A 68,838-nucleotide genomic window follows, 5' to 3' on the forward strand; every position below is an offset into this window, starting at 1 on the left:
GGACTGGTCTAGTCGTCGTGGGTCGGGAGCGACGTGGGTTAACCCACCCACTATTTGGCAGATCGTCGACGAGGAGTGAGGTTGGGGTTCGAGACCGCCGTGCATTAATCGCGGATGGAAGATCGCCTAGACGGGGAGTGAGGTTGGAAGATCGCGGATGGAGAAGATGGAGGCGGAATTGATATAGGCAGATTGTCGATGGGGAGTGAGGTTGGGGTTTGAGACTGCCATAGATTAATCGTGGATGGAAGATCGCCTAGACGGGGAGTGAGGTTGGGAGATCGCGGATGGAGAAGATAGAGGCGGAATTGATATAGGCAGATTGTCGATGGGGAGTGAGGTTGGGGTTTGAGACTGCCATGGATTAATCGCGGATGGAAGATCGCGTAGACGGGGAGTGAGGTTGGAAGACCGCAGATAGAGAAGAGTGGAGGCGGAATTGATCTAGGGTTTCAAGAGAGAGAGTTTTTTTTTTAGGATTTACAGAGAGAGAGATAGTTGCAAAGAGAGAGAAACATGCATTACAAATGAATTGGGGGTGGTGGGGTTGGTGGTTAATTAATAAATATCATTAAATTAGCTTTAATTAAGTGTAACAAGGAAAATTCTATTTTTTACTAAAAATGAAAAGAGTGCAAATTACTTGGGACGCCCAGAAAGGAAAATAGTGCAAGTAACGCGGGATGGAGGGAGTTTTTTTTTTCAAACTCTAGATATACGGTTCGTTAAACTTCATTTCATTCGCACCACTTGTGTTAACAAGTTTCTATCTCTCTCTATATTCATTTCTTCTGACGAAATATGTCGCATTACGATAGTGATTCCCCCGTCACGAGCGAGTCACAAACGCAGAATATTCACTCGCCGTGTATTCCATCTCGAATTGGGGGAAATGCCAGCGGAAGTGCACCGATGTCCGGGACGATGCCCGGAATGTCGACGGTGATGCAACAACCCCAAATGGGGGGGATGATGCCTAGGTACTACAATATGCCCGGGATGATGTCCGGGTACTACAATATGTCCGGGATGATGATGCCCCAAATGCAACAGATGCCCCAGATGCAACAGATGTTATGATGCCCCAACTGCAACAAACGTTGGGGATGCTGCCCCAGATGCAACAGATGCCCCAAATGCAACAGATGTCGCGGATGCTGCCCCAAATGCAACAAACGCCGGGGATGATGCCCCAAATGCAACCGGGGAGGATGATGCCCCAGCTGCAACAGGGATCCACTGTCCCCCAACCACATGGGGACAGTGTCTATCGTCCCTATATGGATTTATTGTGCAGTGATTCTCCCCAACGTATTTCGCTGGAGACTCGTACTGCCCTGGAGACTCAGTTCCTTGACTCCGAGTTGTTCTCTTTTGAGGATTTGGGGATATCTCCGCGGACGTTGCCAGCCACGCAGCTAGCAGCTCCACCGGCGAGGACGCGAAGTGCGGGGAAGAGCAAGGCCACTAGCTCGCGTGCAGCGATCGATGGTGGGGCGGGGGAGGAGGAAGGCGGCAGGAGAAAGAGGACCGTCTGGAGCATTCAGGAGTGCGTCGCGCTGGCAAAGGCATGGATCAATGTAGTCAAGGATCCATACGTCTTGTTCAACCAGGTCATCGACAGAATGTGGTACCGCATTAGCCAAAGCTACCTCGAATGGAAACCGGCCGACGGGAAGCCTCACGATGTAGAGCAATGCCGGAAACAATGGGAGCGGCTGAAGAAGCAACTCAGCCGATTTTCCAGCCTTTACCAAAAGAACATCCGGTCGGCAACCAGTGGCATGACCTCCGAAGATGTGAAGCTTCTGTCCCACTAGCAGTTCCCCGACAGTGAGAAGGGGTTCGAGGAGTTCAAATATTAGGAGGTTTATCTTGAGGTGGAGAATTCCCCCAAGTTTATGGCGGGTGTTGAAGCTGGGTGGCCGAAGTGGACGAAGATCAATGCCTCTGGCGAGTACAGCAGCAGTGCCGGTTCCCACAAACTCCCCGAAGCCGAGGCAGAGTTCCCGACACCTCAATCGTCTTCCCGCTGCCGTCGCCCGATTGGGCAAAAGGCCGTGCTGCGGATGGCTAGGGGAAGTTCCAGCGCCTCGCAAGAGGTCCACTCGGAAGCTCCTTCGCAGATCACTCCCTAGCTGAGCAATCTCGCAGTTCATGATCGAAACAACGGAGAAGTGGTATGCAGGGACGGATCCCATGTACAAGGATGTTGAAGGATGAGATCGATACTATGAGGAGAAATCTGAGGCTGCCACCCCTGCCCGATGTTGACAGCACCACCGGCGATGGGGAGGACGAGGCTGATGACGGGGACTGAGATTTTAATACCGTATATTGTTTATTAATTCCGTAAATTGATTAATTTGGTGAATTTGTGATTTTTTTTATTGCGGGAAGTCCGCGCGGGAAGGCTATGGGATGTCCGTCACTGAGAAGTCCTTATGACGTGGCAGTGCTGTGAGAGGTCCTTATGACGTGGCAGAAGGTGTTTTTGGGAAGTCCGTCGGGAAGGCTATGGGAAGTCCGTCCCCACTGAGATGCTCTAAAAAGTAGTAACAGAGTCTAGTTCCTAAATCGAGCCCATTTAATCTTACCAACTCCCAACACCAAAACAAAGCCCAAACGCAGATCAATTCAGGAATCCATGTTCTCAACCAAACCACTCTACTCTCCAATGGCGAAACCATCACCAGTTTTTCTGCTCTCCGTCGCACCCCCACCGTTGCTATGCCGACCGTCTCCATTCATTTTCCACACACGATTCCTGCGCAGAAGGATCCACGGACGCCGCGCCAGAATCAGAGCGGTTGGGGAGTGGCAGGACTACGAGGAAGCGGTGAAGAAGAAGGACCTCGCAGGAGCGCTTCGCTTCCTCAGGCTCAAAGACGAGCTTCAGACCTCTTCAATTGAGTCGATTCCTCAGTCGAATGAGGAGTTACGCTTGTTTGAAATTGAGCGGGATTTTCAGGTGCTGAACACGTGCCTGAACGCCGATGATATGCGGCTTGTCGGCACCGCCTACGGTTTTCTAAAGGATCGAGGACTGTTGGCCAATTTCGGGAAGTATCGGAACATAGGTAATTCACACCTGTTAGTTTGATTTCGATGTTTTATACTGTATCGGTGAATGTGGAGGAGAACGTGTGAAAGGATGGGAAAAAGGGGAAGGGGATAAATAATTGAAACAATAAGGGATGGAATTAGTAGAAAAACAAGGAACATCTTTAGCACATTGCCTGTCATTTTGCAAATGGATAGACTACTCAAATACAAATTGAGGTTTTAGGTGTATGAATGATGTTGTATTCGTGCTCCGATGCAGTTTTAGGGGAATCAAGAGAAGTTACACCATCTGTGTTGAAGTCTTCCACTGGCTTAGAAGGTATACGATCATCTAAGTAAGTACTTTCTTTATTAATACATCAAAATATGCAGTAGTATAACATATCTTGCTATGTTTCAACTCGAAGCTATAAAAAATATTTTGGTTGCAATTTTTATTCATATATGATCAATAATTTCTCTTACATTTCTGTTGCTGTACTAGTGTCAAAGCTCTCTCCCAAAAAGTGGGGAGTTTCTGGGAGCTCTAGTGTTGTTTTAATAGCTGTACTTGCTGGAACATCTATACTGATAAATCAAGGAATAGACATCCGGCCGAACCTAGTAGCAATTTTAGCATTGTCTATGCTAGATGCTATTCTTCTTGGTGGTGCATGCTTAGCTCAAATCTCTAGTTATTGGCCTCCATATAGGCGCCGCATCTTAGTTCACGAAGCTGGTCACCTTCTCGTGGGTAAGCCATCCTAGTAAAATATGGTTTCTCCTTCTGCAATAGCACACTATATCCATGGTTAATTATGCATGCCTATATTTTTTTTCCTACTACTCTACTCTGCCTGGATGAAAAAGCCTCAGCCTGGCGTTTGGATTTACTTTATCTGTTACAATAATGCTGTAGCTATGTGAATTTGCAGCATATCTAATGGGGTGTCCAATACGTGGTGTAATTTTAGATCCTATCAGAGCAATGCAAATGGGCATTCAAGGGCAGGTACTTTGATACTGGCATAAATACTTCATTATCCTGGGTCAAAAGTGATGGATCGGTTATTAGCATATCACTTATCTGAGCTTAATCCTCCATAGCTTCTTGGTCTCTAACCATAATTTCAGAGTGGCCGTGCTTTAAAGAATTCAATAATTATGAGAATAAATGTTGATGTTCAGTTTATTGTCTGAGAAATTTGGAATTTAATTAAATTTTTCCAAACAGAGTGACTAGTGATGCAAACCTTATTCTCTGGTGTGTCTGTTGATTCACCGTTCATCTTTTGTACTGGATAATCTGGACTCTATTTCTTTGCCCATCTTTCAGTCTTGAACTTCAAAAACATATAGGGGCAGACGCCCGACTGTTTCTCCCAACTCGGTCATCCATGGTGATAGAGCATTGTCCTGTTGCTAATTTACATCTCAGATTTCTATATATTCCTCACCATTGTTTAACTTCCAATACATTCTGTTGTTTTTATTCCTCCTTTTGACTTCAGACAATTACCAAAACCTTGTTTCTCTATGAAGCTTCTCCATGAACATATTTTACGCTTTCATTATGATCTCTTGCAGGCAGGTACACAGTTTTGGGATGAGAAACTTCAACATGAGCTTTCTGAGGGCCGTCTCAGTGGGTCCGCCTTTGACAGGTTGGTGGTGATAAATTCAGTAATAGAGACTCTTATAATGCTTTATGCATTCAATATAGGTTGGTTGGGAAAAAATGTGTACGTCGTAATATGGGTGTAAATTGTGATGTTGAAAGTGTCTTCTGGGTTGTAAGTTTTTATCAAAATCTAAGTTTGACATGTTTAGGTACTGCATGGTGCTTTTTGCTGGGATTGCAGCTGAAGCTCTCATATATGGAGAGGCTGAGGGTGGAGAAAATGACGAGAACCTCTTCAGGAGTATCTGTGGGCTTCTAGAACCCCCATTCACCATTGCACAGGTCTTCCTTTTCTAAAAAATGTCTGTTTTTGTGTAGTCAGAGTAATTCACTTAGCTCGAGCATTGAGAATTAAATCTCCCCGTCAAGCGATGAATGTTGGCACCAAGAATTCTTGTCTTACGGTTTAATTGATCCTCATTCATCCGTGTACATAGTCGTAGCTTCAATGACCAATAATCTCAGGTTTATATTTGAGCTCATTGACAGGGCACTATCACCATCCTATATTCCTATGTAGGTGTAAGTAGAATTGGGGCTGCAGTTTTGGGCTGAGATAAAAATATCTATTTTAGTTATAGTTGGAGCTCAGTATATTAGTATACCGATCAATGTGGGAGAAGAGGATGGCCAAGTGCTGTGTCTGCAAATGCTATCATCCACCAGCTTTGTCTGCAGACTCAGCTTAGTGATTTGCAAAAATACGGAACTCTAAAATGAGCAATTAAAAATCGGTATAGGTTATGAGTGTCCATGCTACTGTGAAACTGATACAAAATTAGATGCCTATTGTTGATGAGTCTTTGCTAGAACGGAACTTGGGTTTTTGATAAGCATTAGTGGTTACTCAAATATGTGGGTGGATTTTTCGGTAAGACACATAATAGAGCAGCCTAATGCCAAGTAGCTATCTCAGTACTTCATTTAAACTCTAGATTCTTTACCAATTTAAATGCAGTTACTAATAAGAATATTGGCTTTCAGAATAATGTATTACATCAATGTGGTTCGCAGATGTCAAATCAAGCCCGTTGGTCTGTGCTGCAATCCTACAATCTGCTCAAGTTGCATAAAGCTGCCCATAGAGCAGCTTTCATAGCTTTGGAAAGTGGAGGTGAACTGAGTCTAGTTATAAGGAGAATTGAAGAGGCTATGTCTTCCACGTAGATGAAATCCATGTGTATCGCTTGTGCCGTTGGCCTGTTGAAGTACACCAGATGGAAGAAAATGCAGTAGAAGCACAATCTGTTTCGGCTCCATGAGTTCATAGACATTCTGTACTGACACCACACACCATGGCAGCATATGGTTCTGGTGTGGGTTCTTCAACAACTCTACTGCTCCGGGGGTTTCAAGAGCTTCCACTTGAAGCATTTCATTGCAGAAGATTGTTTCGGTGGGAATAGGAGCAATGCTGTAAATAAGGCAGAGTGATGAATACAGGGTAAAAGAGATCGGTGCAACAAACAGTAGTTTGCTTTGGCTTAATTTCTTGCAATCAGAGATGATAGATATTTTTTGTAAGTTGGTCTTATTGTTTATAAACTTTTTTGGTATTTGGAATCTGTTTCACACGTCTTGAATTACTATGACCCTCTATAGTTATTGTCTCTTAGTTTATTGAGCAAATTAAATTGATGATTGCATAACCGGTCAACCGTTTCGGTTAGAACCGGAACCGGCCGAATAAGCAGGTCTAATTGAATTGTACCCATGGCATGAACCTCCTAGTGCATTGTAGTAGTCTGGTAGAAAAAACTGAATTAATATAGTACCTCACTAGTTATTACTAGTAACAGTTAAAAGGAAGTGTGTAAGTGTTGGCCTCTTGGTAGATTGATTAATGTTCGGACCAAAGGCCACGAGTCTGAGTAAATTTATGTTGATTTGCTTATTTTAAAAAAAATCAAGAGTAATTTTTTTTCAAAAAATACGTGTATATGATAAATTAAATTAGTACCATAAACTCTTACTACAAATTTTTTACATTTTTATCAGATAGTACAAAATACTATAACAACATTTTTTTCTCAATGGAAGTTGATTTGGATGAGTTGCAAAATCTACACAATTCCTCCCATTCCTTTTAACGTGTTCAATTTCACTATTTTAAAAATTAAAATATACTATTTTGAATATATAATTTGTTCGCCGGTATAATTATAGGAACAATTATACTTATCTTATTAATATTTTGATACTATTTTATAGTACTACCTTAAATTCATTATTTATATACTTTAATTTCATTAATCTTTTAATGGTGTCCAAATTATTCTCACAATACAAAATATGTCTAAATCGCACGCTCAATCTGTACCCAAATATATCGACCGCTCCATATAATTTAACGTTGCGCTAACTTTAAAAAAACCCTTCTCCAGCTCCACTGAGCTCGCGCCACCGTCTTTTCTTCCGACCTTCTTCCGCCGCCGGAATGAGTAGTTGGAGAAGCCTGGTGCTTCGACTCGGAGAGAAATGCGCTGAATACGGCGGGAATACCGATTACAGAGACCAACTCGTCAGTCTTTATTTCTTCTCTTAAACCCTAATTTTGTTTTTTTTTTGGCTCAATTTTTAATGTCTGCAGGGGTGTAACCCTAGAACTATGCTATTCGTTGCCTGCCAACACTTGCATTTACATCAATGCTCCAGTTCTCAAAATTTTAATATATCTCGCCGAGAATTGCTACTTGCTCATCTTCATATATTTCCCCACAGGAAACTTGCTTTGGTGTGGTTCGCCGTGAGCTGCCGCATTCCCAAGATGAAATTTTATCTGTAAGGAGCTTGCTTCCATTCCTATTGCTCAATGTTCTTTCCCTTTGACTATGTGTAAATACTTTTGGGTCTAGGGAGTTTGGTTTTGAATTTTAAACTAAGTTAGTGGAAGAAAGGGTCTTGATGAAATTTTGCTAAGTTATCAAGTACTAGTAATCTAGCATGCTTAGATATCATGTTTACCTTTTATTATTCTGAATGCTCAAGCTTCTTGCTTTTTTATGGTATTGTGGCAGTTCCTTCTCCAGTGTGCAGAACAGTTGCCTCACAAGATACCTCTCTATGGGACACTGGTATGATTGAAGTTCTGTTTACCTATTCATTGTCTTATACGTGTATTATTTTGATAAGTACTAGTAATATACACTTGTCAATAGTCTGCATATATCAATTTTACTTTTTTGGAACATGGATGCTTGAAGTTATCTCTGTGATGCTCAACTAGAAAATTGAATGGATGGATGGATTCAAGAATCTATCAACTGTTTTCTCTTTTCATGATAAATGGAGTACTTATTATGGTTAAGTCAAATTTCTTTGATGACCTTAAGTAATCTATTTCAACTATATTTCAAGGAAACCATGATGATGCATATTCTTGAAACCATTTCATATGGCTTCAACGTTGTATCTATGTTTTGTACCCTTTAATAGAATAAGATAGCAATCCACCATTACACCATATAGCTGAACAACAGATATTCAATGAAAATCAGGATCACTGTCTGCCACACATTTCTTTTCCAGAAGCTATTTATTGTATTCTAAAATTTGAAATATGCGCTTACCTGACTCTCCATAGGGATTCCTAGGTTATTTCTGAATTCTCATTCTCATTAGACTGTACGCTGTAGTATGTTACTGAATCTGAGTGAATATGCGCTTTGTCTGGACGTAGCATAATGTTTTTGTGATCTTTCTCATTGATAAGAACCTTTTCAGTATACTTATATATAGATTCTCCTACTATTGTAGGTTGGTCTGGTAAATTTGGAAGATGAAGATTCCATCAAGAGAATTTTGGAGGACACACATGGAAATTTACAGGTAACAACCAAATTATAGACTACATTTATAAGACATGTTGACTTAGACAAAAATCTGTTGATTGTTCTTTACTATATACTGATATATCATCATTGTTTTCTGGCAGGCCGCTTTAGATAGTGGAAGTTGTAACAGGATCCGCATACTCATGCGCTTTTTGACTGCCTTGGTATGTGTTAGTCGTAAAATTCTTTGATCCTCACTTATCTGTTGCTGACTAAGAAGCTAATGAAAAGACTCACTTCCACACTTTGTTTAAAAGACACATGTCTCTGCATTTCATGTAATTATGAAGTTTATGCTATTGTGATTATGAACTGATCCGTTGTACAGATGTGCAGCAAAGTTCTCCAACCGAGTTCCTTAGTTGTTTTGTTTGAAACACTGCTGTCTTCAGCTGCTACTACTGTAGATGAAGACAAGGGAAATCCCTCGTGCCAAGCTTGTGCGGACTTCTATATAATTTGTATCTTGTCTTGTCTCCCTTGGGGTGGAGCAGAACTTGTTGAGGTAACTTTAACTTTTGTTCCACTTGATGATGATTCTCTGGTTATTTGGTTTCAATTATTTAGTGAAAATGATAAAAATAATACAGGGCTAAGGTGCCCTAGTTTGGCTGACCTTTTCGAGATGATCATACAAGTTTTTTTTTATTGCCAGCAAGTCCCTGAGGAGATCGACAGGGTCATGGTAGGGATACAAGCCTACATGAGTATAAGACGGCATGTTTCTGATGCTGGCTGCTCTGCTTTTGAGCATATTGAAGATAGAAGTCAGGATGATGGTGGAAAAGTATGCCACCTATCTCTTTGTTTTGTATCAACATGATGTATTCATGTGCTCTTTCTCTTTCTTTGAATTTTGCACGTAACCTATAAGATATGTGAAGGAGGATGTGGGCACCCTTTATATTACGCACCGTTGAGTTTCCAGTTGTTAATCTGAGTGTCTTTTAGGATTTCCTGGAGGATCTTTGGAGCCGGATTCAGGATCTCTCTAGCAAGGCCTGGAAGCTGGATAGTGGTACTGTTTCTGAATCTAATTGTTTTCTTTATTTCATCATGCTTCTTGCTGTGCTCTATTTGGGATGCACACATGATACATCAATTTTATATCTGTACTCAGATATACTTATTTGTTTTGGCAACCTATGTCTGATCTTGATAGTTGATAGAACATCTTCACATATTTAGAGCATTTAATATAAGTGACTTTCTTCCATTTGTACAACCATGAATTATCCATTTCTCCTTTGGTTCATTAATAAGTTGAGATTGATAGTATGTTGTGTCTTTCAACCTGGTTTACTTGATCTTTTGTAAGTGGAATTTAAATTGCAAGGACAATCCCATTTAAAGAATCAAAGATCTCAACATTCATATAGTCAACATTTTCAATGTATATATGAACACCAGACAACTTATTTTGCAAAATGTAAGGTTTTCTTGTGTCCATCAGGAAGCACCAACAGTAACTGAAATATAAGTAGCAAGTGACACTGTGGACTTCAATTTAAGTTCTGTTAGGCATGCTGGCGTGGCTTTCCTTTGGTTGTATATGCTTCTACTAAGCAACTATTATACTCCCTCCGGCCCAGTTTAGGAGTGCAATTTAGTTAGGGCACGGGTTTTAAGAAATTGTTGGAGTGTGTAATAGTTGAAGTGAGGTAGTGGTTGTTGGAGTATGTAATAATTGAAGTGAGGTAGTGGAAAGTCGGACCCTTTTGACTCTTTGTATGTTTTGGATTTTGTTTTGTTTTATTTTTATGAAAGTAATGGCATTTGAGAGTAAATTTCATCAACAATGAGGTTAAATTTTATGTCCAAATATGGTAAATTCTAAATGGGACTCTTAAACTGGGACGGACGGAAATGGCAAAACAAGACTCTTATACTGGGACGGAGGGAGTACTATATAACCTTCATTTTCATTCTTGGATTATTGATAGTTGTGTAGAGTAGATTCATGTGATAGTGTCTATGAGGAAGCACTGAAATCTAAGAAGCAAATGAGCTTCAATTCAAATTGTTCTTCAAGCATGACTGTGGCTTTGGTTTGTTTGCACATGTTTGATCTGTTGAGCATTATATAGTTAGCCTTAAACCATACAATTTCTTAAGATTGAGTGCGTGCATACACACAGATTATTTTCTGAATGATATTCCTTTTTAGTTCCTAGACCGCATCTTCCATTTGAACCACAACTAGTAGCTGGGAAATCTCATGACTTTGGTTCCTTGAACTGCCCTGAGCTTCCGGAACCTCCGGCTTCAGCTACGAGCATCACATATGGAAAACAAAAGCATGAAGCTGAATTGAAGTATCCTCAGCGCATTAGGAGACTTAATATCTTTCCTGCTAGTAAATTTGAGGTAATTTTACTGGACTATACTGACATTTGAATGGCCCACCTATTTGCACGTGTTATCCTTTTTTTGTGCATGCATTATACTGTGGTTGATATAGTTTCTCTATATATCCATTGAATTTTCTACGTCATGCTACCCTTTAAGATTTGATTTATTCTTTTTGAAGGTCATTTTTTTAGCTTGAAGAGGACCCCCTTTTCTTTAATAATCAACATCCCCTTCTTCTTGGGCTAAAACCTTCACCAAATGCAGAAGAATTTAGCACACTTAGCTTAATCATGAAATATGGTTTAGAAAACTGAATTTCAGGAAACTTCAACATAGTAACTGTTAAATGATGAGTTTAAATACCTTATCTCCTATAGCCGAGTTTCCGTCATTTGGACTTATATTATTCATTTTCTCTTTTCCCTTTTAATGGTAAATTGACAATATCATGATGTTAGTACCTGATGCTAAATGTAATTCTTGGTCTCTACAATCTATTTTCGTTGTAGAATGATAAGTAAATTTTTGAACGGCATATGTATTTATGAGCATAAAACATGTCTGTTTATAGCGTTGTTTTCAAAATAGAATGAGAACTTGATTCTTGAGTTGTATTTACTTCCTAGATGCCGATCAGTTGCATATAATTCTTTTTTCATCCCTGTTACCTTATTAGCGGTTTGTACCCTTGTGTTCGTTTTCTTTGCAGGACTTGCAACCGATAGATCGTTTTGTCGTGGAAGAGTATTTACTGGATGTTCTGTATTTTTTAAATGGATGGTTAGTAGCCTGTTTGAACTCGTTGTGTATATTATTTGTAATTGTACTGTTGAGTACTAATTTAGCAAATTAGGATGGAGACTTGGTAGGATCACATCCAACACATGTATTTGGAAAATACCTTCATTTTTCTGCAGTTCTGGAAGTCAGTATAATGACTTTGAACTATCTGTGTTTGTTACGGAAGCTAGGAGCATGTTCTATGATAATAAGTTTGTCAGTATATAGAAGATAGAGAGTAGGTCATATATTCTTTTGATTTCATCTAACTTATGTAGTAGTGTTAGAAAAACAACAGAGAAATATTTCTGGCCGAACACTTCTATTCATTGTACTCACTACTCAGACGTGATTGTTCAAGTATCCTTATTCTTTTATTTTAATTTCTTTCCTTGTTTCTGCAAAGCTAGTCGAAAGGAGTGTGCTTCATCCATGGTTGGCCTGCCCGTTCCCTTCCGGTACGAGTACCTTATGGCTGAGACAATATTCTCTCAGGTACAAATTAATGGTGCATCATTTTATTTACTTTGGGTTGCTCTATGTTGAATTTGATGTTTGAAATTAGGCCATAATTTATTCCTGCCAAACCTGGTTGGAAATTTGTAAACATTGGGTTTTGAGTTATAGCTATGTTTATATAATCATATGGCTGCAGATCATGTTTTTTGGGAGTTCAGGCGCTGTCATTTTCTTTTTTTGGTCTCAAATATTAGAAAGCTTAAGCTGGAGTCTCTTAGATTTGGTATTAAATTGAAGATTGTCTTGGTGTTAACTTCAATTGCCATCACTCCTGAGAAGAGTACAATTTTTTTTTGTAAATTTGTAATAGCTCTGTAAGTAATGGAAACAGTTGGAAAATACCTTTTACTAATTACTAGCAGTAATTTTAGGTAGGGGTTGGGTAGGGTTTGGTGGAGTGTGCCTTACCTTAACCAATATCAACTTTCCAACGAGATAGGGTATTGCTTTTTAATGTTTATCTCTTACGTGCAGATTCTCTTACTGCCTCAACCTCCTTTTAGGCCAATTTATTATACATTGGTCATTATGGACCTATGCAAGGTATGGTTATATACTTCTGATTCTATTGCCCATGACAGCCAACTTTGTCTTGTAAAGCATAATTTGCAACTATAGTCTATACTACTAGCTATCAAGGATATCTCAGTTCTTAGTGCAAGATTTTTCCAGGCTCTTCCTGGTGCCTTCCCAGCAGTTGTGGCCGGGGCTGTTCGATCACTTTTTGATAAAATTTCTGAACTAGACATGGAGTGCCGGACTCGGCTGATCCTTTGGTTTTCACACCACCTGTAAGTTAATATTCACAATATCTCGGATCTCCGCATTATAAAGTCCACAGTTGTAGCAACTGCTTACTTTACACATTCTTGTGGACCTCACACTGATATCTTTAATTAGGCATCATAGACAAGTATTGACATGATTTATTGGTTCTGAAAGCATCTGGATTCCACTGATGGATATATTTTTGACCAGAATGGCTAAATGTTTTAATTACTGGAATTCAATTTGAATCTTTCACTTGCTTACTGTTAGCATCATCAGGAACTATTCTGGCAGGTTAATTGATTGTTTGCCTGTTTCTAAGTGCTCCCCCAATGTGAAATCTCTGACATCTTAGGGAACGGTCAATGTTTTCTTAGTTTTATTTAGTATTTTACACCTCAATTTTTCCAAGTGTCAGTTTGCTATAGTATATAGTTCATATATCAGTTTCTAAGCAGTAAGATGTGTCCTCTTGAATCAGCTGTTTTATGAACCCCAGCTCATTTTTTTCATTGAAGGGGGACAAACTTGTATTTAGTCATCAGTCTTGAGTACTTTTCTTCTGACTTTTTTTGTGTGTTTCAGATCAAATTTTCAATTCATTTGGCCATGGGAAGAATGGGCTTACGTCTTGGACCTTCCAAAATGGGCCCCACAGCGAGTGTTTGTCCAGGAGGTTTTGGAAAGGGAAGTGCGCCTATCATATTGGGACAAAATCAAGCAGGTAAATTTGTTTTTTCATAAATTACATTCTTGTTGTCATTTTTTACCAGCCTCCAGAATTTAGTCACTGAATCTTATGTGACAGATCATTTGCGAACATGTGTAAGTTTTCACGTGAAATTCTAAAAAATTTGTATAATATCAAAAGATATTAGGCAGACCCCTTGTTGCATGTCAGATGATACACAAGTCTTTCTTGTGATGGTGTAACTTTGCTTCTTTCAGAATCAGTTAGCTTGTTGCTACTGGATCTGCACAGTGGAAGTTAGATAGTGTTTCTTACATCCTACTCCTTCACTTTTAAATGTTTATCTTTGTTGTAAATTTGATGTTGCTACAACCAAATGCTTTTGAACTAAACTAGTATTAGTAAATACATGTGAATACAAGTATACAACATTTGGACCATATTACTATAGTTTTCAATATTGATTCAAGTAATTTGTGTTTATCTGCATTCGTATAGAGCATAGAGAGTGCCCCTGCTCTGGAGGAGTTGCTTCCCCCGAAAGGTACGACAAATTTCATATACAGTGCTGAAGATGGAGATCAAACCGAGCGCGGCCTCTCTTCAGAACTCAGCGGCATGGTTAAAGAACGAGTGACTACCCGCGAAATTATTTCATGGATTGATGATCATGTGCTCTCAACTCATGGTCTGGATGTTACTCTCAGGGTGGTTGTTCAGACCCTTCTCAATATTGGTTCAAAAAGTTTTACCCATTTGATTACTGTATTGGAGAGGTATGGCCAAATTATTTCAAGGATTTGTCCGGATCAAGATAGGCAAGTTATGCTGATTTCTGAAGTGAGTTCATTCTGGAAGAACAATGCTCAAATGACTGCTGTGGCGATCGACAGAATGATGGGATATCGTCTTGTATCTAATGTGGCTATTGTGAGATGGGTTTTCTTGCCATCAAATGTTGATCAGTTTCACGTTTCTGATCGTTTGTGGGAGGTAACACTTCTAACACGCACAATGAGATCCTTTGTGAACCACATCCTTTATTCTAAGTTTATGCAGCAAATCAAATATATGAGGGAGACGGTGTGGTTGCCTTGATCTCTTTATTACTTTTTCTGTTTAACCTTCTTTTCATCTACAGATACTGAGAAATGCTCTTACGAAGACATTCAATCGTATTACTGATTTAAGAAAAGAGGTATCATCCCTCAAGAAGAGTGTTGTATTGGCTGCTGAAGCTGCATCTAAAGCTCAAGCTGAATTAGAGGATGCTAAGTCAAAGCTTACTCTTACTCTTGTGGATGGTGAACCAGTTCTTGCTGAAAATCCTGTAAAAATGAAGCGATTGAATGCAAATGTTGAAAGAACAAAACAGGAGGAGCTTTCTACTCAGGAATCATTAGAAGCAAAAGAAGCCCTTCTTGCACGAGCCGTGGATGAAATTGAGGTATATAGTAAATATCCAGTTGGAGGGTATTGTTTAAAATTTTCATGATATGCCATGTCTGGAAATTGTCTTGATTATGGTCTATAATGTAGAGCATCAACCTTCAATTGATTTATAATTGCTTTGGAGTCTGCAGGGATTGTTTTTATGTTTGTATAAAAGCTTCTCTGAGGTATTGGCGGAACCGCTCCAAGATACGGATGGTTCCTTGCACCCATCTTCTGTTGAGGCAGATGAAATGGCTATTGAAAATGAAGACACTACGGCAATGGAATTAGATAAAGAGGGTGGTAAATCTGAAAAAAGGTGTGTTGTCTTAAACTTTCCAAGGTCCTATTGTGTGGACATGATTTGGTATTTTAACTTGGACTTCTACTCATTGTTGGTTTCGGGTGCATTGTTGTAACATCATGTTTGCAGTGATCTGAACGGAGGAAGCACTGTAAATGGTTATAATGTTGGTGAAAAGGAACAGTGGTGTTTATCAACCTTGGGTTATGTGAAGGCCTTTACACGTCAATTTGCTTCAGAAGTAAGTTCCTATACTTTCTCCAAGTTTTCTTTGCTGTTTGTATGATTCTTTTCCGTGGTTCAAAAGTATGTCATTGCTATCTAAAGTTGATTACTATAAGAGATGTCAATTTTGTTTCAAATTGATAATGACATGATATGATAAGGATATGAACTTTACTTGAACACAAAATGGCAATGACGAGTTACCATCCAACAGATACAAATATGAAACTGCAATGGATGATAACATATAAAAACCCAGTAAAAGTTAACCAATATATACTTATATATTGTTTTCCTTCTTTTTTATCAATTTCTGGATTTTCTTCAGTTATATTCGGTGCATAATGCAAATATTGAACAAGATAAGCATGTTTTAATGAAATTAATGTTGGTGTAGCAACGGTGTATTTAGATCTCAGGATTGCTCTAAGCTCTTGGTTCATGCGTATACTATTGTGTCTTTTAGTGATTTCATATTTCTTATTGTTGTGTACCCAGATTTGGCCGCTTGCTGAGAAATTAGACGCCGAGGTTTTGACACAAGAAGTTCATCCTCTTCTAAGGAAAGCTGTATATTATGGTTTGCGTCGGCTGGATGAGTTTTAGTTTGCTCTTTTTGTTCCAATTATGAGTTTTGTTCTTTCTCATCGGTGTGCAAAAACACAATCTTTAGACAGCAGATGTGAACGAGTCTTGGTAATTTATGTAGTTTTGATTAGAAATGATACTTTATTTATAGCTTAACTTATCATTAAAGATCGGGCTATTCTTTTTTCTTTGCAACTGACTGGGAGAAAGTGTCTCGAATCCAGACATTCTAGTAATTAACACATGTCTTGTAGTGTTCAATACTATACCATCTGTCAAACCCATTACTCTTTTGTAAAATGTTATGCAACCTTTTTCTGAATTTTTAAAGTTTATAGCTTCAGTTTTAATTTATTTTTGTTTAGTCAATTTTGATAAGTGGTTTATCTATAGCAAATAATAGTCGTATCAATGCCAAGAAAAAAAAAGTTTGATGTATATGCTTTGTTAGTAATTTCAAGATAAATTTTGTGTTACTCGCAGTTTAGCTAAGAAATGAAGACTAATTTTGTCACACGAGATTTTGTCACACGAGAGTTAAAGAACGACTACTAACGTAGTTTCGGTAAAATTCATCCTTGTTATTCACTTGAAATCATCCATGCATCCTATGGAGGGGAATATATGATGACACCATAGTTAAAATGACAACTTACGTAGGCAAATAATTCAGTTCCAAGCAATCTGTGATACAAAATCAGAGCACTATGATAGCACCATAATTAAAATGACAACCTAGGCAAGCAATCTGTGATACATAGACAATCAACTCGGCATAAGATTCCAAGCAATCTGCAATATGAAATCAGAAATAATCAAGCAGTCTAGTATACGCAAGCAAGCCTGCCACATTGTAGGCTAATGTTGAACCTGCTCCTAACTCTAGAGGTTCTCATTGGTGGGACATTGTCATTTTAACTGTGATTGTCATTTTAATATAATCCTATGGACAAATAGTCATATAATAACTAAAATTACCATGGATTTTATTCTATTGTTATTGTTTGTTATAGTAGTAATAATATACATTGATAAAAAATTGGGCTGTACAACGAATAAATTGAAGTTGAGAATACATGTTGCGAATTCGTTGAAAGGAAAATGTAGTACTCCACAATTATAGTACTACTCCTACTAATTATAAATAAATTCAACGATGCCAAATATGCTAGCAAGATGGAATACAGGGGGTCTATTTATAATTAAAACAACATGAGAGGTATTAAAATAACAATCTAATTGGCGCTTTTAAAATTTACAGATAAAATCAGAAAACCTTGCAAAACCCAAGCTGGTGCTTCTTCTTCTTCTCCCTTGTGTCGATATGCCAATAGCTCAATGCAGCTGAGAACTGCTGCAAACAAGAAGAAATTTCAGCTGCAATTCCAAAATCAAACATATCTTAAGTTGTAAAAGAGAGATTTTCTCTTGCTATGGAAATAGCCACAGTTCAATGGAGACCAACAGCTCTTCACTCCGCCCCATTTTCCGCCCCTTACGGAAATTACAGGCTCAAAATTTCACGGCGGAAGAGGTTTATAGTTTCAGCCTCTTCGTCTTCTTCAAGTGATCCAGATGGTTTCTCCTGGCTGCGGCTTTCTCAGTCCATTCGCCGCGGTTCTCAGCGGTTTTTTGAGAATTTGGGGGAGTCGGTGAAGAGGGAAACCGGGTTTGATTTGAAGGTTCGAGTAGATGAGTATTCGGGTAGGGCGAAGGACTTGGCGCAGAAGACGCAGGAACAGGTCGAGCGTGTGAACTCTGAGCTGCTGCCTCAGTTTATCAATTGGAATAAAATGGAAAGTTGGAAGGTATGATTTTTAGTGCTATAAGCTATGAAGATGGGTTGAAGTAATGTTTAGCAATTAGCGCTGCAATTCCAGTCTTTATTGGGTATGTGTATGTGTTTCAGTATTCTAGTGATTTTATGTTTTTCAGGATTTAAAGAATTGGGATTCAAGAAGATTGGGTGCTTTACTGTTATATGTATTTGTGGCTGTTTTTTCCTTTCGAAGCATATTTAAAGCAGTCCGAGCTCCTATTGTTGAGCGTGAGAAGAGGGAGTTGGCTGAGGCGTACATGGAAGCATTAATTCCTGAGCCTACACCCACTAATTTGAAAAAGTAAGTGGTGTCCTCATCTAACTTTTTACTGCTTCTTGTATTATTCTCCGTGTTATTCTTAATCGGTGGGAAACTAGTAAAATCGTATCAGCATGTAATGTTGAATACTTGATGCTAGAAATGTGATATAGAACGAATGAGGCAATGCCATCTTTTTTTTAGTTATAAGGATTCACTAGGTGATCAAATGATGTGATTATATTATTTTATTTAATTTCTGAACTATTCCTTCAATCCTTGGTTGCTGATTGTATCACAAGGAACATTGCACAAGTTTTCTAAGCTTCTAAGGTTGGCTTGAAATAGGAAGTGTGCTACAATTCCAATAGGTTTATGTATTAAGAATTTAAGCTAATAGCAGAAGTTCTTGGCATGCACATGGTTGGTTACGAATGAAGCTGTTGCAAGTGATGGCTAGATTTGAGGAATTCCCGAACCCTGAAATCCATTTCACAGAAACTTTTCTTTAATTGCCTAAATGACACACTATGAGATGAATCTTACTTATAACAAGGAAAAGAAAAGAAACATTGTTTCTTTGGACAACTACATAAATTTCAAAAATTTTGCTTTGGTCCGGATGAAATTGGTGGACCGTTTTCTTCTTGCTCAATAATACCTTATCTCGATCATGTAGATTTAAGCAAGGTTTATGGAGGAAAGCTACTCCCAGAGGTATGAAACTCAAAAGGTTTGTTGAAGGAATTGATGGGACACTTGTACATGATACTTCTTTTGTTGGGGAGAACGCATGGGAGGATGATGCAGAAAAGGCCCAAGAAAACATAAAAAAAGTAATAGAACAGGACTCAGCATTGAACAGTGAGGACAAACAGGTTCTCCAGGCAGATTTGGGTCTATCAGGTTTGTTTCTTGTGATTTCTTTTGTTTCATGGAGATTGGGTTTCATATGGTATGGTTTAAAATTTTCCTCTACTCTAGGTTCCAGGATTTGATAATCAATTTTACCATCAGCTGAACTGTTTTTAGCTTTCCAGTTTAAGACTCAAAGATTGCCAGTCCCAGGAATATTGTTGAGCTTGTATTGCTGTTTGTAGGAGGATTACTTTTTTGCATGGATTCGAGTTATGCTGTATAATCTGACTACTATGCATACAAGTGTTTTATTGCCTGTGTTTTTCCATGGTCTTTCTAATTGGAGTTTCTGACAGGTAGGAATCAAGTAACTGGAGGAACATGGCGTGATAGACTTGCAGTGTGGAAAGAAATTCTTCAGAAGGAGAAGTTAGCTGAGCAACTAAATTCATTAAACTCCAAGTATGCGGTGGAATTTGACATGAAGGAGGTTGAGGACAGCCTTCGCAAGGATGTAGTTGAGAAGGCCCAAAACCAACAAGGAACAAGGGCGTTGTGGATCTCCAAAAGATGGTGGCGCTACCGTCCAAAACTTCCTTACACTTATTTCCTACAAAAACTTGATTCCTCTGAGGTACAATTATACCTTTGTTCTTCCTTCTCGTTAATGCATGATTTGTTGGAATCTCCCAATATGTAAATATGGTGCCATCATTCAGACTGATTATATTATTCGGTAAGATCCTGAGCACAGTCATTGTGGATAGGCTTTTAATTGTGGCTTTGAAAGTCTCAAAATGAAATCCCTTGCATAATGCTGCCAGGTAGCACATATGTTTCAATATATTCCTTTAATTGGAAGTCCCTTACATAGTTGTTGTAAAATGGAGGCACGGTCACTGTACCATATTTGGCATGGTTCTTGATCACAGAGAAATCAAAATCATAAATTTCAGAAGGCACTATTCTAAGATTCAAAATGTTCAAAATATGCCATATTATTCTTAGTGCAACATATATATACACACACACACTTATACACATTTTTTCAGGTTGATGCAGTCGTCTTTACAGAGGATCTAAAACGGTTGTATGTGACCATGAAAGAAGGGTTCCCTTTAGAATATATTGTGAGTATAGTGTCATCTTTATGTTCTGACAGTGGTTTTCTCCTTTGGCTGGACACTTGCTTATTTATTGATCATGTGTCTTAGGTTGATATCCCGCTTGATCCCTTTTTGTTTGAGGCGATATCAGGTTCTGGAGTTGAAGTAGATCTTCTGCAGAAACGGCAGATCCATTATTTTATGAAAGTTGTATTTGCACTGTTGCCTGGAATACTAATCTTATGGTTCATCAGGGAATCTCTGATGCTTCTTCATATTACAACAAATAGATTTCTTTATAAGAAATATAATCAGCTTTTTGATATGGCATATGCTGAAAACTTCATGTTGGTGAGAGCTCATTCTTCTTTTTAATTTTGTGAATCTTTGGTTTTTCCAGTTTCCGAGTAATGTGTGACATATTTTTCATTTTACTCAGCCAGTTGGTGAAGTTGGCGAAGCTAAATCCATGTACAAAAGTGTAGTATTAGGAGGAGATGTCTGGGATCTTCTGGACGAATTGATGGTATATATGGGAAATCCCATGCAATATTATGAAAAGGATGTGGCATTTGTTCGAGTAAGTTAACAATATCTCAAAGATGATTAAACAGTATATCTGAAACATGAATTAGACACTAAAGGTGTAGTTTATGCTGTCGTGCAGGGTGTGCTTTTATCTGGACCCCCAGGAACAGGGAAAACGCTGTTTGCAAGGACACTGGCTAAGGAAAGTGGACTTCCCTTTGTTTTTGCTTCTGGTGCAGAATTTACTGATAGTGAGAAGAGTGGTGCTACAAGAATCAATCAGTTGTTCTCAATAGCAAGAAGAAATGTAAGTGTCTGTCTATCCTCTCATTCTGTTGTATATTGTGAGATACTAACCGTGAGTAATAGTATCAGTATAAAGATAAGTTTCACTGAACACCTGCTCAACAAGATTTTTTGGGTGGCTTTGCTATCATTGCTTCAGGATTCAAAATTTAAATGTTTTAGCTTTCCATAAATTAAAAGGAATAACAGATGGGTTGAGTGTTCTGTATGTATTCCGATAATTAGATGGAGCAAATTGTACATTTTTAACAAGAAAAATATTAGATTGTATTATGATGAATGCATATTGTTCTATAGTTTCCAGGGATGAAAACTAAAGGATCAGGTCTAGTCTTGTTTGAAATTTGCTTTCAGTTTTGTAATCTACTTTATGTCATGTTACTTTTGTGCGCTACTTCTGCGGAATTCCTTGAGGAGCAAAGAATCTCCAACTAAATCATGAAGGGAACCACATCTTCACTTGGAACTACTCTTAGAATTCTCTGTCTTTGTCCTCAATCATTAAATCATGTCATCTTGCACTACCTTGGAAAACTTTTAGGGCCTGGTCTGGCATGCTAACAGAATATTCAATGAGCTCATGCTGGTTTTTGGAAGACAGTGTGCATTATGACACTCTCCTTTTTGTAGGCTCCTTCTTTTGTATTTGTGGATGAGATAGATGCTATTGCCGGAAGACATGCTAAGAAGGATCCACGAAGAAGAGCAACATTTGAAGCACTAATTGCTCAGCTTGATGGAGAGTAAGTGATAAATATGTGCATACTAAGTACATAAAGTTCATTGGCATGGTTACTGTTGGTATATGGTCTAGTCCTTGGATTCTAGTGAATCAATCTCACTCACCACTCTCTCTGCATCTTATTAATGTATTTTCTGTTAATAATGGAAGAGTTAGTAGAATAGCAAGTATTTCATGCTACAATTTGTCTGGCTGCCCAACAAAGAATGATTCTTATGTCTACTTCAAAGACTATAACAAAATTTCTTTTTTCAGTCAAGATAGCTAGAATAAAAGAACAAAATGGTGTGGGTAACATGTTGTCATAAATTATGCAATATGCTTAGAGTTTGCCACAATTGGTCCTTGTTCTGCAACATGCATGCCCTAGGCTAGTTTGGAGAGCCTGTGGAAGGAAAATGGAAGGGCAAAATATTGATGGCTTTTGGTTAGATTGTTTTGATAGTCAATGTTATAGGAAGCAATTGGATAATTCATGGTTTTTGCAATTATATTTATATGACAATTTCAATCCTCTTGTTAAATGTAGATATGTAATACATGATCCCAGTGTGACATGGCAACTCAAAAATGCTTGATAATTCAAATATTTAATTTCCTTTCAAGCACTATTTTCAGTAAGCCTGCCATATAAAATGTAAAGTGTTCAAATGATTAATGATCTGGGGCAAAACAATGTGAGAATCAAGAGGTCTCTACTAAATCATGATCTCCCTTCATTATTACTCCCTACTGTTGTTAACTTAGTATCACCTCTGACTATTTGCCTGGAACACAGGAGTCGTCTCGGAACAATACTCATCCTCTAAGGCCATATATGGCCAATGATTTTTGTCTATTATGAATCTAAAACTGCTGCTCATATTTTATATTTATAATTTTTTCAGTGTCATTCACTCTTATTTTATTCTTATTGGCATAGTTTTACTGTTTCTTAAGCATGACGAATAAGTAAATTGTTTGCAGGAAAGAAAGAACTGGTGTTGATAGATTTTCATTGCGGCAAGCTGTTATTTTCATATGTGCTACTAATAGACCAGATGAATTGGATTTAGAATTTGTTCGTGCTGGACGTATTGACCGCCGTGTACATATTGGTCTACCTGATGCAAAGCAACGAGTGCAAATCTTTGGTGTTCATAGTGCTGGGAAAAAACTTGCTGAAGATGTTGATTTCGAAAAGGTTGCTTCTGCTTAATGCATTCTCATTTTTAAGTATGATTCTTCTTTTTTCTTATCACTGATTGGTTAGAAGGAACTTCCCAATCAAGTATATGAGTCATGCTCAAATGTAATTCTTGTTACTCTTTCACCATCTCTGTAGGTCGTCTTTCGCACTGTCGGTTACTCTGGAGCAGATATACGAAATCTAGTCAATGAAGCAGGAATAATGTCTGTAAGTTTATTTCTTATGATATTTACTAGTGCACATGTATTCGGTGTTTTTGGCTGTTTTCTTGTGAGTTGCCTTCACTCATATGGCTTACGCACAATGAACCCTGAAATGAATCATGGAAATAAATACAAAGCACTGTTCTTTGAATTTGACTTTTGTCCTTTTTGAGTTAGGGGTTGTGCAGAAAGGTTATTGTTCTACTTCTATATATTCTTTCTCTTTATCTATCTTTAGTCTTCTTTATGTTTGAAATGCTACTTGCCAAAGATGATTTTCTATATAGTTTATACCTTTCCATGTTTGTCCAGATCATGGTAAGATGTTGATATGAATGGATTTTGTATATACTTTTTCATGTTTTGTTTACTTAATTCATCCCGAGCTTGAAAGCTACCACATTTTGTGTCTGGGTTTTCTTTCTATTGTTGGTTGCTATACTGCAAGTGCATTTGACGTTTGAGATCACTCATTACTTTAGTAAAGCATCCAAATCAATTCTCATACTACAATTATCAAGTCACAGAATATGCAGTGCCCATCGCCCATATTATAGATCACGTCAGAATTTAATGTCAAATTTGCCCACTAGCTTTGTAGGCTTTATTAGCAATTATTTGATCCTTGATGTAAGATTTTTTCTTATTGAATGTTATATGTGTAAGCAGGTCAGGAAAGGACACTTGAAGATCTATCAACAGGATATTGTTGATGTCTTGGACAAGCAGCTACTTGAGGGGATGGGTGTGCTACTCACAGAAGAAGAGCAGCAGAAATGTGAACAAAGTGTACGGCTTCTTTAGAGTATTGAAGACTGCTATTTTATATATTTTCTTTCATATCTGTGATATTACCCAAACACTTCTATAGGTATCTCTAGAAAAGAGGAGGCTTTTGGCAGTGCATGAAGCTGGTCACATACTATTAGCTCACTTATTTCCTCGATTCGACTGGCATGCATTTTCTCAGCTGCTACCTGGTGGAAAGGTATTGTGTAATATGTGGACATAACTTTTTTATTTGGATATGTATCTAATGGATTTCAACTGTTTGTCTGCTTGAGCAGGAGACTGCTGTGTCTGTCTTTTATCCTAGGGAAGACACGGTAGATCAGGGTTATACCACCTTTGGGTACCTGCAAATGCAAATGGTGGTTGCTCATGGTGGGCGTTGTGCTGAGCGCATTGTATATGGTGATGACATTACTGATGGAGGAAGAGATGATCTCGAGAAAATTACCAAGGTAACATGAATGGGTGCTGAACCTTACCATCAACTATTTACCCAACTCCGTAGTGGAAAGGAGAAATAGGAAATTCATTATTGTCTTCACCATTGCAAGTGTTGTATATGGTGATTGCATTGCTGATGTATTGTTACTGCGTCTCTTTCAGATTGCTCGAGAAATGGTAATTAGCCCAAGAAATCCCAGGCTAGGGCTCACTGCATTGACAAGAAGAATTGGGCTCGTTGATCGACCAGATAACTCAGATGGTGAAATTATAAGATACAGGGTATAATTTACTTCATAATGGTGAAATACAAAGTATATGTTGTGGCTCTTTTAATTTAAATGTTTATTCTCTAACAATAATTTTCTTACTTTCTTCGTATTAGTGGGATGACCCTCATGTAGTCCCTGCAAAAATGTCAGTTGAAGTTTCTGAGCTTTTCACAAGGGAGTTAACAAGGGTAACTTCACTAAGCCTTGGAATATTTAATTTGGTCGTATGAAAACTATATGCAATGTGTTGCTTTACGACTGCTGCCTACTACAACACTTGTCGCACTATCGTTTTTTAGCTCACATATAGGTTACAAACTTAATTGTTCGACCTACTTATAGTAGTAATGTGATAATGGATTCATTGTTACAACAGTACATTGATGAGACTGAAGAACTTGCTATGAAGGGCCTGAGGGAGAACCGGCACATATTAGATATCATAACCCAAGAACTGGTCGAACGTTCAAGGATAACTGGATTGGTAAGATATGGTCCTTTTTCACTGATGACAATTACAAAATTATTTCCCTTGACTACGCGAGTGCCTCAGTTCTTCTCTGCATATCACTATCTGCTCTAATTCTCACTGTTTCTTTCACAGGAAGTAGAAGAAAGAATAAAAGGATTGTCACCGATTATGTTTGAAGATTTTGTGAAACCATACCAGATTAACTTGGATGAGGTGTGCCTTTCTACTACTTAACATTATTCCATCTTAATTAGATGATAATAATATAGGCCTGCAGCCATTGCTGCCTTGATATCATCTCTCCGGTTATGTTTCTTGCAGTCCTTATAAATTTGATTTTAATCCGAATCACGTTGTTGTTGAACAGGATGGACCCTTACCGCATAATGACCGCCTTAGGTTTCAACCCCTGGATATATATCCTGCTCCGCTGCACAGATGTTGAACTCTTGCAGGAACGACATGCTTCTTCAATTCAACGAGCGCAATCATATTTTCTCTCTGATGAAATCAGACGGCTGAAAGATGTTGACACATGATATCGAGTAGATAGTTGATAGCAGCAGCCAGCCCTGGCAGGGCACAACACAGAAACTGTAATTTTACGAATATTTTGCACCTTCAGTTTCTCGATTGGGGTGTAATGTAGGTGTGAATCCAGCTGATGCAGTTACGCAAGTGCAGTTCACATAATTTTTTGGTTATATCTGAAAAGGGTTCCATTTTTGAACAGAGCTTCCTTGTATTATGTGCAAACATAAATAAATAGAAAAAATCACTTTGCTTGCATAGATGATAATGCAATCCTCTCTTTTAATATAAGCAGATGAAGTTGTTAATCTAACATGTGGAATTTGACAATTGATATGATATAATTTAAGCACATAACTTATGCAATGTATGAGGACTTGAGCTACAGCTTGCTCGTTGGGAGGCCAGTTGGGGCAGCACGAGATCTTTTCTCCACAGATCGAGAAACCTTCTTCACGTCATCTTTAGCCAGATAACGAGGCCTGCTCAACCACAATCCTCCATCTACAGGCAGAATGCTCCCATTGATGTATTTACCTTGACAAACAACAGTTATCATTAGATAAGGGAAAAAAGAAGATATTAATGGAGTTAAACCCTAAAACCTAAATACACTAGCTGCTGAATCATGAGGGTTATTGGAGTATCGACACATTGCTTCATCAAATGTGCTACACCAAAGCTTTTCAAAACTCAAACTAGTGTGAACTAAGGTAACAGGATGCCACTGGGTGAAATGTGTTGCAAGTGATACATCAAATCAGTATAGTCAAGGCAAGATAACTCATAACTAAGTTCTGCTATAGCACATTTCTATTGATCTATGAAAGCAAGCGCTGAACAGTGTATTGGAAACATAGCATAGCATGATATAGCTCACAGCAATATGAGAATAGACAAAAGGTTACCAGCATCTGAGGCAAGGTAGACAGCAGCCATGGCAATATCCCATTTCTCTCCAAGTTTGTAGAGAGGCGTAGATTCCCTTGCATTGTAAGTAATTTCATCAGGCTGAAGTTTACTCATGCCAGCCGTATCTCCTATAGGACCCGGTGCAATCCCATTAACCCTTATATCATAATCGGTGCCCCATTCCAGTGCCAAATTTCTCGTCAATGCATCAACACCAGCCTGGCCACAACAGCAAATTAACTCAAACTACAACGATCCAATCATCTTCACCACAAGCATCAAACCACAAACCTTGGCTGCAGACACATGGATCTGATACCAGGATGCCGTGTAGTGCAGAGTGGCGCTGATGTTCAAAATCACGCCTCCAGTAGGCACGGCCTTCCCATGCCCGTCTTTCTTGAGATACTTGAGTGCTTCGTGACACATTGTGAATGTCCCAACAGTATCAATATCCATAACTGTTGATTATACAAGTAAAGATCAAGTCTTTTTTCATGGGCGACAAAATTTAAGTGTGGCATCACGGTGGACTCAAACCTCACCGACTCAAACCCAAGACCTTTAACCTCGGCATTAACCACACTATTACTAGGTCAACACACTAAAATTTGAATTTGTTCCTCTAGTTAGTATTCATCACCTCCTTTCAATCAATTTCAACTGATTATAATAGAAAAGTAACCTGTTTTAAAGCCATTGGGAGAGAGATCTTCAGCTGCAGCTAGAAAATTTCCAGCAGCAGCATTGACCAAGATATCAAGCCTCCCAAAATGCCCTACCGTTGCCTCCACCACTCTCTTCGCATCTTCCAATTTCCTCACATCCCCTTCAAATCCAATCGCCTAGCAGCAAAATCACACACCAAAATTGACAACAGAATCGAAAAAGCAGCTGATCATGATAAACACAATTAGGGGTTTAGAAGAATACGGGGATGCCGAGGGCGGTGAGGGCAGAAACGGCGCCGTCGAGGACATTCCTGCGGCGGCCCATGATGGCGACGGAGGCGCCGTGCTTGCCGAACTGGGTGGAGATCTCGAAGCCGATACCGGAGCCGCCGCCGGTGAGCAGAGCTACCTTGCCTCTGAGGACGTTAGAGTTGAACGGAGACTCCATTTCTGCGGCGATTGTTGAAAGCGGAGAGAATAAAAGTTTGGTCAATCGGCAGTGACGATTATTTGCCAGCCCTATGTTCAATCTGGGCCCTCCTTCTATATGATCAAATTAGGATCTTTCGATGGTTGGGTATACGTCGTATTCAATGCTTCGATTAATCCTGATTTTAAATTTTCTTGAAATGGTTGGAAATCATAAACAAGGACTGATTTTACTACAGTAGCTTCACTGTAGCTATACTAAGCCTAATATAAACTACAAATTTATTGCACCCATTTCTGTAATGAGCGTCGTATTAAATTAGGGGTAATTACATGTTTATACAAAATATTTTACATTTGTTTCAATTTAGTACAAAATGTATTAAGTTTACATATTTCATACAAAAAAAATTATATTAATATTTTAAATTAATATATTCCGCTAAGTTCCTACTAACACCGTTACTTCCAATTACATGAACATATAAAAAATTTCATCAATGTTTCAAATTTGTACAAAAAAATTTTAATTAAAATTTTCCATTAATTATTTCAAACATAGTTATTTTTATTACTCACAAAAATGAATACAGAGAGAAAAAAAATCACCATTCTTCACCATCAAATTAGTGAATTGCATTTTATTGTCAAAACTTTTTCATATAACAATGGAGAATACAACTAAGAAGATATTGAATATTTTTAAAAAAAATTAAATATTGACTTATTGACTGTTTGAAGTTCAAATTAGCCATTTTGTAAAGATGAAATATGGATTTATTTTATATTGTGTTCTATAAATAATACAATAAAAAATAAAGTATACTGGGAGACAGAATTTTTTTAAACGACGATCAATTGCTGGAAGAATTGATATTGACTGCTATCTTTCTAGAGTGATTAATTGTATTAAATATCTAATTATGCTTTTATTATGATGATAAGTTGGATAAATTATAAACTAATTAACGGTATTTAAAATATTTAATGGAATGTATTAATTTAAAACACTAATATAACTTTTTGTATGAAATATGTAAACTTAATACTTTTTGTATTAAATAGAAATAAAAGTAAAATATTTTGTATGAAACATGTAATTATTTTTATTAAATTAAGTTGAAAGTATTGAATAAAAAAACTTTTTAAATGGTTGTTCAGATTTTTGTAATACGACTGCTTAAACATTCGCGGACAGATGGAATGTAAGATGGAATGTAAAGGAGTGTTAAATTATCATGCATCGAAAACGGAAAACAAAAAAAAATACTACTAATCCATAAATGTTGACTAAAATCTTTTGAATGTGTACAAAGATTGAAAAGACACACCAACAGCATCTAATTAAGAATAAAACTTCATCAACCTCATCATTAACTAAAATCAACCTCATTCATCTAACAACACGCTACAATTGTTCATGGCTAAAGACAAATCTTTTCAAAATTAATCCAACATAAGCAACCATTAACTTTTACTTAGTTGACTATTATAATCTACCTCTTCGTCTCTGAAAGTTTGTTCTATTTTTCTATTTTCGTCAATCTCACAAAATTTGTCTCATTTCACTTTTTACCATTTTTGGTAATGGACCTCATGTTCCACTAACTCATTCCTACTCACACTTTATTATAAAATTGATCACATTTTACTAGCTTTTCAACTCACTTTTTAGTATAGTATTATATTTCTTCAAATCCGTGTCCGGTCAAAATGAGCTAAAATTTAAGGGACGGATGGAATAATAAATATAGTGAATATGGTGATGGAAAATTTATGTTGCGAGAGTGTATTTATGACAATAAAAATTGTACTCCTAGGTGACGTTCGGTTGTCATGACTAAGTATCATGAGACTATCCATCTAGGATTAAGTTGTGGGATTATTTTAGTTGGAGGGGGGAGGCTATGACTAATTGTCATGTGACTATCCATCTAGGATTAAGTTGTACGGCTTAATCTTATGAACCAAACATGATACATCTTTAATCATGAGATTTAATCTTGCCAACCGAACACCCCCTACCCCTAGTAAATGATTGTTGTATGATACGGTGATAAATAGTCATTCATACTATTATATCAAATTTTCAAGAAATTTACTCACCCACCAAAGTTCAAAATACAAAATTGAACTCATATCTTATGTTTAACTCATATATGGTGGCTCAAATACATGATTAAATATTTTATCAACTATGAATACCATAGCTACTATCATGATTCATGTGGAACTCTGATGTTGGTAGCTTTTTTTTTTTTTAATTGTTTTTTGCTATTCTTTGTTAGTTTCACTTTGGTGAACCTTTTCTGGTGTGCTATGTGCTATTGGTGTGCTATTTTTGTGGCTTGAATATTTTCACTTATAAAAAAAATTGTCATAGTTAACACGATTTGAAACTAGACATTGAATTACAAAATGAATAACAAAATTATAAGTCTCATGATTTATGTCAAAAGGTACTGGACTTATAATTTTGTTGTTATTTTTAATGCACCCACGTCAAATAAACAGTCATGGTAGATTAGTGAGAGATTATTAGTATATTAATTAATTTGTTGATAAATCTCAAAAAGAGGTGGAGTTGCTTGCATTGCATTTGCATACATAATGAAGAGGATATTGGCATTAAAACTAGGACATGAGAGACTTTGTTTTAACATTATTTGCTTATGGATTCTGCAATCTGCCCTTCAACCAATTAATCTATTAAAGGCTTAGAGTTTGGTGCAAATTTTTTTTAGTATAAAACTTTATCTGTAATTTGCAACAACACCGAAACACAAAAATTAGATACTACTACTATTTTAGATTAAATAATCGAACCAAACAAACTGAAATCTGGGCTGGGTTTTAATTATACCAATATTGTACCTATTTCAGTAGCAAGCATCGTATAGATTAAGTGAAAATTATTAAATTAAAAGATGTTATTAGAAATGGGCCACTCACTCACGTGTGGGATGGAAAGGACTTCGGTCTTCCATCACGTTGGTAGGCAATGCAAGTGATTAGAGAACCATCATCGATGTGTGCCGGAAAAGACATCGGTCTTCCACTCGTGAGGTAGATAAGAGATAAAGAGAAAATCCTCGTGAGGTAGATAAAAGATAAAGAGAAAATCATCATCGACTTGGGCCCGCTCTGATATCATATTAGATTTGAGTCACTCACCTCTTAAAAGGTCTTATCGGGGGAGGATTGTATACATTTATATAGATTAGATTGGATCTTCACCAATCGACAGAATTTTAGAGAATTTAACAGATGTTCTTTTTAAATAGTTGTTCCGATTCTTTTATCACACAACCCAATTTATTTCGTCATATTCTTAATTATGTGGGCCTGTAAACAAAGCCCAACTACATAGCGCTAAAGCCCAATTACTAGTTCAAACCCCAAAAATAACCCAATTATATAAAAAAGCCCACTTCTTCAATCCAACGAAGAAACTACCGTGTCTTCGTCTCCAATTTCATCAGGGTTTGCACAGCTTAGCAATTAGCAACAATGGAGGAAGAAATCCAACTTGAACCAAGTTTCCAATTGTTCTCCCGCAAAAAGAAGAAATCAACCACAACAATCGACAATCCGCCGCCACCAGCAACCTCCACCGTGAAGGAATTGGAGAAAGTACTAAACCCTAACCCTACGCCGGCGCACGTCACCTTCTCCGACCTAGGGCTGGCGGAATGGGCTGTAAACACCTGCAAGGAGCTCAAGATGAAGCGTCCAACTCCAGTGCAGTACCATTGCATCCCCAAAATCCTGGCCGGCCGGGACGTGCTTGGCCTCGCGCAGACCGGGAGCGGCAAGACGGCGGCGTTCGTCCTCCCGATCCTCCAGCGCCTCGCCGAGGATCCGTACGGGGTGTTTGCGCTGGTGGTGACTCCGACGCGGGAGCTGGCACACCAATTGGCGGATCAGTTTAAGGCGCTCGGGTCGGGATTGGGGCTGCGGTGCGTGGAGATTGTTGGTGGGATGGATATGATTACGCAGTCGCGGAGTTTGATGCAGAGGCCGCATGTGGTGGTTGCTACTCCGGGAAGGATTAAATTTCTGCTTGAACAGAATCCTGACTTGCCTGCTATTTTTTCTAGAACTAAGGTGATTTATCTTTAATTTATCTTCCATTTTGTGCTAGCCTATCACCAATGATTAGTTTTATTAGAACTTGTAGTTTATCTTCTTAACTTGATAGGAATTATAGCTGACAATAGTTTTAAAGAGGCATGCTTTGTTGAGTTCTCAAAATGTTAGTTCCCAGTTATGTGGATTTCATTGAAAGCATTATCGAAGAAAATCTTGAAGCTTTTATGTTCTAACTATTAGAAGCCAGCCTTGCCGTGGTGGGTTAGGTTCCACTTCAGAATTTCCCTTTTTGAAGGATAGTGCTTTCTGTTAGGACAATTTGTATTCTTCACAGGATTTTTCTTTACGAACTCTTAGAGTGAGAAGTAATTGGAAGTATTTGGTTGCATATTATTTATTATGTTGATTTTAAATGGCAAATTGGAGCCTTATTATCTTGGTCCAAAGTTGGTGCCAAGCCAGCAAAGACAGTGATAGTTTAAATCAACTTCGAATTGTTAGGGTCTTAGGGAGTTCTCATTTATACCTCTGATTGCATAGCACCAACATATACACTTCATTAGTGTACCTCTGACAATCCGGCGTTACATTATTATCACCTTATTAACTCCATGCTTTTTTTTACTTTACTAGCTTCACCTTCTTTTTTCTTAAGAAATTCGGCATGCAATGAATCAATGACTGTAATATGGTCTGCTACTAAATGGTAGTAGTTATGTTGCTTTCCTGCTTCTGCCCTCAAATACAGTTCTTACACAGATTTTTTTTGGCAGTTTCTAGTGTTGGATGAAGCTGACAGAGTCATGGACATTAACTTTGAAGCAGAATTGAGAGTTATTTTTCAGTGCTTACCTAAGAAACGGCAAACTTTACTATTTACTGCCACCATGAGTAGCAACTTACAGACATTACTTGAACTCTCAGCAAATAAAACATATTTCTATGCAGCATATGAAGGTTTTAAAACAGTGGAATCTCTGAAGCAACAGTATATTTTTATTCCCAAGAATGTGAGGGATGTGTACCTCCTCCACATATTGAACAAAATGAAGGAAATGGGTGTTCGATCTGCCATGATATTTGTTTCCACCTGCAGGTACAACCTTTTCTTAATCATAACTTAGTTTGTTTGTTACTTCTAACTCTTTTCCCATTTTTGTTGCAAATGTACTAATTAATTTATATCAGCGCAATATTGGTAAGGTGGAAGTATCAAATCTTGATCTCTAATAGTATCATGCAAATTTTTCAACTAGATTATAGAGTTTATGTTTCAAACACTTAGTAAAGTTGCATCTTCAAAACTTTTTGATCTGTAAATACAAGCCTTTGACCTATCCAGTGCTGTCTTTGGTTGAGCAGGAGTTGTGAACTTCTGAGTTTGTTGCTAGAACAGCTTGATCTTGAAGTAGCAGCATTGCACTCTTATAAATCCCAGTCGTTGAGGCTTTCTGCATTACATAAATTCAAATCCGGGCAGGTCCCTATACTAATTGCAACCGATGTTGCTAACCGTGGTTTGGACATACCAACAGTAGATTTGGTCATAAACTATGACATTCCAAGGTAATGACGTACAAGGGTGTCAGTGATGTTAATTCATCTTTCAAACTCATGAACAGAACTGAAGTGCCTGTTCTTTATAGGTATCCAGAGGATTATATTCATCGAGTTGGTCGTACTGCTAGAGTGGGAAGAGGAGGCCTTGCTCTTAGCTTCATCACCAAGGTAAAATCTGAGATTTGGTGTGTTTAAATTCCAAAACTCTTCATAGACTTGTAACCTGTTCCATCAACTAGTTAGTTATATGCTACTAAGGCCTTTGCTAATACACTGCTTGAACTAAAGTTGGAAGTGTATAGTAAATCTTCAAAAACTCAACTACTGCAATACACTGAAGTTTCTAGATAAATATCTCTATAGAGCATTGGCCCTTCCCTTTTCTGCTGCATATTTGTTTATTGTCAATTGCGGATTGTTTCTGCCAATGAACTCCCAGCATGAAGATAATGTTAATGAGGGTATTTTGGTATACACTTACAGAGACTCTGAGATGAATTCTTGCCCATCGTTTATATTTTTTTCTTGTTTATATCATGTTTTTGTGGTTTGATGCTTAAAGACATTCTCTGCTAACCAGTTAATATATGTTTATGCAGAATGATGTTGACCTTGTGCATAAAATAGAAGATCTTATAGGGAAAAAATTTGATGAGTTCGAGTGTAAGGAGAAGGATGTACTTGAGGATATCACGAAGGTAATGCTTATGAGCTATAGCGATTTCACAAAAATTTGATGAGCTCTTTACATCACATTTTTTAAAGTTCTTTACGCTTCTGTTACCAGCCAAGGAAGCAAAGCTAGATAAAGATGTGTATCAGATATACTATATTGCTTATTTGTATGTGCTGTAATTACATCAGGTATACAAAGCTAGGCGTGTGACAGTGATGAAAATGATGGACAGCGGGTTTGAGGAGAAGGCCTTGGCACGAAAGGAGCAGAAGTCGAGAACAAAAGAAATTCGAAGAAAGAGTAAGAAACGGAAGAGGGGCAAAGCTGTGGAAGTATCTCAAGACTCGTAAGGGATAGTTGTCCAACGCCTTGTGTTTATCTTATATTGTCATTCTATGTATTGTAGGCAATAGGAAAGTTTTGATCGAGAAGAACCTTTATGTTAACCAACACATGCACAATATCTTTATACGTGTTAACTGTAAAACCAACATTCCTCAAGTGTTATACCGACTTTGTAGTTTGAATACTCAATTTTGCAGAACTCAATTTCAATCTCTTTGAATTTTAACCGAGAAATGTCAGAGTTCACAACACTTTTTGTTAGATCCTAACTAAAATTATTAATCCAATTAGAAATAGATTAATTGTGCATTCGGTGCACCATAGCATTGTTCTTTAGAAAATATGTCCAACTTTAACAAATTTGTGAAAATGTTCCAACTTCCAACTAAAATTAATCATTACTAGCCCTTTTATTTTAATAAAATCCAATTACAAGAATTCGGAAACATACTAGAATAACAGACAGCCTAACAGCAGAGACGATGAAATCAGCTTTAATTACCATAGATAAGTGGAATACAGTTTCCAATTCCCAACCATTGAAATTAATAAATGTCAAAAAGCAAGACTTCATCCATCAAATTCATCTCACTACGAAGTTTGGGAGTAGCACAACACACCAAACCGACCAAGAAAATAACACCTACATAATTATAGAACACATAAACCCAAGATCAAAACAACAGCCCTACGAGTCACTCACTCTGTTGCTCCTGCGATGGTGGCTGCTGCGAAGGATGAGACTGCGGCCACTGCATGTAGGGCGGTGGAGGTTGGTGCTGCTGAGCTCCGTAGAGTGCAGCCTGATCAATCGGCTTCCCCATGATCATTCCTGGGGGAGCTCCCACCGGGGCCTGCGGGGGAACATAGTAGTACGGGAGCTGATCCGGAGCTGATCCAACTAACGGAATGGCAGCCTTAGTAATGCCAAGCCCCTCTTCTTTCAACTCGTCTCTAGGAATTATATCAACCAAAAAGTCAAAAACGTCCGTTCTTGAAATGGCAGCTGCAATGTCGTTCTTCTGAAGAGTCCGCCTTTTGTTTTCTTCAGTGTGGATCCAAGATCGCAACGTGAGTTCCAAGATGAACATTTCGCACGCCTTTGCGAATATGACCGGAGCTTCAGCAGAGATCATTCTAACATCCTCGTCGGCTTTCATGATCTTTTTTATCCGTGCGAGGGGAAGGCTATGGTTCTTGAAATCAGTAGTTTGATCGATCTCTTGCATCTGACTAGCCCAGAACGCTTGAAGCTGCTGCTGTTGTTGCTGACTGAGAAATTGCTGGGCCTGGTGGTAGGCAAGCTGTTGCTGAGGAGTGAAACTAGTGGGAGAGGAAACCGTGCCAGCGGGAGTGCCAGTAGCCACCATGGGTGCAGTCTGATATGGGGGAGTGGCATATGCCATCGAGCCACCACCTGCCTGTTGTTGCTGGTTCGGGTGTGCTAGATGCTGCTGCCTTTGATCTGAATGGTCCATGTCTACTCAAAATGCTAAAGTTAACTTTTTTACTTACTATATTCTCACACCGACACCGACACTGCAACATATAAGAAAATAAGAACTCAGCTAGTCGATAATCCAAGGTCCACGGAAAATCCATCAACAACCAATAGATAGCATAATGTATAAAAATACACAAGAAATTCACTAGTTTAAAAAAGAAGACTGATGAAAAGTTATGACAACCCTGTGCACTAACTATAAAAGCAGGTGAGCAACATAAAGGCAGCAAAGGAGATGAACAAGAAAATTTCACGAGTAAAGCATAGTTACGGAATCTCTTATTAAGATGATAGAGTAAAATCCCGGCACACAAGAACTAGCATAAATTGAGCACGAGAATTGACCAGGAAACTCACGACTTTATTTGACTATAAATATGAATCTCCCCTACGACTGCATCCGTCCCGATCTCTCCAAAGATAAGCAGTCTTATTTATAATAATAATCCTATATCACTAACTAATTAAAGTAAATCAATAATTAAAATTTAATCATATCCTAACTAAGAGTATTAAAATCTCATTCTCAATATCACCAAATCCCATTCTGTATTGTATGAACATGAAGAATATGCCACTCATAGATTAATTGACGATAATTCATTAACACTTAAATCTGACGATTCTCCTCTTCTCCAAATCTAATGCTAGAAAGTGTTGAGAATGAGAGAAAGGAACAAAAACCAACTGCGAGTTACTAACGTACATATTAAATTATTCCCCAATTTTCCTATTGTACATCATGCTGGCACTTATGTCGACAAATGTCACCAAAAAATAGAAGCAGAACACGCAAAATAGAAAATTGAGACTAAAAAAAAAAGCATCTTCAATTGCGCAGCGAAGAAACATTTTAGCGCCATAGCAAAGTCAAACAGAGAAACGGAGAAGAAGAAGTGAACAATACGTACGGGAAATTAGCTTGAGCTTTCCTCAGTCGCGAAAACCCTAAGAGAGAGAGAGAATGGAGGGTACACGTAGAGAGGGAGCGAGAGAAAGGAGAGAGGGTTTTGAAATTGAGAGAGAAGGGCTTCTGGGGAAATCGACACCTGAGACGCGTGTCGTATGCTCTAGACCACTATATTCATAGTGCTTAGCCACGTGTCGATTAATGGTTGGTGCTTACTGTGACGTAGTATGCGATCTCCCTATTTTAGTGTTACGAAATTCCCCCGTCTGTGAATCGTTGACAAAAGCGCGATTATAGCGGAATTGACAAGAACACCCCTACACACAGGATCTTCGAATTAATTTTTTAATTACAATTAATTTAATTGATTTAGAACAATATCATACCTTTTTTAATGCATTATATATTGGGCTTTTTTTGCCATGAAATATGAAAAAATATGAGTAAAACCGCTTCAAACTGTATTAATATTGATTGATTTGATTGGATTCGATTTGATAATACTACTGTAGTTTAGTTTAGTTTATAAAAAATCAAATCGTATTTTATATTGAGGTGGTCTCGAAGAACTACAATAAAATATTGCTAGCTTTTCATGTTCAATGAATTGTTAACTCAGGTTTGATTTTTCTACTAATAGCCTACAAATCCAATAGATCATAATAAAATTAAATAAATCGCAGTGTCATTTCCACTCCACTATTTTTTTCCAATTCAATCTTTTTCCTGTCTTCCAATTAAAAAATTAAATAAGAAACCCACATTAAAGAAAATAGAGAGGCAAACAAAACCTCTGTTCATAATAATAGGAGTATATGTTTCATAACCTCAGCATCTGTATATGTTGATCAACCTGTGGTAGTAGTCCCTAGTGTGTACAATTGAATCAACTAATTGCTTTGATCAGTAAGGAACATACCAAAACCTTATGAGGCTGCTGCCTTCCTTGGCTGGGGCTGGGCTGCGGCCGACATTACACGCAAGCGGCTTGCTATCTCTGTAAACGACGGCCTCATCACTGGATTCGGGGCCCAACACTGCTCCATTAACTGTCTCCATTCTGAATCACAGTAGCTCGGGATTGTCGGCCTCAGTGTGTTGTTCACAATGCCTCCTGCATATGGGAATGCGAGTTTTAAATGTGTGCAAAATCAAAAACCTCTACTATATTCTTCCTTTGGCTGATGTCCCAGAAAAGAGGATGTATGATTTAGGGATATTGCAAAGACACGAAGTAGTTACTAAGGCCCTTCTTGAATGGAATGGTGGAATGGAATGTGATTCCTACTTCCGTTCTATTCATTTGTTTGGTACGAGGAATGAAGGAGGGAATGGAATGATTCAAATGAAAATGCAAAGAAATTGTGTGGTTTCATTCCTATCTTCATTCCATTCCATCATACCAAGAAGGAAGGGTGTGTTTCTCAATGATGGAAGACTACTGCATCCTTCTAGTATTTCTCCTAAAACACAGCACAGGCACGTTTCGCACTTTCTCATGATGCATCACATTTCCAATAAGTTGTTCTCAATACATCTCGAAATAAATATTTCAGGACAGCCATAAATTGCTGCATATCACAACCACAAAAAGAAATGTTTATGAGTTGGTGTTACAAACCTATGATTGCGCCATAATGCATGTTTGCATAAGGTTCCTCTCCAGTAAGTATCTCCCACAAGACAATACCAAATGAAAAGACATCAACCTGCCAAAACACCGAAAAGATTGAGATGCTCGAAGTTAGCTAGTGCAACGGATCAAATATATTAGATATCTAAATTAGAAGGGTTTGCTTTACTTCGCATAGAATTTTAGAACAGTTGAAAAGTGCTGGCTTTGTACGTATAAACTTATGAAACTAACTTATGTAATTCTAATGCCGATGAACAATCTTATGCAAAGAATATGTTTCTCAACCTGATCTGAATGAGAAAATATTATAAAAGCTTGTGGAGTCTTTGAGTAGCATATGTGACTTTTTATACTATGTGCTATGAGTTCAGATTTGTGGAGGTAAATCTGTAGATTGCAGGTGTTACCTTCTCAGATACTTTACTGCTGCTACCATTTAATAGCTCCGGAGCCATCCAAGGCAGAGTTCCCCTAACTCCACCAGAAACCAACGTATTCCGCTTAATTTTTGATAGACCAAAATCACCTACCTGATAAATTGCAAAGCAATATCAGACATTCAGAATATCAAATGGTAACATCATAACAATGATGATGATGAAAGACAGAAAAGATATTAAGTAATCTTTTTGAAAGGGGAATAGGTTCCCAAGTACATCACCTTGCATATAGGTCTTGAAGGATCTTTTAAGTTAACAAGCAAATTGTCGCACTTCAAATCAAAGTGCACTATATTCTTTGAATGCAAATATTCCATCCCAAAAGCTGCGTCCATGGCAATTATAAGCCGCTTCCGGCGATCAAGGTGTCTGAAAATTATACAATAAAAATTGAGCCAATCAAAACTTAGAAGCACAAAGGCATAATTCCATGTGAAAATTTTGATGACCACGTTTAACATCATAATACAAACAAAAACAAAGTATCAGAAATACGCTCCTGATTTGACTCGAATAATTGCTATCTACGACCTAATTAGAAGTCAGCGACAACTCAGTTGAAAACAATACCTATCTTTCCGAAGTAAAACATGTCGCAAAGATCCATCAACCATGAATTCTGCTACAGTAGCCAATGTACCCCCTGGTCCATCTTGTACAACGCCATAAAAGGCTACCACATTTGGGTGATGAAGCTTTGAGAGAATATCTGCTTCCCTCCAAAACTCATTGGTCTGAAAGTGTTGAGTTATTTAATAACCACGGTAACAAGGCCTACTCATGCATGATAATAATAATAATAATAATAATAATAATAATAATAAAATAATAATAATAATAATTATACTCCCTCCGTCTCATAGAAATAGGCCATATTTCCTTTTTCGTCCGTCCCAAACAAATAGTCACATATCCATTTATGGCAACCTTTTTCTCCTTTTTTACTTTTTCACTTATGAGCCCACCATCCACTACACAATTTCAAATACTTTTTCTCCTTCTCTCTTACTTTACCAATTACACATTAAAAGCCGTGCCGACCCCAAATGGCCCATTTCTATGGGACAGAGGGAGTAATAATAAATATAATTATAGTTATAAAAAAAACAATAACAATAAAACAGAACAGTACAAGAGAAACACTGCTGCCAATTTCTTCAGTTTGCTTATTAGCAAATTTAACCAAAGCTTAAATTTCAAAGCATGTAAACATATGGCTTTACCAATAATGGAACACACCATCAAGACTATATTGGCAGGAAAAAAAGTACTTTGTGCTACATGAAATATAAATCATGTACCAGACGCTCTTGCTCTGATTGTCGCCCCGTAAAGCAGCTTTTCTTTATGCGCTTGATTGCTACATCCGAGCCTCTCCACTTTCCATGATATACAGTTCCAAATGTGCCAGAACCAAGTTCCCTCAATTCTTCAAGATCCGCATCTTGTATAATCTGCAAGTCATCCAGCAGAAAGTTACAGATGCATAATTGGTGATTACAGGCAACATAGTCAAAAGGTTAATATGCAAAAAATTCACAATTCAGGAAATGGTAAATTAGCAGATTTTCAAGGTTCAATACCAAACCAGATACCACTCTATTTCGCTTTTGACAATATTTAGAATATATTTTGAAGAATTATTTTGAAATGTAGCATGAGATTGCAACCAACAGCAACTGTGTAATATGTTGTTACCGTCTCATGCCATTGTTTGAAGAATGGCAATAGGGGCAACAATTAAGACTAACCTGCAGAGAGTTAATATCAAAATCTTCCAAGGACGGTTCTAGAGGAGGTAAGCCAATACTTCCTATCCCACCCTGAAAGTATTAATGAAGTTGCAAATGCTCAGTTAAAGCAATATTAGGCATTAGTTAACTAATTCTGTTTATTCAAAAGAAAAAGTACCCCCATATTATCAGTCAAATCACTATACTGAACGCCCTCATTCACTTTCGCTTTTGGCGCATCAAAATTGGAACGAAGATCCATAGAGTGAGGCTGATCTCCAGCTAGTACATTTTTCTGATCACGATCGCTGTAATTCTCCTGGAATTCTGAGTGACTAGGAGGAGTTCCTTCTCTTGTCTGTGGCACAAAGTCATATGCTAAAGGTGCATGTTCTTCAACTTTTGTAATTGCAGAGGAAAGTACAACATGGTCTTGATCAATAAGAGAAACATCCCTTCTCAAAAACTCATCCCCTGCCAGCCTCTGGAAGAAGGACCAGTGCTGTGGTTCATGGTTTTCCATATTCATGCTCAAACCAGCTCCATCTTTAGGCACGAGACTGATATCAGAAGAGTTATCTGAAAGAATAGCTTGTGAAAATATATCGGAAAGGAGATTACGAGGGAACCGATCATTGATATCAATAAGTATGTCTCCTTGCTCAGTTCTGGGTAAAGCAGCCTTGGATTCTCCCTGAGTTCCTGTCATTCTCATAAGTTGAGAATGCTCATGAGCATCATTAGGAATATCCTGACACCCAACCCCATCAACCCTACGAGCTGTAGGATCTTCAGAATGTGTCGAATCCTCGTGGCTCTCAGCGTGAAACTTCAAACCAGCTTCCACCCCTGTCAGATCTTGATTTTCATGCAATGACTCTTTAACATCACGTGCATCTACCATTTGAGTTCTTTGATTCCTGTCATCAAAGGTTTCAGGCTCAACAGGATAAGTAGAATTTGACTGCTTGGAAGGAATATCTACATTTCCATTTTGCAATTTTTCAGAAAATCCCGAAACTAAATCTTGCAAATCTTTCTGGGCACTATCAGTATGAGACTGGTTGACAAGAAATTGGGAATTCCGAGAATCATCCGACTTTGATATTCTGTTAAGAGGCCCACCCTCCTCTCGAGGAATTCGCTCAGAATAATAGACCCTTTGAGGAGGAATAGAAGACTCGATGTGGCCCAGATCAGTACGATCACTTTCTGAGTTAACAGATTCGGGAGCTGGAGCATTACCAGATGCAGAATGCTCATTTCCACTAGAAATTTGGGATGTTTTAACAACATCAAAAGGTTTAGGGGCAGGAACAGATTCCTGGGTCCTCCCTTCTGTCTTTTTTGAAGATACCTCCTTGCCCAGTTTAGGGATCACAACTGTTGACTCCTCAACTGGAAAATTAAGTTCTCTGTCGCCATTGCTTCTACTTTCCGGTTGCATTGAACCATCAACTTTCAGTTTTGCCTCATTTTCTTGTACTTGAGTGCCTTGAGCGTCTGAGAAACCTGGAGGCTTCCCTTCAAGACCTTTTTGTTGAGAAGCAGCCCCATAAGAAGATTGAGGAACAGCACTTTCAGAAGGGGCATTATAGGGAGGATGCAGATTATAGTCAAAATGTGGAGGTTGATGCTTGACTTCATGATGGTACACGATCTGACCAGGATCAAAGTGTGGATTTTCATAAACATTGGAGGAATTTGGTTGAATATATTTAGAAGATTGTCCAGCTGTTGACGAGACAATGAAGCCAGCCATATCTGAGGTATTAATCCCAACAAGTTCACTAGAAGCCCTACCTGTGTCCCTTTCGACATTGAGAGTGTCCAATTTATTTAAACTGTTTCCAGAAGAGCTTGCTAACCCACGAAAGGTAGAGCTTTTTCTAGACACAATGTCCATGTTATTGACTGCAACAACATATTTAATCTCAGAATCACCATCTGTGTTAGCTAAACTGAAATGAGCGTCTTCCAGATCTTCAAGAGAGAATAGAAACATACGGAGCTTTCTTGATTCTTCTGTCCCATTTAGTAAATTGCACTCCTCCATCATATTCAACAGATCCTCATCACTTGATACAGAGACTAAAGCATCAAGATCCTCCCCAGGGAGCTGATATTTTATGGTATGCGTCTCATCATATATTGCAGTAGTTTTCAACCATAACTCTCGCCATGTAATATCCTTGAAGATCCGGATAATGCGTGTTTCACCACCAACATATCTGAGCTTTCTATCACCGGGGCGAGGCAGTATTTTACCACCAAAACTGCAGAGAGCTTTAAGCTTCTGTGAAGAACTATCAGATGCCCCAGATGAGGAGTGCAGTAGCACGGACTGATAGTTGTAATCAGAAGCGACAGGTCTTACTTGCACGGAGCCATGGTTAGCCCTGCTTTCATGTAAAGACATATTTCTCTGTTCAACTTCTGTAGAAGCTTTTACCATCGAGGCAACCATTGGAATATCTGAGCCAATTTCAGATCCAGCATGACTAATGCCTGATATGCCTTTCAGGTCCACGTAACCAGGCACATAACTGGGATCCCCATATTCATTTGGGATAAACGGAATCTTGGGGTTGACCCGGTCACGCATAAATTCAAGAGCGAACTCCTCACCAGTCTGTATAGAGAAGTTGCGTACGGGTTTAGGTTCTGACAAATCACTCTCCTGGTGCTGCAAAACGGGATTTTCGTAACCTGAAGCACCAGTCCTATGAACTAGTGATACAGGGCCATGATCTTCGTTTCCTAGTTCTGATGAATACAGCAAAGTATTCTGATTTTTCAATGGCTCCATGTTTAAATTGCTGTATTTTCCCTCTTTCAAATAAAAACCCAACGGAGATAAGACGTGACACCACAACTCTGTGAATAACCTCCAATAGACACACAGAAACACCACAATCCTCACAGCTATGGAGATACTTCGATATAACGCAAGTTGAGGGGCACGCAGAAAAAACATAAGCACATAAGCCTAGGCGGAACTTCTCTTACTCAATACATGATGTAAGAGCTCCAACATCCTCAACGAGCACCTTAAACCTAAAAAACTGGAAAAAGAAAGAAACATCTCATATTAATACTGAATCATGCATCACATTTTCTAGACTTAAAAAAAAGGGGTTTCCATGTTACACAGCTAAGAATTACTGTGAAATAAGAGAGTTTGCTCCAGAAACATAACACACTTTTGTCCAGTTAAATGGCAAAAGATGAGATCTCCCCAATCAATCCAATAGTCCATCAGCCCTACCCCATGCAAAGGTCAACCAGTAATAACTAAGAAATCACTAAATTCTCAGCCCGGTGCGAGAAATTACAGTCCGAATATACATTTCCCACACATCAAAAATCAATTATTGCTTCACACTAAGAAGTTAAAACCCTAACTTCGCAAAAACGCAACGCAAACCAATAAAACAGAAAGGCTGTGAAAGGAAAGCAGAATCAGTAACTGAATAAGTAAGTTATGTACCCCAATGCAATATGAGAAGTAGAGCTATTGACCAAATCCGCCATTGTTGCTACTCCATTTGCAGAGGGAAGCGATAAATCTTGAGTATAAAAATGAGGTAGTGAAAATTGAAATCGGTGGTGTCTTATTTCATAATAATGAATAAAATAATGCGGTTTGTAGTAATGAAAGTTTCAATGCTACGTTTTTGCAGCTGAGTTAGTTGGTTTGACAATTGACTGCAAAATGTATAGTACTATTTGATAAACAATTAATTATTAATTATTATAATAAAGTTATACTATAAAGTAAACAAATTTAATTAGTTTTTTACAATCAGGTTCTGATTAGTCAGATTTAGGAATTTAGATTGATTCGATTTCGATCAGATCTTGGCATTAATTATTGCTTCCCATCGAAACTACAAATTGGAGTTTAATTATTATATATTATAGTATAAAAATTGAAGTGGGCTCATGCAAGCAAAGCAACCCTCGTATTATAAAACGACTGTATAATTTTTTTTTGTACTATGAAAATTGTTATTTTATTGTAATGAATTAATCACGAAGAAATCGGTGTTGTATTGAGATCAAATGTCATGGACGGCTGGATTTTTGTTTTGTTATTGGTGGACGGTGGAAGATGCTTGCATATTCCATTTTTTAACACCTTTTCTTCTGCCACACGAAGTCGACATCTTTGGACAACCTTTTATGGATTTGTATTTTTGATAAATTCTAGTTTTGGTATTGAATTCTTTTTATTAACTATCTAAACTATTGATTTGTATTTTGTAATCTTATTATTTTTAATTAATTAAGATTTCAGCACTAACATAACTTGATGATTATTATGTAGCGCGATTGAACATCCATGAAAAAGACGTCACACTTAAAGCAGTGAAACGATATTGAGTTACTAAATTGAATAATTTCATATGTTGAATTAGAGCTTTTAGTAAGAAAGAATGAAATGAAAGCGAAAAATAGGAAACAAGATGGGTGAGTGAGTGCAACAAAACTGAATAATTTCATGTACTAGTATATTATGACGTCGTTTCGCTACTTATAATATGATATCATTTTGATCGACGTGCAATATTGCACGTTAGCAAGTCACTTGGTCATATCAACACAAAAATCTTGATTGAATAAAAAAAGGCGATCTTCAGACAATTTAATTTTAAGACAGATATATAAAGCCAAAATTGAGTGATATAGTTTAGAAGTTTACAAACGAATATCCTTTCTTTTAAGTGTTCCGAACTCTTTTTAACAGATAGTGCTGTTTTCAATAAAGTATTTACATTTTTTAAGATTCTATGGTATTGAATGTGTTCATTTAACCTTTGTCAAGCGTCAATATGTAGCAATACAAAAACGGGGCGATGCAACTCGACACAACCATAGCATTTACACAAAAATGGTTACATATATTCTCGCAATGACATTTGGACAGATATATACAAAATACATATTTGCTTTTTTACAGGAGAGAAAAATTATGTGATGTATATAGATACATATGTGCATGTATGGATGTTCACATGATAATGCAACCGCTGCTAGAGTCTCTGCAAACAAAATTATTCCTCATTAGCACAACGACAGAAAGAAATGCAATGTGTGGAAAATGAAGAAAGCAACATTGATCACCTGCTATATTTTTCGTAGCGGCTAAGTATTTCTTCGAACTTATCGCGTAAAGGGCCAGTCTCTTGCAAGCTCACGTTATGAGGTCCACACAGATAGGCCTGAGCCACAAATGCGAGACTTCTTTCCCTACAACAATAGTACTTCTTTCGTGAGAGAAGACAAATGTGAATGCGAGAAATTTAAAGTGCAAGAACCTTAACGAATAGTGGATTTACTCAGTCGAATATGCATGATGCCAAGAAACACTAATGAGGTGATGATGGAGATGTGCAGTTTGTATAATGAGAATGTACCTTCCTTCATATTCCGATAACCAAGTCATGTATGCTGCACCAAAGTACATGGATACAAAAGGCTTGGTGAGATCTTCGACAGCCTCAACGGAGTAAGCCTTGTAGCCCAAGCCGCTAGTTATCAATCAAGCAGATTGGAGTGTTAGGATCAACAATAGACAAAATATTCATATTCTTCTAGCCATGAAAAGATTATTGTGTTGCTACCTCAATCAAGTCATGTAATTTCCATGTTTTATAGTAGTTGTGAGTAATGAGATGAATGGTAAATGGAAGGAGAGATGAAAGTGTATTTTACTAGCAATTTCAAAATGTTCAGTAGACATACTCGTATAGCCAACGTGCTGTGGGATAGTCGACTCCCATTAGCCCTGTGTGTTGCCCGACTCCATTTATGAACCGCATACTAATCATCTCACAAAGAGCGCATAATACAGCCTGTCCAGAAAAAGGACATGTCATCATTTGAGAATTTATCTATTGTGGTACCTCAAAAAGAAACAAAAAAGAAAGGGGGAGGGTTGTCAATATAGTCGAACACTATTCTCTCAATATAAAATTTTTTAAATTGTTAATTTAAAATATGAACCATCAAGTTATTGAAATAAGAAGTAAACTACTAACAGATTTATCTCCCCCTTTCTTGCTAAAGTGTTTAGTCCAAATGATCTCTGCAACTGCCTGCAAGGCAAACAAATATATATAGTCAGTCCAAACACTGTATAACATAAGGCTTCACATCACCTTTGGAATAAACTACTCATCAAATCACTAGCAGAAAGTTCAACAAGACCATGAATAAACACGCTTTAGTAACATACACACAAGCAAGGCTAGAGCACCTCAAGTGAAATGCAAGTCTTCTTTATAGAACTAAAATAAACATTTACCTATTTATGTTATTTGTGCTGAAAATTTTGCCTTTTTATTTGTTGAACTAACTTCTGAATATCGAATCTTATTCATTAACTAACTCACCAACATCATCATCACTACCAAAGCCAATTGCCACCATAACAAATTCTTAGCAAACATTTTAGATGAAAGCTCTATAGTTGCATGAAGCATCATTATCAGAAAATGCATCATTGTGGGTCAAAAGTTGCACCTCCAGAAAAATTAAACGAGAAATGTATTACTTGTAAGAGTAAAGAATCACCATTCAAACTATGTGTTTCTCACTTACCCTTAGTTCTACCCGAGAAAGATAAGGATGTTTTTCTACGTCATGAGAGAATCGCACTTCCCCCTTTTTCTCACCGGATTTTGTCCATTCTTTTTTTACACCGGGATTATTCCACATCAATGCCATGTCTTCTGGCGAAGTCCTTGAATCCCAAGTTGCATGGATTGGACCTGATCCAATACAAATTGAAAGCATGTAAGCAGGCTATATTTTATAGAAGCAAATTTGACTTTTAAAATCTACAGTTCTCGAGCACAATAACCCTCTATTCAGACTGAAATTTTTAAAAGCATTTTCACAAAGGTTGTGGATGAAGTTAATTCTAAATATATGAAAACAAGACATTAAAATAAGTTGAATATCAATGCGAGCATTTGTAATAATTCAAAAACTAATTGAAATGTTATACTGAAATGAATGTATATTGTATGCATTACCTTTGCTTTGTGAAACTCCACCACCATGGCGTGACTGAGCATCAGGTGCAGGACCAACTCCAAAAAATTTTCTGCATTTTCAGAAATGTGTTCATTTAATCTTAATTTTGCTACCAATAGGCATTATTAGAGAAGTCAAATCAAGACTCCTCAAAGCCATCCATTTCCAAAACACTAAGATTTGATAAATTACTAAAATCAGATATATAAAGCTGCTAAATAATTTCCATGGAAAATCTCATTTATATGCATAATGTATGAACAATATCATGGAATAAGAAGAATTAAGACCACTTGTAATCTTAAAGTATTACTTTCCTAAAGGGAAGGGATGACAACCAAAAGTATTTTGTATGAGATGGCAGAATCTACTCAGGAATTTCATTGGCGTAGAGTCTGTAGAGAACCAATTACCTGGATGGAAGACTTTCCTTAATAGAGAGATATTTTTTCCAGTATGGCAAAGTTGATTTGTGAGTTGCTTTTTTCGGTCCACCTTTATAAGCTCTAATCATGAATTCTTCACTTCTTTCTCTACATAAACATTTTTGAAGATATGTGATTTGTTATTTTCCAAAACAAATCATGTGAAGGCTTAATGCCATCAGAGATATCTCTAGAGCGGGGCACTTGCATGGGTTCAGACAAGGAGTTCCACATTCCACCCACTTACTTGTTGTCAAAGTTTGATAACCATTTAAGATATGCAGCGGCAAGGTAAACATTGAGAAAAGGCTTATATAAGGATTTGGAATCCTCAGCCATGTTATATGTCCTGTAACCCGACTCCCTGAAGGAAAGTCAAACTTTCACTCATGTGCACTAGTTTTAAATAATCAAACTGAATTAATTGTTACCTGATGAACCACTCGGCTATTTTTGGTGATATCTGCATTATCCCCATATTGACCTCATCAGGTTTTTTGTTGTATCTTTTGGCCAGTATCTGTCTTCCACTTTCAATCTCAGCAATGGTGCAAAGCATGTCCTATGGAATGCCAAAGAGTGGTTAGAACAGAAACCCTGAACATTGTGGGTGTTTTTAAATTGTTCTTTTGTTGAACTGAGACCGAAGTGTGATCTTTCAAGAATACAACATGTTTTCTGCTCATATATTTCACATAATAAACTGTCTGACAACTTTGACTGACACATTTTGTTTATGATGCTCATTCATCATTATGCAAAATTTTAGCAGCCAAAGACATGAAATATAGAGCAAAGACATGATTCTCTAATCCTCAAAACATTATGCCAAAATACCAAAATTAGATATCACTAAATGTTGATTTTTTTCATGAGCAACATTTACAATTGCCCAAAATTTGAAGTTAAGTGAGTAATAGTACTTAATTTATCGGGTATATAGTCGGAGAATTAGAGAGTTGAAAAACTTAGAAATATTGTACTTGTACAAGTAGTAAGTATGCACTAAACATTCTTATTTGCATGAGTTCATTTTCAAATTACAGTACAAAACCAAATATATACTATGAAAGTAAAGTAAATGGATTAGACTTCAGAAAAACATACAATATAGATGACAAATTGAGTAATGAGTTTAAAGTTTTTTTTTTTTTTTTTTTTTGAGTTTAAAGTTATTATACTAGAATAAGAATGTTATGTATTTGTAATTTTGTATGATATATATGAATAGCCAGAATTTTGTATGATATATATGAATAGCCAGAAAATAATACATAAAAAGATAGAAAAAGATAAAGATTGCCAGATGCAACAACCAGATTTAGAAATTAATCTTTTCTACATCATTCATGATATATACTATAACATGGGTAGTTTGAGAAACAGATCATCATACCATATCTATTTGTGAGACAAAATGCCTTTGGACAACAATTCCTGCTACAGCCTGTTAATACAAGATTCACAAGTTACATTGATTTCTCAATTCTCATATGGAAGTGAACTTCATAAATAGAACTGGATCAAATTATTGTTTTCAAAGCTTAAGTTTGAGAAGTATAACAAGATTTTATTAGATACTGCTACGTTGTTCCACAAGCATAGTAATTAGAATGCAATCTGGCAGACCTTGCTCAATATTTCAGGTTCTCTAGGTACTTCAATTTTATGAGGATGTACAATAAAAAATCAAACATATAAACTAAATCAAGTGAAAATATTAGTGACTTAACACCTAAATGTTGTTCAATCTTACCCTCATTTCTGTCTGTGTTATATAAGGCTGATTATCAGAATCCCGTGAGAGGTGGACCTTGGATCCCTTAGTTTCTCCAACATTAATCCACTCCGATTTTACATCAGGTTCCATCCACATTGCCTCCAAGTCATCAGGATCCACGCAATCATTCCAGTATCCAAAACTGACAACTTCCATCTTAATAGGCATCTCCAAAGATGCTCTACACATGGCATCAGCAGAAGGGTCAGCGTAGCATTGAATAAAGAAAACAAGGGCGACATTCTATGATTTTATACAAGAATGAATTATATTCATATATAATTAAATTAAATTATACAACGTAATAGCACATAATCACATATCGTGTCTGCTAACTTTAACTAAGTGTTGATATCAACAGATTATATAATGCTGATAACTGAAGACTGTAGCATGTTATAGAAGACCGGAAAGTGGACAATAAGTAACCGTCGAAGAGTTAAGTTGTTCAATCATTATTTTCCCTTCCTTATACATTTTGTTCTTCTCATGTATGCAGCTCTTTAGATGATTCATCATTCAACACAATAATGAACTTTTATCCTTGAACTTAAGAATTCCTTCACCACACCGTGGAACATCAAAAATACGTATCATCACGAAGGAAACTATAACCTAAGGGGCTTTATTCCTCAGCAAATTTAAGAAATCTTACCTAATTTTACTGTGATGCTTCTAAACTAGCAAAAAAATATATTAGAAATTGAGGTCCAATTAGCTCTAAACTTCCTAAAAATTAATGACCAAATCCACCCACATTTTACTACTCCATATTACGAAGCCAAAGCATAGCAGTAAGTGCGCGGTAGCAGATAAAAAAACACAACATCAGATCAGGCAATAAATATCAAGGAAGAAGACATGAATGTGATCGAAAGAGCACGGTCTCCAAGTCATCCAATCGGCAAAAAATACATAAAATAAGCATACAAAACCACTAGATCCAACAATGCCAATATAATATAACTTCCAGCAATCAATAAAAACTTGTGCATTTCCCGCCATAGCATATATGTCGGCCAATATTCGAGAAATGCACGATTTCCTTCAATGCCAAGCATTAAACACAATGAATGATCACCTCTAACATGAAAATCACGCGACAAATTATGCAAACAAATGCTTCATACTTGCAATTTACGAAAAAAGAGGAAATAATAAGAAAAATGTTTTTACCGGAGATGGAATTGCAGCTCTGGTTGGAGGAAAACGGAAGGGGCCTCAAATTCACTTCTATTTTTTGAACAAATAAATAAGAAACTTTTCGCGAATAAATCGGAGAATTTATGGCAAAATGAACAAACACAAAAAAAGAAAGAAACGGTTTTAATAAAAAATGAATAAGTTGGTTTACAGGTAAAATATATCTATCAATGTTATTTAATTATATTCTTTTCATACCAAAATTGAGGGAGATATAAAATCTGCAAAAATGTGGTACTACTATTCTCTATTTAAAATATTAATTATTGTTTTATACATTTAAATATATTCCATACAATCACTTATTTAATTTTTTTTAATAACTATGGACTTCGTTCAATTTAAAAGTTATAGCAATTTGGAATAAATCGGATTTGCTTGAAATTGAATTAGTTTGAGTTGGGCCCTGAGGTTGCTAAATTAATCGGCCCAACATTGCTAGTTTGAGCCCATAAAATTAGGCCAGGTTATTCCTAAAATGAGCCTAAAATCGGCCCATCATCGATATGATTAGGTGATTGGGCACGGTCACATTTTCTATATATAATCAAAATCAAATTCGAGTTATGATATTGTCGATTTGTGGAAATAAATTCTAGTACTATCTTCCTCTCATGTTAAGTGAAAGTGAGTGAAATTTATATTTTTAACACGGAATATAAGAAAATAATATGTAATGGATTAAGTGAATATATAACAAATTAGAAAGTAAAGTAAATCAACCGAGAGAGAATAACATATAAAATATAATAAAATTAAGTAATGACCAGAATAAATAACTTATTGATCCCAAAATATCCCAAAAAATAATACACAAGTACACAATCCAATTAATAAGAAATGAAGTAAGTGGTAATTTCTCCTAGAAATAGCCATGGAGTATGTAGGACTATTTTGTATAATTGTTTTAATTTATCCTAGAAAGCCTACACTAAAACCTATGCTAATTGATTATTATAATCATTCATTGAACTAGACATTAAAAATAGATTACTATCCACCTAATACGTAGTACTAATATTGCATTGTATAGATTACATTCTTCTATAATCAATCAATAGTTATATTTTTATATTCTGGGTGATTTAAAAAAGCTAGTCACCTTTTACATTTGATAAGTTTACCTTTCTATAATTAATAAAATCTAAATCTCATTAACAATATTTCAACTATTATCATATACCTTGCCAATTTTGCATTCTCAAAAGTGATCGTGTATAACACACTATGTTATAAAAAGTATGAACTTAAATAGTATCACTAGCACTAACAATATAATATATTTTCATTGAGTTCCAAGTTGTAGAAGTGCCGTAATAGCGAAAGTGATTCGGCGTAATTTTTAGTCAATAAGTAGGCATCTCTTTATTTTATTTAATTAATAGGCATATGTCTCGAGGATTGTTTATATTTAATAAATTAACTACTGTATATACTATGTTTACGAGCAAACAGTATTGTGAGTTGAAAAGTGCGACTTTGATTTTGCTATTATATGGTTGTTGGACCACGTGAGGAGTTTGGTGAGTCTACCTAACTATGAAATCAACTACATCACCTAAACTAACCCTTTCCAATGATGATAAATACAAAATAAAGTATAATAATAAAATAAAATTTTTAAAAAATTACGCTCCATATGTAGTCAATTTGTTCTATGTCAACATTACACTTGTAATTATGACGAGCGACGTCCATGTCCTCAACTATATTTAGGAATACTATATATATCCCTTTATTGTAAACTAAAATAATAGAAATAAATCAAGTATAGTTTGAAATCAACTATACTTTGACAAGATGTTCTTTCCAATCAATTATTCACAAACAGTAGTTAAGCACACACCCACTTTTTTCATCAGATTTTTTTTACTACAATTTAAGGCTGCAAAATTGGGAAAAAAATGAACCGATCGATAAGTTACACTAAAATTATATCGTGAATAGGGTTCATTTTTGTGAAATTGATGTTTCAAATTAATATTCGAAAATATAAAATCTTTTCATCCAATATAAATTAAGAAAACTAGTAGTAGTAACTTTTTCTTGTCACGGTTAATTATTGAGTAATCGATTAACCGTTTTAAATTTGAACATCAATCCATACAAATTTTTTTCAGCTTATAATATATTAGTTGAATCGAATCAATCGATTATAAATCAAAATTTTGTGTTTTATAGCAAATGATTGACAAATCGCCCTAGGTTTATTTTAGTTAGCACCGTTAGAAATATTTGTCTTCTAAAATGAGACCAAAAAAGGGCGAAAAGAAAATGGAAAAAGATTCAGTGGGCCCCAGACGATTCCGACGTGGCAACCAAGAAGGCGCTCAAAACGACAAAGCCACCAACGGAGGAAAAAGCAACAGTTTCAGGCTCATTATGGGCCTTGAGGGTGGGCTCCATTGTGGTTAGCTTGACCCAATGAAAAATAAACAGCGACGGCGACGGGTGATACGGCGTCGTTTTGTTGAATTTTCCTCAATTTCAACACGAGCCTAATAAACTCCGCCTCTTCCATTTCTTTAAGCATATTTAAGAAGTTGGCCACCTCTTCTCCTCAAAAGCCAAAGCCCCTTCTCATTTTTCTAGGGTTCTGCTGTTCATTTCTCTCCAATCTTTCTCTCTCTATATCTATATAAATATACAGAGGAATATAGAATCCACGAGCATTTCTTTTTGTTAGGTTTTCGCAGCGAAGAGTTGGTTGCTGGAGAAATGGCCTTGTCTTCTTCCTCTTCGCTCCTCATCCGCCCCTGCGACCGATCCAAGGTTCGGTGTTTGTTTTCTTCTTTTGTTTGCTTTTTTTTGTTCTCTGTAAGGTCGAGCTCAGATCAGCTGTTTCGAATTTCTTTCTAGTTGTTTTGAACCCGAAGTTGCTTTTTTTGCACTTTGATTGTATCGAATTGATTGATTCATTATGTTTTCGTTGACAAATTGGTTCTGGCAGTAAAATTGCACAATTTTCTGGATTTTTCGTTTCAGTAATTTTTTCCCGATTTGGAGTTGGTTGTATTTTGAATGTTCAAGTATTGAGAAATGTAAAGATTAGGGTGATTGGATTTGCGATTTGTAGCACTGGTAGGAAGTGATGGAATTCAAGTGATGGCTAATGATTTCATTCATGTAAATCTCTTCGTGTTTATGCAGCCTAAGATATAGAACTGCTTTGTACATGAACTTGATGTCCATGCATGGTATAGTTTGTAGCTTCGTAAGTTGGATTTTGTTACGTTCTGCTTAAGTAGTTAGTACTTGTTATTTTCTGTCTAGATCGCTCTATTTGTATTTGATGCATAGCAGGAGGTTCATTTATACGATCCCTAATGTCTAATTGCATCATTTTCAGGCATCATTCGGCCTTAATGCTAATGCTGTCAACCTTCACTCAAGTATATTCGGGGCTAATTTGCCAGTGGATTCTTTCCCACTACAGTTCAGTGAATGTTTTCATTGTTAACTCATTAATGTTATCATTATTTGGGTTATATCTCAAATGACACTTAATTTGGAACTTGTAGGAAAGTTTGTGCCCGCACTGTTCGTCCTATTAAAGCAACAGCGACAGAAGTACCTCCCACCATCCTTAGTAAGCCCTATACACTTTCTTCTTTTCTTTTTCTAGATTTCAGTTCGTGTTTTGTTTTATCTGTTTGATAAGCTGTTTCCTATGCTTTACTGATTCAGAGTCACGAAGCAGTGGGAAGACCAAGGTTGGCATCAATGGTAAGCTTAGCCTTAATATGATTCTGCTTCCATTCAATTTCATATATAACTGCTCTTTCTTATCGCTGCTCTCAACTTTTTAATATTTGTTGAATCATGTTTTCCTATCCTTTAGCCGTCTACATGTTTTCCTATCCTTTAGCCGTCTACAAGAAGTTTATCATGTCACTGGCTATTTTCAGAATTCTTTCTGTTTGCATATGAGTATGACTAAACTCCTTGGTAAAATGCAGGTTTTGGGCGGATTGGAAGAATAGTTTTAAGGATAGCATCTTTCAGGGATGATATCGAGGTGGTAGCTGTTAATGATCCTTTCATTGATGTGAAATACATGGTAAGTTTCCTTGCTCAGCTTCATTTCCATTCTTGACCTGATTGTTAGATTAGCTAAACCCAAATTCTGATTCTGCATTCAAATGGCTGAAATATTCTCATCGTGGTTGATTGTTGAATGTTCTTATTTAATTATTGGATTCTTTTTAATAATTTTTTACTGGACAAATTGAAGGCAGAATAGATGCTTGTAATGTAATGATAGACAGTGGCCAATTTGTAAATGTTTCTGGGATGGTAAATGTTTAATGGTAACAAGCATTGGAATAGCAATACCTTTGGACATATATGTTTATAGTAGAATATTTCTGGAGTGTGATCTTAGCAATATTTTCCAGGCATACATGTTCAAGTATGATTCTACTCATGGACCTTTCAAGGGGACCATCCGAGTTATTGATGAATCCACTTTGGAAATCAATGGAAAGCAGATCAAAGTAACCAACAAAAGGTATTACCATATATTGCAATTAGTTACTACCCTAAAACCAACACACTAAGGTGTACTAACTTCCAATGCTCCGACTAAAGGGACCCAGCAGATATTCCCTGGGGTGATCATGGAGCTGAGTATGTTATTGAGTCTTCTGGAGTCTTTACAACTGTTGAAAAGGCTTCAGCACACAAGAAGGTTAGTACCAGTAGGTCCAGTAAGATTCTTAACATCCCCCTTTTCATATGATGCACTTCTAATTAAAAGTTGTTGTGTAGGGTGGTGCTAAGAAAGTTGTCATCTCGGCTCCTTCAGCCGATGCTCCTATGTTTGTCGTTGGTGTAAATGAAAATAGTTACAAACCAAACATGGATGTTGTTTCCAATGCTAGCTGCACCACCAATTGCCTTGCTCCTCTTGCCAAGGTTCTTAAGAAATCCAAGTTCTTTTCTATTGTAGATTATCCTTTAGTTTGTATGAGTTTTCAAGAGCAGCTTCTTTTCAATCTCGTGGCATGCAATCATTCATCATCTACTATTCTCTAACAATTTGCTAATTTTGCAGGTAGTTCACGAAGAGTTTGGTATTGTAGAGGGTCTGATGACGACTGTCCATGCAACAACGGGTATGTGTTATGCCAGTAGCTGCTTCCCTGTAGATTTTGAAATTATCACTTTTGCTCATAATTATCCTTATCTATAGCCCTGCGTGATCTTAGTTCTCTTTGTTTATGTCCAGCCACACAGAAGACTGTTGATGGTCCTTCAATGAAGGACTGGAGGGGTGGCCGAGGAGCAGGGCAGAACATCATCCCTAGTTCAACTGGGGCTGCTAAGGTATTAAACAGTTATCAGTTTTGGCACATTTAGTCCAGCAATTCTTCCATTTGCTTCTAATCTAAAATAAAATTTCAGGCTGTTGGAAAAGTTCTTCCAGAGCTTAACGGTAAGCTCACTGGAATGGCCTTCCGTGTCCCCACACCTAATGTCTCTGTTGTAGACTTAACTTGTCGTCTTGACAAAAGTGCTTCATATGAAGATATTAAAGCAGCAATAAAGTATGAGAACCTCATCTCTGCTTTCAGATTTTCTGTCTTTCTTTCCTTTGTGTATTTGTTGTACTCACAGAATTTATATCTCTTAATATTCAGATATGCTGCAGAGGGTCCGCTGAAAGGCATTCTAGGATACACTGATGAAGATGTTGTCTCCAATGATTTTGTTGGTGACTCAAGGTATAATTTTCCCCTCTTTTCTCCATCCTTCTAGATGCTTGACTACCTTGTACTGGAACTGCACATAATTGTTAAACCTTAATTGTAGGTCAAGCATATTTGATGCCAACGCTGGAATGGGTCTTAGCAAATCCTTCATGAAGCTAGTCTCCTGGTATGACAACGAGTGGGGTTACAGGTATGTCTCTCCTTCTCTCAGACACGTGCGCACACACACACATACCCTCACAGGATGTGTACAAGGCTGTGTATTCCGGTGCATGATATGGCGTATTTCTGTTGCAGTAACCGAGTGTTGGACCTGATTGAGCATATGGCCTTGGTGGCAGCAACAAAGTAAGAAGCAGCAGCTTGCGGGTTTCTTTGTTTTCGTTTTTTGCTGGGAAGACCGAGTTATATACAAGGCAGTAGATGCGACATGAATTTTAGGTTGCTTGAAAATGGAATTGTCTTATTAAATCAATTGTAGCCTCTTGAGATGGCTTTGAAATAATGTACTACTAATAGTAATGTATGTGAACTGTTGTGGAAGCACATGAATTGTTTTTTGGATGTTATGTTGCGACTCTTAGGACGCAACTGACAAGCTATATGATTTTGTTTATTTACAACGGTTAGAGCATATTCTCTGTCGTGTGATAACTCCACTTTTTCTTAACGCCTACAACGAGTTCAAGTACTATTACAGATTGACAAATAAAAGTGATTTACAACGAGTTATCCGACGATGTTTATTTATCTACTCCCTTTGTTCTACATTAGGGTTTCCATTTGAGTTCGGCATGAGTTTTAAGTACAAAGAAAAATTGTTGAAAAAAAATAGTGGAATGTGAGTCTTAGAGTATCTACAGCGGGGCGGATGATAGTCTGCCCGATGCATCGGGCGGGCTATTGTCTGCCATTGTAGCAAGGTGGACAATGACAAGTCCATAATCCGGACCCTATGCATCGTCTGCAGACGATGTGTCTCGGAACATGCGTCGTCCGCCCCATTTAGACCTGCCCAAGGTTTACCGAACCGGCGGTTAAAACCGAAACCGTAACCGCCGGTTACGGTTCCAAACTGAAATCGTGAGAATTTATCCGAACCGAAACCGTTGATTTTTGAACCGTGGTTCAGTTCAGGTTAAAAATTTTTCGAACCGAAACCGTGCCGGAACCGTGAAATCAAGCCGGAACCACAAAACACCGACGGTTCGGAACCGAGAAAAACCGTCGGAAAACCGCCAGTTCGGAACCGTAATCAAAACCGGCAGTTTTGGAACCGGAACCGTAACCGCGAAACACCCTCGCGGTTAGTTCCGGTTCAACAATTTCCAAAATCGGAATCGGCGGTTCCGAACCGTAACCGCCGATTCCTGAACCGTGGGCACCTCTAGCCCCATTGCAGGCGACGCGGACGATACTGCGGACGATGCAACTCATTTTCCTTTTTAATTTTTATTTAATTTTTATTTTTTAAAATTTCTTAAAAAATGTATATATATACCACACTTCACCACTTCTATTTCACTCTTCTATTTTCTCTTTCTCTATTTTCATCAATTAATAATGAATTCGGGTGATTTCCCAAATCCGAATAGTCCCGACGGAATGTCGATGTTCGGCGATGGTGCACAATGGTTGGGTATAGACCCTGACGAATACCGGCCCTTTGACTCCAACACCCAATACAATTCGGATTTCAACACAGATTCGTACGGGCTGTCCGACATGGAGCCATCCCCCACCCGCGCCCTCGCCTCCGCCGCCCCCAAGGAGAGGAAGAAGAGGAACAGACACAGAGCCTAGAAGTTGCCGCCTCTGGATAAGAACGAAGAATTCTCCCCAGGGAGGACGAACTGAAGGAACTGGCAGCGGAAGCGCGTTCGTGTTTCATAATTTAATAATTAATCGAACAAATAAATCACATAATAATCAGATCTATTTAGCAGATTATTTAGACAAAATATATTCGCGTAATTCTCACATGTATCATGCTCATAACTTGAATTAATCATGTTTTAAGTATATTGAAACCTAAAACATGCTTTCCTACGAAGCAGAAATAATACCTTATTAATTCTCCAAAGAATTGATGATGACTAGCGACTTCTCCACGTGACGCTTTGAATACTAGACCATGGATCTTTTCTCTGTTTCCCAAACTGTACTCCAATATCAGTGTGAACTGATCTCACCGGAATACTAGGACTTAAATAAAGAAGACATAAATTCTACTCCACGGAGGAGAGGAAAATTCGATCCTTACTAAGAGAGGGGGACTAAAATTTTAGAAAATAATTGTTTTATTTTCTGTCTCCCATTTATTCTCATATTTATATTAAGTTCCTTTTGGGCCCAGACAGGTCTATGGAAGGTTTGGGATATGGGTTCATCCAATTTACTTTTTACTAATTAAATTGAACCCACAATTTAATATAAGCTTTAATTGAAATATTACAAGCAGCCACTACAGAAGTAATATTGAACTCTCCCCATCCAAATCCGAAATTATAAGTAATCCGGGTTTCCGTTTTAACTTTCATTTACCGCGCTTAAGATAAAAATGTCCATTAATTAATTAATATCTGCTATGGACTTAATTAATTAATTTCTTATTAATTCCAAGAGTGGACTTAGCATGAAACGCTTATTTATTATTCATAGAGTTATCAAACTCCAACTAGCTAGGTTCCGAATAATAAACCTCGTTTCGCGCTCCTCTTGAGGACATTATCAAACGAGACCCACCTCGCGCACTATTCAATATAATAGTTATCCTAGCACCGCTAGATATTAATCACCACTACCCAATATATCATGATTATTGCGTTACGAAAAACTCGCACCATTTGATAAGTCAAAGTAATGCATAGTCAATACCGTATGCTCAATGCTAACCTACATTGATTAAGAAATATATATTTATCAAGACCTCGCCTTTTAGTAGATAGCACAAAGACAAGTCTTGCTGTTAGATCCGTTTAGTGCTTTACCACACCAATGTCATCTTATTTCAGTAAGACTTAGAAATATGCGGACTGACATTGCAACCTTTCACGATGGATAGTCTAATTCCATCTAGGTCGTGAAATTCTTCTTTTTCTTTGTTTAGGACTGACCGTGTTACCTTAAAGTGGACGCCGCCCACAACCGGTCTACTAAAACAAAGACTTGGACTTTGTTAAGTTAACTTATACATTTAAACATGCATTTAACATCCATTAAATGTAAAACATAACAACATTATGACAAAAATAATCTGTTTTATTCCTTGGAAAATAAAATAAGAGTTTTACAGTATTTAATCACTCGAAACGTGATTTCTAGTATACAAACTCTACACGAACTACATACCCGAAGAAAGTGTTCTTTTGACAAAGTGTTGGGTTGATATTTTAGAGGATCCGGTGTTTGCCAACAACCTAAAGCAACTCGCGTACTGGAAGCGCATCGCTGAGCGCTACAACGAATCCAAGCCTGCGGCTGCGTACAAGCGCCACAGGAGCAGCTCTGCAAGCACTGGGATCAGGTGAAGAAGCAACTCAATTTGTTGTCGGCGGAGTATACGATGTGCCTGAGGGGGCAGGGCAGCGGCGAGAGTTTGACCTATGTGCACGATAAAGCGCTTGCGTTGTACATTTCACTGTACGACGAGTTCAAGCACTACTCCTCCCGGTTCATCTTGAAGGAGAAGTAGAAGTTCCAAGGAGGGATTATGCCCATATCGTCTGCGAGAAAGAGGACGAAGCACACCGCTACCGGTGATTATACGAGCAGCAACAGCGGCGCACCTCCGATGGACCTCAACCAACCGATGTACGAGGATGAGAGTTCGGGCACACCGATGTATTCCCGGCGTCCCATTGGCAACAAGGCTGCTAAGAACAAGGGCAAGGCATAGGCGACGACCTCACAGAACCCGGCCCCGGCCGCGTCCCTGACCCCGATATCGGCTGCGGCACATGCCTACGGGGACTACTTGGTAAGGGCTGCCAACCAGAGGACGTTGTTGGACACGCCAACTCCCTCAGGCAATGTGAGGACCCGGGTGAAGCCCAATACCTCAAGAAGATAACCGATGATCTCCAGCGCCAGTTGGGAATGCTTTAGACTAGAGTTTTTATCTATAGTGCACTTGTTTTTTATTTCCACTCTTGTAACTTCTTTTTTAATTAAGTAAATGTAGGATTTTCCTTTTGAGGTGCTTTTTTTTTAATTTTGCTTGACATATTTGAAAACATAAAAATTAATTAACAAAATAGTAGTTAAAACTATAGGGTGGACTATAGGGCATCCCACTGCAGGTGGAAGGGTAAGAGGATAGAATGCTGATGAGGCGGAGCATAGGACGCCCTATAAGGTGGACTATAGGGCGCCCCATTGTGGATGCTCTTAGTTTTATATATTAGTTTTATAATAAAATGTGAGTGGAAAAAATTTTAGTGAATGTGGAGCCTATTAGCATCTGATATATTCCAATGAGACTCCTAAAGTGGGATGGAGAGAGTACTATTCTAGATACGAGGAAAATTGGGACAAGCCTCGGGTTATTATTTTTATTAGGAATTAAAAAAAGTGGAGTTTTTGTACACGATAAGTATTTTAATGCAAAAATTACTAAATAGTACTCCCTCCGTTTCTTCATAGTTGAGTCATTTTTCCATTTCAGGAAGTTTCTCCATAGTTGAGTCATTTTCGTATATGGTAATTTTTTTTTATTTTTCTTACTTTACTCTCTTTTACTTTATTCTCTCTGCTTTATTCATTTTATACTTTATTCTCTCTACATTTTCCTCTCTCTTACTTTTTTATCTATTTATTTACCACATCTAACTTTCATTTTTAAAACTCTGTGCTGAAAAATTCCGCCTCAACTATGAAGAAACGAAGGGAGTAACCAAGAGAAAAAAAATACTTAAAAGTAATTTTAGTAGACTAATAATATAATATGATTTTAAAAAAAAAAACATAAGTGGTTTAATTTTGATTGACGTACAAAATGACTATTTTTTAAAACAAATGGAGTATCATCTATTGCATTTTCTTTTAAATAAGTTTTTCTTATCGTTGTTTGATGATAATTTCCTCATTATTGTGTATGCAAATGCAGTGCAAGCAAATTCCATCTCTTTTGAGTTCTATGCACGAATGCTTATTTGAGGTAGCTGCATTTAAAAAGAATAACCGAAATTTGAGTCCATTATCTTTTAATATAAAATCATGGGAAGTGATTATCAATGGAATTAAAACAAGCTTAATACCATTTTTTTCTTGAATTTGTGCAAGTTTTGACTCTATAAAAAGGCAATGCATGTACGTGAACCAAGTATAATCTCAAAATACAAATAATGGCTATGCAATTCTCAACTTTCTCGCTCTTTCTTATCTGCCTCCTGGCTTCTAGTAAGTCTACAATTTCCCCATCATCTACAGTTTTTCTAATAAATTAAATTATTTAAATCTATAACTAAATATACATGAATATAATCAACTTGGACACTAAACATTAATCGATAAATAATGTTTGTAATTGTAGAAGAGATGATGCCGAGTGAGGCAGTTCTATGCTCGGCGCCGAGCAAGTTGTTTCGGGGGCTCTGCTTCAACATGAGCGATAATAACTGCTCTGTTATTTGTAAGAAGGAGGGTTTCTCATTTGGCAACTGCAAAGGCTTCAAGTGTATCTGCCAAAAAGATTGTAATGTTGGTGGAGGCGGTGACGGGGGAGATGCTAGCCAGGGCCCACCGCAACAGGGCGGTGGCAGTGACGGGGGAGATGCAGGCCAGGGGCCACCGGAACAGGGCGATGGCGGTGACGGTGACGACGAGGGAGATGCAGAGCCACCAGAGCAGGGCGGTGGTGAGCAACCGGCGAGTATGAACAGGAAATACTTGATCAAGGCTTAATAGGCACCTCATATATATATCTGGATTTTTAGTTTGTTAAGTTTAAATATATTCTGTAATAAAACTATAATGGATTGATATTTGACATACTACTAAGTTCGGTCCCATAAGTGGCCATAACAAAAGTAATGTTTAGTACATTTTTCACCAATTTATGTATGAAACCTACCACTCCCTTTTCCTATATTAAGAATGGCTATTCAATTTCTGTTTATTTAATTATTTAAAAATTAAATGCGTGTGTATTATAGCTTGGTGCAAGAATAGTTAATATCTGAAGTCAAAAAGTCTTGAATTCAAGTCTATTGATGTGACCAAAGGTAAAGCTAGGAATTTAACATTGGGGGCCAAAATATTGTCAACAACTATGGGTTTTTTATATACCAATGTTGCCGATAATCATTGTAGTATTGGTAGTAGAATTTCCACGAGAGATGACTTATAAGAGAGAATGAATTATAGGAACCAACACTTCTAATGCTGCGAAAATGCCAATTGCACTGCAAGGAAGGCTCGAACTCAGGTACAAACACTTCTAATACTACGAAAATGTCAGTTGCGCCACAATTTCTAATTATAACTATTGTAAAAACAGTACATAATTATAAAATTGGAGAGATGCCAATGGCCACCCATCCCAAAGGGTGGCTTCGCCCCCAAACGTGTGACACAATTTTTTAAATTTCTGTTTATTTATCTATCAAACCAAATAATACTATGTAGTAGAGAGTAAAGAGATTTACTTTTAGCTATGGATTATGGATAACCCAACATCGAGTGCATAAGATATTAGTTTAAGCTACAAATGGAGATTAGTGTTGTTAATATTTTTTCATTCATTTCATATTTCCAAGCCTCTTTCAAATGAGAAAAAATTGCCTAGTCTAGACATACCATATGACAATGTGATGTGGGAGGCCCCACCAATATTATTTTGCCAAATGGAAAAATATGGCGTACATGGCCAAATGATAATAATGGCATAATATATTGTTTTAAGGTAATTTTTACCATTCCCCATATATTGATTATATACAAGCATACACACACAATGTATATACGCAAGCTCCATCTTTTTTACTTTTAGTCAAGTAAATACGTTTGTTTTTTACTATTTTTATAGTTATTAGATTATATCATTTTTTAAGTTTCATATTCATTATTTTATAATTGTATTTTATAGTTAAGTAGTTATAATAGACTACATAATTATGTCTATTAAAGTTTTATGTTCTTAATTTTATAGTTGATGTTAAAAAATATAATCTCATTTTAATTGCATAAAGTATGATTATAATCCTTAATTGAATACAGTAATCTAGTAGTATTTTAATTTCTTGAAATTCATATTGAATTTTATACTACTACATATTTTGTTAATTGCATAAAATCCATCCGATCATCTTATTATTATTATTATCTTAATTAGTAGTAATATTTTAACATAACACATAATCATTATATAGTTAATGTGTAGTGATAAAATAAAAAAGAACATTAAAATAGTAAATCTATCGTGTACAATGTTAACAAATTTTAAATCATGTATACATCAATAAAAATGAAAAATAATTCTATTAAGTAAATAAATTGAATTTATGTATATATCTCAATATAAAAGAGAATCAATCTAAACTAATAAATTGGTTGTGCAACATTATAATACCATTCATTTTAGTATACACGGTAAAATGAAAATGCATATTATTTGGATAGTTTCCATAATAAATGAGAATGCATATTATTTGGGATAGTTTCCATAATAAATGAGAATGCATTTTTTATGTTTCCAGCTAGAAATAGAGGCCTTATATATTTCCATTTGGCAAAATAATATTGGTGTGACATACCACATCACATTGCCATGTGGTATACATAGACTAGGGAATTTTTTCTCCTTTCAAATGCACATAGGGCATAGGGGTGGGTAGATACTTCTATATATATAATTGTTAAATTAAATTAACCGAATTTCAATATAGAAACATACTACTATCATTCTGGCTTTTTTTTTTGGACATGAGAAATGGTGTTAAATGAGTTAAGTAGATAGAATAAAGTAGGAAAAGAATAAAGTAGGAAAAAAATAAAAAAAGAATAAAATAAGAGAGATAGATGTATTACTTTTAGCAAAAAAAAATTACTCAAAATACAATGGTCCAATATAGAATATGACTTGACTACATAGACAGAGAGTAGAATGTGCTACTACACAATCGTTTCATTTTATTAGGATTTGAAATGGAGTTATAGTAGGAAAAAATAAATCCAAGTAAATGGCCATATGGAACGGAGAGAGTACAATGTAGTACTACTACACAATTATTGTATTACTATTATATTTTATTAGGATTTGGAGAGAGTAGACGGTAGTACTACACAACTATTGTATTATCAAATTTTATTAGGATTTGGAGAGAGTAGATGTAGTACTACACAATTAATTGTATTATTCCCTCCGTTTCCTCATAGTTGAGGCGGAACTTTTCGGCATGGAGTTTAAAAAATGAATGTTGAGTGTGTTAAATAAATAGATAAAAAAGTAAGAAAGAGAAAAAGATAGATAGAATAAAGTAAAAAGTGAATAAAATAGAGAGAATAAACTAAGGGAGAGTAAAGTAAGAAAGAGGAAAAAGTTACTATATGTGGAAATGACTCAACTAAGGGAACTTCCCGAAATGGAAAAATGACTCAACTACGAAGGAACGGAGGGAGTATTAAATTTTATTAGGATTTGGAGAGAGAAGAATATAGTACTACACAATTATTGTATTATTAAATTTTATTAGGATTTGAAGTGGAGTTGTTGAAGGAAAAAATCAATCCAAGTAAATGGACGTGAATACAAATGGAAGGGTAGGGGAAATGAGTACACGTATATAATTTTATTTTCCTTAATTGATCAGAGTCAGTTATTAGAACAATTATTAGTATTATTCAGAATATTTCGAGGGTGAAAGTTTTTACTTTTTTAGAGTCTATTTTGCTTCAAGGGTGTGTTTAGATTAATGAGTACCGACTATGAGTTAGTGTTTAGACTTTAGACTTTAAGTTATCGATTCCTTTAACTTGTTTAGTGAATTAGGGCATTACATAATAAAGATAACACAATCATGAAAATGAATTAGTTTTAATGTTAGTTTCCTCTTCACTATGTATGTAAATGCAATGCAAGCAACTCATGAAGATTATCAACAAATTAATTAATATTTATCTCTCACTAATTTATACTTTATCCATGTATGCTTAGTTGAGGTGGGTGCATTAAAATAATATAACCGGATTATGATATCATTTGAATGTAAAATCATCATAATTATTGGAAAAATAACATTAATACATTTTTTCTTGAATTTATACTCCCTAGCTTGGACTCTAGCTATAAAAGGGCAATGCATGTACGTGATTCAAATATCAAACTCAAGATACAAAAAATGGCTAAGCAATTCCCAACTCTCTCGCTCGTTCTTCTCTGCCTCTTGGCTTTTCGTAAGTCTACAATTTCCCCATTTCTAATTAATTAAATATATGGCAAAATATATACATTAATTAAACACCATGATGATAACTAAACATACATGAATATAATCTACTTGTACATTATATTAATCAATAAATAATGTTTATTGTAATTGTAAATTTGTAGAAGAGATGATGGCGATTGAAGCAGCTGTATGCTCGGCGCCGAGCAAGTTGTTTCGCGGGATCTGCTTCAGCGATAGTAACTGCTCCTCCGTTTGTGAGAAAGAGGGTTTCATATCTGGCGAATGCGATGGACTCAGGCGCAGGTGTATCTGCCTAAAAGATTGTGGCAGTGACGGAGGAGATCCAGGTCAGGGGCCACCCGAACAGGGCGGAGGCGATGACGGGGGAGATGCAGGTCAGGGGCCGCCGGAGCAGGGCGGCGGTGAACAGCCGCTGCTGTGAATAGAAAATACATGATCATGTCTCGAGAGGCACCTCAAATATCTGATTTGTTAAATAAGCAATATTGAATTCGTTTAATAAAACTATATTGGATTTTGGTAATTTGACGTTGCGAAAGAAATTTAGTGCCATAACCAAATCATTAGGGAGTCCATGTAACCCATAATTAATAAATAACATACATCCGTAATAAAAAAAAAATAAGCCAATTAATAATTGAATTTAATCATAAAAGTATTTACGCCATCATAAAAATTTTTGATTACTATATTTTCGTTAATAAACGTTTTTTCATTAGAGATGACTTGTATGTTTTTTTTTAAAGATAAATGCATTTAAAATTAATAACCCAGAATCAAGTTCAGTAGTACAACATATAAATTTAAGCTACAAAAGGAGATTAGTGTTGTTAATAATTTTTTCATTCATTTCATTATTTCAAGTCTCTCCCACATACACTTAAGGGGGTAGGTTAACTATGGTTGTACAGCAATTTATTCAGTAATTGTGATTTTATAGAAATTTATTACTTCATTTTATCTACGTGAAGACGACTATAAAGGGCCAGTTTTTTGGCAAGCCATGTGGCACTGTTTCTGGCGGGAAAGTCACTCATTGGCAAGAAAAAAGGCAGACATTATTGGATAAAAAATTGGTGCAATGAAATGGTGGCTTCTCAAAGAAGATTAACACTTATATATTGATAAGTCATTAGCTGAATCTGCAATTTTGAGGACTATTGGTGTGACTGATTTTGTGATTTTTTGATTGCAGCATAAAGAAAGTGAGAAGGAGTAAAATGAGAGGAAGGAGAAAGAGTGCCAGCGCCGCATTGCCGCCTGTGCGATTTTCCTTCAAAAATAATATTCGGCAAGCGGTCGTGAAGTAGAGATGTAAGAAATGATGAGGCAGGGCGGTGGACGGCGGCGGGCGGCTGATCTAGAACTGATGAGGCTGGGCGGTCGTCGTGTGGCCGCCGATGTGAGAGAGAAGAAGAGAGAGCAGTGGCCGAGGTCGGCAGGCGGGCGTGAAGCTCGCCGAAGAAATGGAAGGCAGGGCTGACGGTGGGACGGCGGGCGTGAGCGAGTAAGGAAGGAGGCAGAGCAGCACCGCGAGTGAAGAAGGCGCGGCGATGTGGAAGGAGAGCCGGCGAGGAAGAAGGTGCGGTGCTCTAGCCGGTAGCTGATTTCCGCCGCCTATTAGGCACTGGCGGACACACATTATGGTGGGGGAGGGCTTAAGCCCTTCCCCAATTTTTTTTTTAAACTTTTTTAGTTATAAAATCTTATAACTTTGTTAATAATTTGTGTGAATTAATGTGTAAAAGCCCCTACCAAAATAGAAAAGTATAAGAAAATTATTATTCCATATAAAATTTGAATATATAGCCCCTACTCTAACAAATTTCTGCGTCCGCCACTGCTATTAGGAATGAATGAGGGAGGGAGAGAGAGAATTAAGAGATGTGGAGGCGTCTCATGTTAGCTTTAGGGTTTGAGAAATATTAATTCAATGTATATTTTTTGGACTTTAGTTTAATGTTAAATGGGCTTTTAGTGTGTTGGGTTTTGAAGTATAATTTAGATTTAAAATAATGGTATAAAATCAATTTAGAGTATTGTAGTACATCTTTATCAGTTAAATAGAATTTTAATTTGAGTGTTGTCTCTATTATTATATTTTATGCTAAGTTTTAATTTGGATTTCAAATTTATTAGATTTTATAATATATATATATATATATATATATATATATATATATATATATATATATATAGGTATAGGGGCATGTTAGGGTGCCACCACCCCTTAAAATAACACCATACCACCATTTCTAGCCAATCATTTGTACACGTGGACGAATAATAAGCTGCCACCACGAATTTTGAATGGTATAAAAATTGAATTTATATTTAGCTAAATCAAATAAGTAATAATTTAAAACACAAATAAATAATAATAAGAAGTGAAATTAAATTAATGTCATTATTAAATAAGAACAATATAGCATCACATTAAAATTTTTATTAATACAAACACATAATATGTGTTATTTTCTTGGTATTATTAGATCGTACATTTGGTGTTACTTCGACTTAAGAGGGAAAATAAAATTTTCAAATCTTTTTTACTAAGTTTAAATTCAAAGTATATAGTGAAAATTGAGTTGACTTCGATTTACAATTACTCATATT

General features: G+C 36.9%; 9 protein-coding genes across 11 annotated transcripts; 5 read left to right on the forward strand and 4 right to left on the reverse strand.

The window, feature by feature from the left end:
* The first annotated feature begins 2,581 nt into the window (after nt 1-2,581).
* LOC125191870 (ATP-dependent zinc metalloprotease) lies at nt 2,582-6,291 on the forward strand. Its single transcript, XM_048089298.2, has 7 exons — nt 2,582-3,080; nt 3,326-3,385; nt 3,551-3,799; nt 3,981-4,057; nt 4,633-4,709; nt 4,876-5,008; nt 5,741-6,291. The coding sequence occupies exons 1-7, from the start codon at nt 2,648-2,650 to the stop codon at nt 5,891-5,893; spliced, it is 1,182 nt and encodes a 393-aa protein (XP_047945255.1). The 5' UTR covers nt 2,582-2,647; the 3' UTR covers nt 5,894-6,291.
* A 770-nt stretch (nt 6,292-7,061) lies between these two features.
* ABH1 (ARM repeat superfamily protein) lies at nt 7,062-16,550 on the forward strand. Its single transcript, XM_048092681.2, has 19 exons — nt 7,062-7,247; nt 7,448-7,507; nt 7,744-7,800; nt 8,483-8,554; nt 8,661-8,723; nt 8,888-9,064; nt 9,215-9,346; nt 9,511-9,577; nt 10,727-10,926; nt 11,621-11,691; nt 12,102-12,186; nt 12,685-12,753; nt 12,883-13,001; nt 13,564-13,702; nt 14,168-14,662; nt 14,811-15,116; nt 15,253-15,422; nt 15,537-15,648; nt 16,131-16,550. The coding sequence occupies exons 1-19, from the start codon at nt 7,164-7,166 to the stop codon at nt 16,236-16,238; spliced, it is 2,586 nt and encodes an 861-aa protein (XP_047948638.1). The 5' UTR covers nt 7,062-7,163; the 3' UTR covers nt 16,239-16,550.
* A 929-nt stretch (nt 16,551-17,479) lies between these two features.
* On the forward strand, nt 17,480-25,939 carry FTSH12 (FTSH protease 12). The gene is made up of 19 exons (XM_048091511.2): nt 17,480-18,028; nt 18,156-18,340; nt 18,978-19,204; nt 19,513-19,790; nt 20,209-20,286; nt 20,371-20,613; nt 20,702-20,842; nt 20,930-21,097; nt 21,727-21,839; nt 22,805-23,021; nt 23,163-23,234; nt 23,900-24,019; nt 24,102-24,218; nt 24,298-24,474; nt 24,626-24,745; nt 24,849-24,923; nt 25,112-25,219; nt 25,340-25,420; nt 25,575-25,939. The coding sequence occupies exons 1-19, from the start codon at nt 17,654-17,656 to the stop codon at nt 25,650-25,652; spliced, it is 2,973 nt and encodes a 990-aa protein (XP_047947468.1). The 5' UTR covers nt 17,480-17,653; the 3' UTR covers nt 25,653-25,939.
* A 30-nt stretch (nt 25,940-25,969) lies between these two features.
* On the reverse strand, nt 25,970-27,847 carry LOC125193671 (peroxisomal 2,4-dienoyl-CoA reductase [(3E)-enoyl-CoA-producing]-like). Its single transcript, XM_048091512.2, has 5 exons — nt 27,584-27,847; nt 27,336-27,495; nt 26,942-27,111; nt 26,647-26,869; nt 25,970-26,275 (listed from the first exon to the last, which is right to left on the reverse strand). Exons 1-5 carry the CDS (start codon nt 27,767-27,769, stop codon nt 26,121-26,123), a joined length of 894 nt encoding a protein of 297 aa, XP_047947469.1. The 5' UTR covers nt 27,770-27,847; the 3' UTR covers nt 25,970-26,120.
* Nucleotides 27,848-31,196: 3,349 nt separating this feature from the next.
* Nucleotides 31,197-34,607, forward strand: RH36 (RNA helicase 36). The gene is made up of 6 exons (XM_048094904.2): nt 31,197-31,857; nt 32,616-32,938; nt 33,205-33,408; nt 33,489-33,570; nt 34,002-34,100; nt 34,267-34,607. Exons 1-6 carry the CDS (start codon nt 31,261-31,263, stop codon nt 34,426-34,428), a joined length of 1,467 nt encoding a protein of 488 aa, XP_047950861.1. The 5' UTR covers nt 31,197-31,260; the 3' UTR covers nt 34,429-34,607.
* A 294-nt stretch (nt 34,608-34,901) lies between these two features.
* Nucleotides 34,902-36,993, reverse strand: NF-YC2 (nuclear factor Y, subunit C2). Of its 2 annotated transcripts, none has more exons than XM_048095503.2 (2): nt 36,839-36,993; nt 34,902-35,962 (listed from the first exon to the last, which is right to left on the reverse strand). In XM_048095503.2, the coding sequence occupies exon 2, from the start codon at nt 35,899-35,901 to the stop codon at nt 35,119-35,121; it is 783 nt and encodes a 260-aa protein (XP_047951460.1). In that variant the 5' UTR covers nt 35,902-35,962; nt 36,839-36,993; the 3' UTR covers nt 34,902-35,118. The 2 variants fall into 2 exon arrangements, with proteins under 2 accessions (XP_047951460.1, XP_047951461.1); XM_048095504.2 differs by having other exon boundaries at nt 34,902-35,903; nt 36,839-36,989.
* A 607-nt stretch (nt 36,994-37,600) lies between these two features.
* Nucleotides 37,601-44,295, reverse strand: LOC125193911 (RAF-like serine/threonine-protein kinase 20). Its single transcript, XM_048091850.2, has 9 exons — nt 44,137-44,295; nt 40,825-43,711; nt 40,665-40,736; nt 40,215-40,367; nt 39,484-39,647; nt 39,135-39,282; nt 38,881-39,003; nt 38,459-38,546; nt 37,601-37,951 (listed from the first exon to the last, which is right to left on the reverse strand). Exons 2-9 carry the CDS (start codon nt 43,621-43,623, stop codon nt 37,764-37,766), a joined length of 3,735 nt encoding a protein of 1,244 aa, XP_047947807.1. The 5' UTR covers nt 43,624-43,711; nt 44,137-44,295; the 3' UTR covers nt 37,601-37,763.
* Nucleotides 44,296-45,482: 1,187 nt separating this feature from the next.
* Nucleotides 45,483-51,191, reverse strand: LOC125196862 (transglycosylase). 2 transcript variants are annotated; one of them, XM_048095521.2, is made up of 13 exons: nt 51,072-51,191; nt 49,872-50,076; nt 49,512-49,562; nt 48,547-48,677; nt 48,363-48,479; nt 48,104-48,223; nt 47,690-47,760; nt 47,253-47,422; nt 46,691-46,747; nt 46,395-46,504; nt 46,067-46,180; nt 45,774-45,899; nt 45,483-45,691 (listed from the first exon to the last, which is right to left on the reverse strand). In XM_048095521.2, the coding sequence occupies exons 2-13, from the start codon at nt 50,061-50,063 to the stop codon at nt 45,661-45,663; spliced, it is 1,290 nt and encodes a 429-aa protein (XP_047951478.1). In that variant the 5' UTR covers nt 50,064-50,076; nt 51,072-51,191; the 3' UTR covers nt 45,483-45,660. The 2 variants fall into 2 exon arrangements, with proteins under 2 accessions (XP_047951478.1, XP_088926417.1); XM_089070291.1 differs by lacking the exon at nt 51,072-51,191 and having other exon boundaries at nt 49,872-50,084.
* Nucleotides 51,192-53,649: 2,458 nt separating this feature from the next.
* Nucleotides 53,650-57,446, forward strand: GAPCP-2 (glyceraldehyde-3-phosphate dehydrogenase of plastid 2). The gene is made up of 14 exons (XM_048094957.2): nt 53,650-53,870; nt 54,448-54,533; nt 54,620-54,687; nt 54,786-54,824; nt 55,058-55,158; nt 55,496-55,608; nt 55,689-55,788; nt 55,869-56,015; nt 56,155-56,215; nt 56,329-56,426; nt 56,505-56,647; nt 56,741-56,824; nt 56,913-57,002; nt 57,110-57,446. The coding sequence occupies exons 1-14, from the start codon at nt 53,817-53,819 to the stop codon at nt 57,162-57,164; spliced, it is 1,239 nt and encodes a 412-aa protein (XP_047950914.1). The 5' UTR covers nt 53,650-53,816; the 3' UTR covers nt 57,165-57,446.
* The last annotated feature ends 11,392 nt before the right edge of the window (nt 57,447-68,838 follow it).

The sequence above is a fragment of the Salvia hispanica genome, chromosome 4, assembly GCF_029641045.1.
Source record: "Salvia hispanica isolate PSC_SH4W2 chromosome 4, Shi_PSC_v1, whole genome shotgun sequence".
Classification (NCBI taxonomy): domain Eukaryota; kingdom Viridiplantae; phylum Streptophyta; class Magnoliopsida; order Lamiales; family Lamiaceae; genus Salvia; species Salvia hispanica.

Excerpts from the sequence above, each read along its gene's own strand:
- GAPCP-2 (XM_048094957.2), top strand. The coding sequence starts at position 53,817 with ATGGCCTTGTCTTCTTCCTCTTCGCTCCTCATCCGCCCCTGCGACCGA. Across the intron at positions 55,789-55,868 it reads AGGCTTCAGCACACAAGAAG|GGTGGTGCTAAGAAAGTTGT; the intron begins GTTAGTACCAGT and ends GTTGTTGTGTAG. Across the intron at positions 56,216-56,328 it reads GACTGTCCATGCAACAACGG|CCACACAGAAGACTGTTGAT; the intron begins GTATGTGTTATG and ends GTTTATGTCCAG.
- NF-YC2 (XM_048095503.2), bottom strand. The coding sequence starts at position 35,901 with ATGGACCATTCAGATCAAAGGCAGCAGCATCTAGCACACCCGAACCAG.
- LOC125193671 (XM_048091512.2), bottom strand. The coding sequence starts at position 27,769 with ATGGAGTCTCCGTTCAACTCTAACGTCCTCAGAGGCAAGGTAGCTCTG. Across the intron at positions 27,496-27,583 it reads TCACCGCCCTCGGCATCCCC|GCGATTGGATTTGAAGGGGA; the intron begins GTATTCTTCTAA and ends TTTTGCTGCTAG. Across the intron at positions 27,112-27,335 it reads TCCCAATGGCTTTAAAACAG|TTATGGATATTGATACTGTT; the intron begins GTTACTTTTCTA and ends TATAATCAACAG.
- FTSH12 (XM_048091511.2), top strand. The coding sequence starts at position 17,654 with ATGGAAATAGCCACAGTTCAATGGAGACCAACAGCTCTTCACTCCGCC. Across the intron at positions 19,791-20,208 it reads AAAAACTTGATTCCTCTGAG|GTTGATGCAGTCGTCTTTAC; the intron begins GTACAATTATAC and ends ACATTTTTTCAG. Across the intron at positions 24,020-24,101 it reads AGCAGAAATGTGAACAAAGT|GTATCTCTAGAAAAGAGGAG; the intron begins GTACGGCTTCTT and ends ACACTTCTATAG.
- ABH1 (XM_048092681.2), top strand. The coding sequence starts at position 7,164 with ATGAGTAGTTGGAGAAGCCTGGTGCTTCGACTCGGAGAGAAATGCGCT. Across the intron at positions 9,065-9,214 it reads GTGGAGCAGAACTTGTTGAG|CAAGTCCCTGAGGAGATCGA; the intron begins GTAACTTTAACT and ends TTTTATTGCCAG. Across the intron at positions 13,703-14,167 it reads ATTGGGACAAAATCAAGCAG|AGCATAGAGAGTGCCCCTGC; the intron begins GTAAATTTGTTT and ends GCATTCGTATAG.
- RH36 (XM_048094904.2), top strand. The coding sequence starts at position 31,261 with ATGGAGGAAGAAATCCAACTTGAACCAAGTTTCCAATTGTTCTCCCGC. Across the intron at positions 31,858-32,615 it reads CTATTTTTTCTAGAACTAAG|TTTCTAGTGTTGGATGAAGC; the intron begins GTGATTTATCTT and ends TTTTTTTGGCAG. Across the intron at positions 34,101-34,266 it reads TACTTGAGGATATCACGAAG|GTATACAAAGCTAGGCGTGT; the intron begins GTAATGCTTATG and ends TAATTACATCAG.
- LOC125191870 (XM_048089298.2), top strand. The coding sequence starts at position 2,648 with ATGTTCTCAACCAAACCACTCTACTCTCCAATGGCGAAACCATCACCA. Across the intron at positions 3,800-3,980 it reads AGCTGGTCACCTTCTCGTGG|CATATCTAATGGGGTGTCCA; the intron begins GTAAGCCATCCT and ends GTGAATTTGCAG. Across the intron at positions 5,009-5,740 it reads CCCCATTCACCATTGCACAG|ATGTCAAATCAAGCCCGTTG; the intron begins GTCTTCCTTTTC and ends TGTGGTTCGCAG.
- LOC125193911 (XM_048091850.2), bottom strand. The coding sequence starts at position 43,623 with ATGTTTTTTCTGCGTGCCCCTCAACTTGCGTTATATCGAAGTATCTCC. Across the intron at positions 39,283-39,483 it reads GTTTTACTTCGGAAAGATAG|ACACCTTGATCGCCGGAAGC; the intron begins GTATTGTTTTCA and ends TATAATTTTCAG. Across the intron at positions 38,547-38,880 it reads GCAGTAAAGTATCTGAGAAG|GTTGATGTCTTTTCATTTGG; the intron begins GTAACACCTGCA and ends GTGTTTTGGCAG.
- LOC125196862 (XM_089070291.1), bottom strand. The coding sequence starts at position 50,084 with ATGTGTAGAGCATCTTTGGAGATGCCTATTAAGATGGAAGTTGTCAGT. Across the intron at positions 48,678-49,511 it reads TTGTCTCACAAATAGATATG|GACATGCTTTGCACCATTGC; the intron begins GTATGATGATCT and ends GGCATTCCATAG. Across the intron at positions 47,423-47,689 it reads TGGAGTTTCACAAAGCAAAG|GTCCAATCCATGCAACTTGG; the intron begins GTAATGCATACA and ends GTATTGGATCAG.